Here is a 72089-nt window from a genome sequence, read left to right on the forward strand (position 1 = left end):
CGGTAAGAAGGATGCTCCTCCTATACCCAGAAGCCCTCCAACAAAGCACAGCTTAGGTGAAATAAGGTTGGGGGGATGTATGCCAGCACTTGGCAGCGGACCTTCCATGAAAATGAAAGGTCTTCCCTACTGAAAGCCCCCCCTCCACCAAAAAACAGCTTGGGAAATACATGAACAATAAACTTCATCCCCGGCTTCTGTGAGGCAGTGCTGTGCCATTCTAGGGATGCCGGGCACTCAACATCTTATGAGAATGAGCTCTGACAATGGTCTGGAGAACATTCTGGTGGGATTCCGTGCACCCAGCAGGCCATGGTGACGTACTTTGATATCCCAATAGTGCTGGAAGCCATGCCCAAGGTATGTTTTATTTATTTGTTTTCTCAATGTTTTATTTTTCACAGATTTGTTTATTTTAGGCAATATGTATTGGATATGGTGAGCTGTGAGAAAAGTGGACCTTCTATTTGCAGTCTATAAAGCCCTATTATGAAGTTCCGCTTTGCTGCCAGAATTAGGTGTTGGTGCTGCTCATGTTGGCATTGAACGTTCTGAAAGCCCTTGAGAATGTGAGCTGTGAGCAGAAAAGGCCAAGGGCAGAACTTCTCAGAGCCAGGACTAAGAAGGATGGTGGAAGTCATTAGACAAGAAGCCCATTGACCCATCCGCAGTAACATGTCCCATGTTGAGGTCTTTCTGAAGAAGAAGGGTCTTCTCAGTTTACATAACCATACACTGGATACATGTGTGTCTTCTCCTGTCTTTTACACTGAAGGGATAGAATCAATCTGTATATTGTGATAGATTGCTTTATTTATCTAGGGGAATAAAGCTTTTTAAATCGGGTTTCGTGGTGTGTGTGGTGTTTATAGACCTCAAATTTAGTCCAATTTATTGGTTATTTGCTCTCCTTTTTTTTTTTTTCTTCCTCTTTTCACCTTTTTTTCTCTGTCGCTCATTGACAGACGTAGTCTTCTTGATTCACAAGAACTGGGTTATGTTGTCTCCGCAGGAGTAGGACTAGGCAGAAAAGAAAAAACGTTCTGGCTCCACCCTAGGGGCAGTCCCAGAGGGTATATCCTCCCTCTCTCTGCTACAAGGTATCAGTTTTTTTCTGTCTAGTCAGGAGTAAGGACCTAAGTTCCTTGCTGGGATCTCTGGTCCTGGCAAGATTTTTTTTTAGAAAAAATATTTTTTAGGTAGTTTTTCTCCAGTGTTTTTTCCTGTGAGATCTTCAAGCAAATACGCCGGACTGGGCGACACTAGTGGTCACCCCAGCCGGCCTACGAGCGCGCGCAGACCATTGCATTGCGCTTGGTCGGCCGCGACACATTCAAGTAAGTATGCGGGCCGGGCGACGGGCTGGATGTTGAGATCCAGTGGTCACCCCGGTTTCTGCCTACGAGCGCGTGCAGACCAGAGCTCCCATTGGAGGGACTGACCTTGCGAGTTAAAAGGCTCGCTTGGACACCAGGAACCAGAGAGTCGAGGCGTCCGGAGTGGTCCACAACCCCCCACCCCGGTGGAGAGGGTATTGTGAAGAGAGGGTGCCTGTCGGTTCGGTATGGTGAGTAAACGTTCCCTTTTTTCCTCGTTATGAGGCAGTATGAATTATGGGCCCCTCCATACAGGGTCAGTATCTGTCTGACACTAAAAGTCCCCCTTATAAATACAGCATGTGTTTGGTGGGAAGTGGACTTGGTTTGAGAGCTAACACTCTACCCAGCAGACTGTAGTATTACAGCAGACATAGGAGGTATAATCCTACCTTAATTGTAGTGTACCTCCTGCAGATCGATAAACCGCCATTTAGCAGAGATGCAGGTGGATGTGCTGGGAAAAATGATTTCGGCAGTCCGCCGCCATTTTGCCGTAGACCGGGTGCATGAATGTCCTCAGGTCATGCCGGCCGCCATGTTTTTGGAGTCTATTGTCTCCCGTATGGGGGCGGCCATGTTTGATGAGCCCAGCTACCTCGTGGAGAGCTGGGAACGCCGGAAGGCGTACACAGGGGGCGGAGCCACGTCCTTCTACCCGGGAAAACTAACACAGCTCTTTCCAGTCTGTAAAAGACAGACGCTGACTGCAGTTGGTTGGAAACTTCTCTGCATCGGGTGGTGAGCCTTGAGGGTCCCTCTCTCTCTCTGTGGGGATCGAGAAGCAGGTACTCTGAGGGGCGCTATTGCGCTAGGGGGATACACATAAAAAAAAAAAAAAAAAAAAAAGAGGTATTTTTTATTTAAAAAAAAAAAAGTTTTTTGTTTTTTCTGGCAGAGGTGTCCTGAATTAACATGGACCCTGCCACTCATGTATCTCCACCGGATCCCCTCGAGGTGTCTGCAGGATCCTCCAGCACCCCACTGACGGTTGAATCATTGTCAGCTATTATGGAAACTTTTGTGTCCCGGGTGGAAGTGGCTTGTCAGGGACAGGGCGCAAGAAAGCGACCCCCGCCTAACCCCTTATTATCTGAAACTTCGGATTCAGAATCTGAGCCTATTTCTGCAGTTGCAGGTACTTCATCTGGGATTGGTGTCTCGGGTGCTGTCTCTTCAGACAGTGAGGAGGATGTTTCGGCATCAGCCATAGCCCGAGAGGAAGCGTTGGTAAACGCACTCATTGTATCTGTTCAAGAAACCTTAAGATTACAGGGTATTCCGTCGGAAATAGCTGAAACTGAAATCCCCTTTGGGACTAAAAAACGCATCAAAGTAGCGAAGGTTTTTCCATTGCCCAAATGTTTTGGCAATCCAATCAAAGAAGAATGGAGTCTGCCAAAACGCACTTCTGCTATTTCTAAACGCATTAACAGGCGTTATCCGTTTGAGGAAACCCTCATTAAGAAATGGACAGAACCACCTGTGGTGGATTCACCAATTGCTAGATTGAATAAAGCCACGGTTATTCCTTTAGAAGACGCTCCGTCTTTTAAAGATCCAGTGGATCGCAAGATAGAAGCTATGTCTCGCACCATGTTTTCCTTGATTGGATCAGCTTTCAGACCAATAATTGCTATTGGACTGGTTTCGCAGACTGTAACTGAATGGACCAAGTGGTTACGCCGGGACTTAGAAGAGGTCCCTCAGGCGGTATCAGATTTGTTGGAACAAATGATACAGGGGTTACAGTTTGTGTGTGATGCGGCGTTAGACGCCACTCCATTATTGGCGCGAGCATCAGTTTCAGCAGTGGTTCTCAGGCGTACACTGTGGCTAAAAGGTTGGTTAGCCGACCAAGGTTCCAAAAAAGCATTGGCTAATATCCCCTTTTTAGGAGAGCGTCTATTTGGAGCCAACTTAGATGAGATCATTAAGGATCTCACGGGAGGAAAGAGCACCTTTTTACCGCAAAATGTTAAAGGTAAAGGACCTCGTCAAAGACGAGGGCCTTCTTTCTCTGCTCACAAAAAGTTTTTTCGTCCCGCGGGTGAAAAAATTAAGTCCTCCAAAGCTCCTTCAGGAGGCTTCAGGGGACGTTGGTCGGGCAAGCAAAAGCCCGCCCCCTCCAGACCTGAAGATAAATCGTCCAAAGCCTGAAGGTGCGCCCCCACCCATAACTGGGGTGGGGGGACGTCTTCGCCGGTTCCCGGATCCATGGCTTTCCAGAATCCCGGACAAGTAGGTTTGCGAAGTCATAAGGTCAGGGTACAAGATCGAGTTTCGATCTCTCCCACCGGCGCAATTCTTCCCTTCCAATATCCGACTATCCCCGGATCGTCTAGAAGATCTGCGGAGAGCAGTCACGGATTTACTACAACAAGGAGTGGTAGTCCACGTTCCTTGGACAGAACGTTTTCAGGGGTTTTATTCAAACCTATTTACAATACCCAGGAAAGAGGGCAAAGTGCGTCCAATTCTGGACTTAAGGGCACTCAATTCCTTTCTCAACATAAGAAAATTCAAGATGGAATCCATTCGCACAGTAGCAGCCTTCCTGCATCCAGGGGATGTCCTAGCGTCCATAGACATCAAGGACGCCTATCTTCACATTCCCATTTTCGCAGGACATCAGCGGTTTCTACGCTTTTCCGTAGAAGAGAACCACTATCAGTTTGTGGCGTTACCTTTCGGTCTCGCCACGGCTCCTCGGGTCTTCACGAAAGTGTTGGCCCCAATGTTGGCACTACTGCGCCAAAGAGGCATATCGATTCTAGGTTACCTAGACGATCTCCTGCTTCATGCAGAGTCTCCTCAGACCCTGCTACAAAACATAGAAATTACTATAATTTCTTTACAGGAATTCGGGTGGCTGGTGAACCAGCAAAAGTCATTTCTGGTTCCCACCCAGAGGCTCGAATAACTGGGTCTAATTCTAGACACAGTCAGGACAAGAGTTTTCCTTCCGGTAGGGAAACTCCGGAAGATTCAATCAGCAGTCCTGTTGTTACTATCCAACAGCTGGTCTTCTCTTCGAACTTGCATGAGGGTTCTGGGGTTGATGGTGGCTTCCTTCGAAGCAGTCCCATTTGCCCAGTCCCATACCCGAATTCTTCAGCAAGAGATTCTTCTCAGATGGAATCGGAATCCGGAATCCCTGGACAATCGGATCCGATTGAGCAAACAGACCAGAGAGTCTCTGGTCTGGTGGCTTCGGTCTCCGATGCTCAGCCAGGGAAAGTCATTTCTGCCAATATATTGGACGATAGTGACCACGGATGCCAGTCTATCCGGATGGGGAGGAATTCTCGGTCAGTTATCTGTCCAGGGACTTTGGTCCCCGGAAGAATCCAGGTTGCCGATAAATGTATTGGAACTGAGAGCGATCAGACTTTGTCTGATTCACTGGACCGAGCAGCTCCAGGGCAGCCCAGTTCGGATCCAGTCGGACAACGCCACGGCCGTGGCTTATGTCAATCACCAGGGGGGCACCAAGAGTGTCCGAGCGGCCAAGGAAGTGGCTTGCATTCTTCGCTGGGCGGAACGATTTGTTCCAGCGATCTCTGCGGTGTTCATTCCGGGGGTGGAAAATTGGCAGGCAGATTATCTCAGCCGTCAGACTCTGGATCAGGGGGAATGGTCCCTCCATCCAGAAGTTTTCCACCAGTTGTGCCTACGTTGGGGCACCCCGGATGTGGATCTGTTGGCATCACGATTCAACAGGAAAGTACAGAGATTCGTGGCTCGCTCCCGCGATCCTCTAGCAGAGACCGCAGACGCACTGATCGCCCCGTGGGGGCAATACCAGCTAATGTATGCCTTCCCTCCTCTCGGGTTACTGCCAAGACTTCTTCGCAGGATAGAGGAGGAAGGAATTCCAGTAATCCTGGTAGCTCCGGACTGGCCTTGCCGAGCTTGGTACGCCGACTTGGTCAGACTGGTGGCGGACGTCCCGTGGAGACTTCCTTTTAGGGAGGACCTACTGTCTCAGGGACCGATCTTCCATCCTGCTTTACGATCGCTGGCTTTAACGGCCTGGCTATTGAGACCCAGGTGCTGAAGGACAAGGGATTGTCAGCTTCAGTTATTCCTACTCTAGTTAAAGCAAGGAAAGCGACTTCCAGAAAGATTTATCATCGCACATGGAAGTCCTACATTGCATGGTGTGAACCTCTGGGGTTCCGTCCACGGTCTTATTCGGTTAGTCGAATATTAGCTTTTCTGCAACAAGGGGTTGAGCAGAAAATGGCCTTGAGTACTATCAAGGGTCAGGTCTCAGCATTAGCTATCTTCTTTCAGAAGCCTTTGGCTACTCATTCCTTGGTGCGGAATTTCATCCAGGGGGTGCGACATCTGGCTCCGCCAGTGCGCGCGCCGTTACCACCCTGGGATCTTAATTTAGTATTGTCGGTTCTTCAGAAACCTCCCTTTGAAGATATTAGGGAGATTCCTCTACCTACGTTGTCCCAGAAGGTGGCCTTCTTGGTGGCTATTACTTCTGCATGCAGGGTGTCAGAACTGGCCGCTTTATCTTGTCATTCCCCATATCTGGTGGTTCATAGAGATAAGGTGGTTCTTCGTCTGAACCCATCCTTCCTACCAAAAGTGGTTTCAGAATTTCATCTGAATGAAGAAATTGTATTACCTTCCCTGTGTCCTAAGCCCAGTCATCCTGGGGAGTTTGCTTTACACTCCTTGGATGTGGTCCGGGCGATCAGGGTATACTTGAAAACGACAGACTCGTTTCGCAAGACGGATTCACTTTTTCTGATCCCGGATGGACCCAAAAAGGGGTTGCCTGCATCTGCCGCGACTATTTCCAAATGGATCAGACAGACGGTGGTACAGGCTTATTCTATTAAGGGTCGGGAGCCCCCGTTCCCTGTTAAGGCGCACTCCACTCGGGCACTTAGTGCGTCATGGGCCTTTCGCCATCAGGCGTCAGTGGTCCAGGTGTGCAAGGCGGCTACCTGGTCGTCGGTGCATACCTTTACAAAACATTATAAAGTTGATGTAATGGCATCGTCTGATGCCTCGTTTGGCCGCAAGGTTTTGCAGGCCACCATTTGAGGAGACCAGTGGTCTACCTCGAGGGTTTTTTTCCGTTGGAATTTTTATTTGAGTCTCTTTCTTTGTTTATAATGAGCCTTTAAAACTTCTAGTTTGGCACCGGTTGGGCCTTCTAGATTGGATTTTGATTTCTGTCAATCCCACCCCTCATTTGTGGCACTGCTTCTGGATGTCCCAGTTCTTGTGAATCAAGAAGACTACGTCTGTCAATGAGCGACAGAGAAAATCGGATTTTTGTAAGATCTTACCGTAAAATCCTTTTCTCTTAGCTCATTGACAGACGTAGTACCCGCCCCTCTATCATTGAGTTGGGTTGGGTTAAATTCTCTGTTGCTGCTTTGTGACAGAACTGATGCCTTGTAGCAGAGAAAGGGAGGATATACCCTCTGGGACTGCCCCTAGGGTGGAGCCAGAACGTTTTTTCTTTTCTGCCTAGTCCTGCTCCTGCGGAGACAACATAACCCAGTTCTTGTGAATCAAGAAGACTACGTCTGTCAATGAGCTAAGAGAAAAGGATTTTACGGTAAGATACCTCTACCACAACCTCTTTGGGGGCAATATGTGTTCCTGCGGTCTCAGACCACAAAATGCTTACCAACCCAGTCACTACTTGGCATATAAGGCACCCTTCCTTCTTTTTTTTTTTTTTTCTTTTCTTTTTTTTTTCTTCCTCTTTTCACTTTTTTTTATCTAGATGCCTCTACCACAACCTCTTTGGAGGCAATATGTGTTCCTGCAGTCTCAGACCACAAAATGCTTACCAACCCAGTCACTACTTGGCATATAAGGCACCCTTCCTTCCTTCTTTTCTTTTTTTTTTTCTTCTTCCTCTTTTGACTATTTTTTTATCTAGATGCCTCTACCACAACCTATTTGGGGGCAATCTGTATTCCTGTGGTCTCAGACCACAAAATGCTCCCCAACCCAGTCACTACTTGGCATATAAGGCACCCTTCCTTCCTTCATTTTTTTTTCTTTTTTTTTTTCTTTCTTTTAGGTTGGAGCCAATAATGGCTGCCACCTTCTTGGCCTTGGCTTTCCTTTTTTTCTGCAGATATATTGTTGGCACTTGATTTTTCCTTTTATCTCTTCTGCTTAACCATATCCTCATTGCTATACGTCATATGATGTCCTGGGCTTTAAGTGGCGATATCTGAATGATGGGTGCAGCTGAAGGCATCATTCAGATATCATAATTTTTTTTCTTGCCGGCGATTCCCTGAACCATAAGAACCATCATAGCGGCTTGATCGTTCTTACAGGCGGTGGGAGGAGGGACGCCCCACCCTCACCTTGTGCTTCTACTGCCTGCCCGTGGGATCAGCGAGTCGGAGAAGGAAACTGAATATAATTCATAAAACAGTTTTTTCCATAAAAAATGCGTTTTAAAAATTGCTGCGCAAATATCATGTGACCTAAAAAGTTGCAATGGGTGCCAGTTTGTTCCCTAGGGTCTCTGCTAATTTTCTAGCAGAAAAGAAATTATGATTTTTACATGTAGGAGCAGAGTGCCAGAATTGGCCCTTTATGGAAGAACACCATAGAGAATACCGAGGACCAATAAAAAAAAAACGTCGGAGGCCTGGGCGCGACATCATGACGTCACGCCCGGCCTGGCAGTTGTCAATACCGACATTTTTTTTTTTTTTTTATTTGATTTCAGGCTCACAAGAGATTACAAGAGATGTTTACATTCTTTGTAATAGGAATAAAAGTGATAAAAAAAAATTTAAGGGAGATAGTGTAAAGTTAAAAAAATAAAATGAACAATAAAAAAAAAAAAAATATATTGAAGTGCCCCTGTCCCTGCGTGCTTGAACGCAGATGCACATTGCGGTCACATATGTAAACCGTGTTCAATTCACACATGTGAGGTATTGCCACAAATGTTAGGGTGAGAGCAATAATCCCTCCTCTAACTTTAAACTGGTAACCTGTAAAAAGATTTTAAAGCGTTGCCTATGGAGATTCTGAAGTACCAAAGTTTTGCCACCATTCCACGAGCGTGCGCAATTTTAAAGCGTGACATGTTGGGTATCAATTTACTCGGAGTAACATCTTCTTTCATATTATACAAAAAAATTGGGCTAACTTTAGTGATTTTTTTTTATTTATTTATTTTTTAATTCATAAAACAGTTTTTTTCCCCCCCAAAAAAATAAATAAAACACGTTTAGAAAATTGCTGCGCAAATACCACGTGACATAAAAAGTTGCAATGACCGCCATTTTGTTTCCTAGGCTCTCTGCTAAAAAAATATATATAATGGTTGGGAGTTCTGACAAATTTTCAAGCAAAAAAAAAAATGATGATTTTTACATGCAAGAGCGGAGTGCCAGAGTTGGCCCAGTATGGAAGTGGTTAAAGACCTATTTCTGACATTTGTTGCTTACAAGATAAAATCTGTATTATTTTGCTGAAAAATGACTTAGAAACCCCCCCCCCCCCCAAGCATTATATGAAAAAAATATATATATAAATAAATATATATATATATATATATATAAATATAATCTATATAAATACATATAATAAAAATATATATATATTTTTAGCAGAGACTCTGGAGAAGAAATAAGTTGTTGCAATCCTTTGTTTGTGCAGCGAGCTTTCAAATGCAATTTTTTTGGGAAAAAATACACTTCACTAAATTAAAAAAAAAAAGTAAATTTAGCCCAATTTTTGACGAGCCTCTGACGTAGGCTCTTTACCATGTTACCGGCTGTGTTCAATCACAGCCGGTCACATAGTAAATAGGAAGTGCTGTTGATCGACTTTCCTCAGTTCACACCTGATTGGCGGCTCTCCTGACGGGGGGGGGGGGGGGGTCTGTGCTGGTAATCAGAGCATTGATTACCAGTGCAGACCCTTGGGGGGGATGCCACTAGAGGGATTGCCCATCCATGACCACCAGGGATTGCCCATCCATGGCCACCAGGGATGCCCACCCATGACCACCAGGGATGCCAATCAGTGCTCAGGGGGCCTATCAGTGCTGCCCATAATTGCCACCCATCAGTGCCCACCAATGCTGCATATCAGTACTATCTCTCAGTGTCCATCAGTGCCACCCCATCAGCGCCTCATCATCAGTGCCTGCCAGTGCAGCCTCATCCATGCCCATCAGTGCAGGAAAAAACTTATTTATTTACAAAATTTTATAACATAAACAAAAAACTTTTTTTATTTTTTTTTTCAAACATTTCGGTCTTTTTTTTTTTTATTTGTTTAGCAAAAAAAAAAAAGAAAAAACCTTGCGGTGATCAAATACCACCAAAAGAAAAAATGACACAAATCTGGTTTAGGTACAGCGTTGCATGACCGCGCAATTGTCATTCAAAATGCAACAGCGCTAAAAGCTAAAAATTGGCCTGGGCAGGAAGGGGGTGAAAGTGGTTAAAATTGCGCACACTCGTGGAATGGCGACAAATGACGGTACCTGAAAATCTCCATAGGTGATGCTTTAAATAAATGTTACAGGTTACCAGTTTAGAGTTACAGAGGAGGTCTAGGGCTAGAAGTATTCCTCTCGCTCTAACGATCGTAGCGATACCTCACATGTGATTTGAACACCGTCTACATATGTGGGCGCGACTTCCGTATGCGTTTTCTTCAGGCCCGCGGGGAAAGGGGTGCTTAAAAAATAATAATAATAATCTGATCACTTTATTGCTGTCACAAACAATGTAAACATCCCTTGTGACAGTAATAGGCAGTGACAGGTACTCTTTATGAAGGGATCGGGGGTTTAAAAGACCTCAAACCCCTCCACTGCACTTCATTGTATTCAAAATGCCAAATTCTGTGTTTTTGAACACTTCAGATTTTCTAAAATCAGCATTATTGGCTGGCTTGGTAAACTAGAAGCTAAGCAACAGTGGAGGAGGCCCTGGACTTGGGGGGTTAGCACAGAGGAGGCCCTGGACTGAATGGGGGGGGGAGCGCTGAGGAGGCCCTGGAATGAGGGGGGGCGCGCTGAGGAGGCCCTGGGCTGAGGGGGGGGAGCGCGGAGGAGGCCCTGGACTGAGGGAGGGGAGCGCGAAAGAGGCCCTGGATTGAGGGGGGAGCGCTGAGTAGGCCCTGGACTGAGTGGGGGCGCGGAGGAGGCCCTGGACTGGGGAGGTTAGCACGGAGGAGGCCCTGGACTGAAGGGGGGGAGTGCTGAGGAGGCCCTGGACTGAGGGGGGGGGGTGCGCTGAGGAGGCCCTGGACTGAGGGGGGCACGGAGGAGGCCCTGGACTGAAGGGGGGGTGCTGAGGAGGCCCTGGACTGAGGGGGGGGGGTGCGCTGAGGAGGCCCTGGACTGAGGGGGGGTTCTCTGAGGAGGCCCTGGACTGAGGGGGGGTGCTCTGAGGAGGCCCTGGACTGAGGGGGGGGGTGCGCTGAGGAGGCCCTGGACTGAGGGGGGGTGCTCTGAGGAGGCCCTGGACTGAGGGGGGGTGCTCTGAGGAGGCTCTGGACTGAGGCTCTGGACTGAGGGGGGGCGCGGAGGAGGCCCTGGACTGAGGGAGGGGGGGGGTGCTGAGGAGGCCCTGGACTGAGGGGGAGGGCGCGGAGAAGGCCCTGGACTGAGGGGGGGAGCGCGGAGGAGATATCAATTTTATTCCTATAACAAGGAATGAAAACATCCCTTGTAATAGAAATAAGCAGGACAGGTCCTCTTTATTTTGAGATCTGGAGTTAAAAGACTTAAAAGAAAAAAGAAATTCGAGAAGAAGAAAAAAAAAAGAAATATAAAAAAAAATAAAAAGAAAAAATAAAATAAAAAAAAAAGTAATTTTTTTAAATTAAAACCAGAAATTAGCCCTTTAAGGCCTTTGGGCTCCGGTCCTCCAAGTCATAGAGCGGAGTGGGGGCCAGCTTGCTCTCACTCCACTTCCTGACCATCAGGCGAAGGGATCGAATCGTTATCCCCGGTAGCGATGGCTCCGGTAAGCGGGGGGAGGGAGGGGGGGCGGGAATCTCTCTCACCGCCTATAAAAGTGATCCTACGGCGACTCCGCCGCTGAGACCTCTTTTATGTGAAAGGGGACCGCTGGCCTCATAAGAAAATACCGGGGTTATGGCAGCTACCTGTCTCTGAGGACCTAAAAAAAAGAGTTGTTGCTCTACATAAAGATGGTGAACCTTGGGACCCCAGATGTTTTGAAACGACATCTCCCATGATGCTCAACTACACTGCAGAGTGCATGAGTATCATGGGAAATGGAGTTCCAAAGCATCTGGGGTGACAAGGTTTGCCATCACTTGCATAGGCTAGCCATCACTGGCCTTGTTGCTCTACATAAAGATGGCCTAGGCCAGGGATCCTCAAACTACGGCCCTCCAGCTGTTGCGGAACTACACATCCCATGAGGCATTGGAAAACTCTGACATTCATGAGACATCCGACATGACTAGGCATGATGGGAATTGTAGTTCCTGAACAACTGGAGGGCCATAGTTTGAAGACCCTTGGCCTAGGCTATAAAAAGATTGCCAAGTCCCTGAAACTGAGCTGCAGCACAGTGGTCAAAACCATACCGTGGTTTAACAGGATAGGTTCCAATCAGAACAGGCCTCTCCACGGTCAACCAAAGAAGTTGAGTGCACGTGCTCAGCGTCATATCCAGAGGTTGTCTTTGGGAAATAGACGTATGAGTGCTGCCAGCATTGCTGCAGAAGTTGAAGGGGTGGGGGGTCAGTCTGTCAGTGCTCAGACCGTACACCGCACACTGCATCAAATTGGTCTGCATGGCTGTCGTCCCAGAAGGAAGCCTCTTCTAAAGATGATGCACAAGAAATCCCGCAAACAGTTTGCTGAAGACAAGCAGACTAAGGACATGGATTACTGGAACCATGTCCTGTGGTCTGATGAGACCAAGATAAACTTATTTGGTTCAGATGGTGTCAAGCGTGTGTCGGCGGCAACCAGGTGAGGAGTACAAAGACAAGTGTGTCTTGCCTACAGTCCAGCATGGTGGTGGGAGTGTCATGGTCTGGGGCTGCATGAGTGCTGCCGACACTGGGGAGCTACAGTTCATTGAGGGAACCATGAATGCCAACATGTACTGTGACATACTGAAGCAGAGCATGATCCCCTCCCTTCGGAGACTGGGCCGCAGGGCAGTATTCCAACATGATAACGACCCCAAACACACCTCCAAGATGACCACTGCCTTGCTAAAGAAGCTGAGGGTAAAGGTGATGGACTGGCCAAGCATTTCTCCAGACCTAAACCCTATTGAGCATCTGTGGGGCATCCTCAAACGGAAGGTGGAGGAGTGCAAGGTCTCTAACATCCACCAGCTCCGTGATGTCATCATGGAGGAGTGGAAGAGGAATCCAGTGGAAACCTGTGAAGCTCTGGTGAACTCCATGCCCAAGAGGGTTAAGGCATTGCTGGAAAATAATGGTGGTCACACAAAATATTGACACTTTGGGTTTAATTTGGACATTTTCACTTAGGGGTGTACTCACTTTTGTTGCCAGCGGTTTAGACATTAATGGCTGTGTGTTGAGTTATTTTGAGGGGACAGCAAATTTACACTGTTATACAAGCTGTACACTCACTACTTTACATTGTAGCAAAGTGTCATTTCTTCAGTGTTGTCACATGAAAAGATAGAATAAAATATTTACAAAAATGTGAGGGGGTGTACTTACTTTTGTGAGATACGGTACTCAACCTTTCATAAAAAAAAAAAAAACAGACTTGTGTTCACATATCCAAATGACGGCTTCCTAATTAGTGTTCACCACTATGTGCTCCAATCATCCACATACATTAGTGATAATCCCCTCCCCCGATGTGCCCTCACCTGGGGGGATAAGACCAACCAATGGTCTATATGCGTTTTGTCCCTCTCTGGGGATCGGTTTTATACTGTTTGGTGGCAATCCTGAGTTTAGAATCCTCCTTCTCTTACACTTCTCTCCACACACCCAAATCATAAAGAGAGAAATCTGGAGATAGTGCTTTATCTTTTTAAACAACCCGTTTACTCCCTGAGGAAGCCACGTGACCCTGTGGCGTAACGCGTAGGGGAGATGCCAGTCTGACGTCACGCTGAGGAGTGCATTGTGAGCATACTGTGGTAATACTGTCAGATTGTCTTATACCCGCACTGTGAGGACTGAATGCTTTTTACAGTTTGGTGCACTCTAAGCACCAGGAAAATGTGAGTGTTTTTATATTTAGTGTCTAATAAACCAGTACAAAAATAGTAAAAATAAAATAAAAATACCAATAAATAGTAACAATAAAATAGAAAATAAATAACATGAAAAACATACATGAAAGTATTATTTATTTATTTATTTTTTTCAATATTTTGAGCGCACCACAATTTTAATGCTTGACACATTTTGCATCTATTTACTCAGCTCATCCTCAGCTAATATATATATATATAGTCAGAAAATAGATCATGTTTTTGGGGGATTTGTGTGTGTTTTTATGTGCATTGTGTGCAAACAACAATAAATAAAAATAAAAGGTATTTTAAACTTTTGTATCTTTGACATCGTATTTAACATCTTCTTGGTAATTGGCTTTAAAATGCAGGAATATGATTAATAACAATAATAATAATTAAAAAGATCATTTAAAAAATAGTAAAATATAATAAAAGTATAAATACATAATAAGACTAAAATAGAAAATAAATAATATAAAAAAAATAAATAATAGTTTTTTTTTTTTGCAATATTTTGGGTGCAACCCGCACTTTGAGGACTGAATGCTTTTTACAGTTTGGTGTACTCTAAGCACCAGGAAAATGTGAGTGTTTTTATATTTGATGTCTAATAAACCAGTACAAAAATAGTAAAAATAAAATAAAAATACCAATAAATAGTAACAATAAAATATAAAATAAATAACATGAAAAACATAAATGAAAGTATTATTTATTTATTTTTTTCAATATTTTGAGCACACCACAATTTTAATGCTTGACACATTTTGCATCTATTTACTCAGCTCATCCTCAGCTAATATATATATTGTCAGAAAATAGATCATGTTTTGGGGGATTTGTGTGTGTTTTTATGTGCATTGTGTGCAAACAATAATAAATAAGAATAAAAAGTATTTTAAACTTTTGTATCTTTGACATCTTCTTGGTGATTGGCTTTAAAATGCAGGAATAGGATTAGTAATAATAATTAAAAAGATGATATAAAAAATAGTAAAATATAATAAAAAAATAAATACATAGTAACAAAATAAATAATATAAAAAATAAATAATAGTATTTTTTTTTTTTTTTGCAATATTTTGGGTGCAACCCGCACTTTGAGGACTGAATGCTTTTTACAGTTTGGTGCACTCTAAGCACCAGGAAAATGTGAGTGTTTTTATATTTGATGTCTAATAAACCAGTACAAAAATAGTAAAAATAAAATAAAAAAAAAAACAAATAGTAACAATAAAATAGAAAATAAATAATATGAAAAAAATAAATAATAGTATTATTTTTTTTTTTTGCAATATATTGGGCACACCACAATTTTAATGCTTGACACATTATGTATCTATTTACTCAGCTCAGTCTTATCTTATATATATATATATATATATATATATATATATATATATATATATATATATATGGAAAATGCGGGTATTATATTATATTATGTTTGTCAGTGCAGCAATTCGAGGAAATTGTTTTATTTTTATTATTTTACTGCAAAGTGGGGTTTGATAGACAAATGTGCTAGGATTCTGTGACATAAGATTTGCAGCTTCCAAGCTTTTGTTCTGTGGGTGCTCTGCTCTCAGAAAATAGATCATGTTTTGGGGATCTGTGTGTGTTTTTATGTGCACTGTGTGCAAAAAAAATAATAAATAAGAATAAAAAGTATTTTAAACTTTTGTATCTTTTACATCTTCTTGGTGATTGGCTTTAAAATGCAGAAATATGATTAGTAATAATAATAATTAAAAGAATAATGATATAAAAATAGTAAAATATAATAAAAAAAAATAAATACATAGTAACAATAAAATAGAAAATAAGTAATATAAAAAAATAATAGTATTTTTTTTTTTGCAATATTTTGGGTGCAACCCGCACTGTGAGGACTGAATTCTTTTTACAGTTTGGTGCACTCTAAGCACCAGAAAAATGTGAGTGTTTTTATATTTAGTGTATAATAAACATACAAAAATAGTAAAAATAAAATACCAATAAATAGTAACAATAAAACAGAAAATAAATCATATGAAAAACATAAATAATAGTACTATTATTTTTTTTTTGCAATATTTTGGGTGCACCACAATTTTAATGCTTGACCCATTTCATATCTATTTATATATATATATATATAGATATATATATTTATATATATGGAAAATGTGAGTATTATATTGTGTTTGTGAGCGCCGCAATTCAAGGAAATTATTATTATTATTTTTTATTTTACTGGAAATTGGGGTTTTATAGACAGTTGTACTAGGATTGCGTGACATAAGATTTCCAGCTACCAAGCTTTATTCAGTGGGTGCTCTGCTCTCAGAAAATAGATCATGTTTTGGGGGATTTGTGGGTGTTTTTATGTGCATTGTGTGCAAAAAACAATAAATAAGAATAAAAAGTATTTTAAACTTTTGTATCTTTTACATCGCTTAATTATTGGCATATGATGCAGGCATATGATTAGTAATAATTATTAAAAAAATAAGCAATGATATGAAAAAAAATGTATAAAATATAATAAAAAATAAATACATAGTAACAATAAAATAAAAAATAAATAATAGTATTTTTTATTTTTGCAATACTTTGGGCACAACACAATTTTAATGCTTGACACATTTTGTGTCTATTTACTCAGCTCAGTCTTGTCTTTTATATATATATATGGAAAATGTGAGTATTATATTGCGTTTGTAAACGCCGCAATTCAAGGAAATTGTTTTCTTTTTTTTTTTTACTGGAAATTGGGGTTTGATAGACAGTTGTGCTAGGATTGCGTGACATAAGATTTCCAGTTACCAAGCTTTATTTTTTGGGTGCTCTGCTCTCAGAAAATAGATCATGTTTTGGGGGATTTGTGTGTGTTTTTATGTGCATTGTGTGCAAAAAACAATAAATAAGAATAAAAAGTATTTTAAACTTTTGTATCTTTTACATCTTCTTGGTGATTGGCTTTAAAATGCAGGAACATGATTAGTAATAATAATAAAAGTAATTAAAAAAATGACATATAAAACAAATTGTAAAATATAATAAAAAAATAAATACATAGTAACAATAAAATAGATCATATAAAAAAATAAATTGTAAAATAAAATAAATAATAGTAAGAAGTAAAGACAATGTTAATACATATTCAGAAAAATAAAAATAAAAAATTACAAAAATAATAGTAAGAATAATACTAATAATAATCATAACAAAAAACAATAACTAATAATAATGATAGTAAAGTACAACCAATAATCATAATAAAATAATATTAATCGTAATAAGAATTAAAAAATAAGAATGATGATAGTAACAAAAGTAAAAAAAAAAAAAAAAAAATACATAGCAACAATAAATTGAAAATGAATAATATGAAAAGAAATTAATCGTAAAATAAAAAAAATAAAATAAAAAGTAAAATAAAAATAAAATAAAATAAAATAATGGTAAGAATTAAAAATAAAAGTTAATACCTAGCACAAATAAAATAAAAAATACATAACATGAAAAAATGTAATAATAAAAACAAATATTAGTAATGTTAATATTTACATTATAATTAATAATAAAATGTTCATAGTATTAATATATAGTAGCAGTAAAATAGAAAATAAATAGTATAAAAAATAAAGAAAAAAAATAATAGTACGAATTAAAGATATGTGATTAGAGTAGCTCTGGCAGTGAAGGGGTTAGTGAAGATGGGGTGACACTCGGCATGCTACGCCCCTTTCTATTTATGTAACCCTGGTAACCAGATCTCTTCTCTCCCCTCCCTTTATGTTCTGTAAAACACTCCAGACACTAGAGGTCGGTCTCTTTCCCTCAGGACTCCGGATGGCGGCTGCCATTTTGCGGTAGTGCGGAAATAAACTAATTCCATTGGAAAGCATTCCAGACACTAGAGGTCAAAGCCTGTCCGTCAGGACTCTGGAGGCCATTTTTGATTAGACCAGAAATAAACGCGGTATTCGGGACGGAAGCGGTCGCAGTATAGAAGACTACACCTCCCAGAATCCACCTGGACTCATAGCTCGCCCCTATCTTGACTGACGGCTCAGCCAGCCAATCAGCGGTTTAGGTCTGGTTTTCTGCACTTCCGGGAGCCCAGGCTAGAGATAGCTACACGGAGGGTGCAGAGTGTGGCCCCCGGGGGCCCCCCAGATGAAGGTGTGTGATATTTTATCTGTGTGTATGGAGAGACCCCGAGTTCTTCCAGGTGTAGGGAGATTTCCAGGGAACTGACATCCCATACATTGTATCATACTTCCCATCCCATACATTGTATACAATCCCATCCAATACATTGTATCATACTTCCCATCCCATACATTGTATCATACTTCCCATCCCATATACATTGTATATAATCCCATCCAATACATTGTATCATACTTCCCATCCCATATACATTGTATCATACTTCCCATCCCATATACATTGTATCATACTTCCCATCCCATATACATTGTATCATACTTCCCATCCAATACATTGTATCATACTTCCCATCCCATATACATTGTATATAATCCCATCCCATACATTGTATCATACTTCCCATCCAATACATTGTATACACAGTGTCTCACAAAAGTAAGTACACCCCTCTCACATTTTTGTAAATATTTTATTATATCTTTCCATGTGACAACACTGAAGAAATGACACTTTGCTACAATGTAAAGTAGTGAGTGTACAGCTTTGTATAACAGTGTAAATTTGCTGTCCCCTCAAAATAACTCAACACACAGCCATTAATGTCTAAACCGCTGGCAACAAAAGTGAGTACACCCCTAAGTGACAATGTCCAAATTGGGCCCAATTAGCCATTTTCCCTCCCCGGTGTCATGTGACTCATTAGTGTTGCAAGGTCTCAGGTGTGAATGGGGAGCAGGTGTGTTAAATTTGGTGTTATCGCTCTCACTCTCTCATACTGGTCACTGGAAGTTCAACATGGCGCTTCATGGCAAAGAACTCTCTGAGGATCTGAAAAAAAAGAATTGTTGCTCTACATAAAGATGGCCTAGGCTATAAGAAGATTGCAAAGACCCTGAAACTGAGCTGCAGCACGGTGGTCAAGACCATACAGAGGTTTAACAAGACAGGTTCCGCTCAGAACAGGCCTCGCCATGGTCGACCAGAGAAGTTGAGTGCACGTGCTCAGCGTCATATCCAGAGGTTGTCTCTGGGAAATAGACGTATGAGTGCTGCCAGCATTGCTGCAGAGGTTGAAGGGGTGGGGGGTCAGCCTGTCAGTGCTCAGACCATACACCGCACACTGCATCAAATTGGTCTGCATGGCTGTCGTCCCAGAAGGAAGCCTCTTCTAAAGATGATGCACAAGAAAGCCCACAAACAATTTGCTGAAGACAAGCAGACTAAGGACATGGATTACTGGAACCATCTCCTGTGCTCTGATGAGACCAAAATAAACTTATTTGGTGTCAGATGGTGTCAGGCGTGTGTGGTGGCAACCAGGTGAGGAGTACAAAGACAAGTGTGTCTTCCCTACAGTCAAGCATGGTGATGGGAGTGTCATGGTCTGGGGCTGCATGAGTGCTGCCGGCACTGGGGAGCTACAGATCATTGAGGGAACCATGAATGCCAACATGTACTGTGACATACTGAAGCAGAGCATGATCCCCTCCCTTCAGAGACTGGGCCACAGGGCAGTATTCCAACATAACGACCCCAAACACACCTCCAAGACGACCACTGCCTGGCTAAAGAAGCTGAGGGTAAAGGTGATGACTGGCCAAGCATGTCTCCAGACCTAAACCCTATTGAGCATCTGTGGGTCATCCTCAAATGGAAGGTGGAGGAGCGCAAGGTCTCTAACATCCCCCAGCTCCGTGATGTCATCATGGAGGAGGGGAAGAGGACTCCAGTGACAACCTGTGAAGCTCTGGTGAACTCCATGCCCAAGAGGGTTAAGGCAGTGCTGGAAAATAATGGTGGTCACACAAAATATTGACACTTTGGGCCCAATTTGGACATTTTCACTTAGGGGTGTACTGACTTTTGTTGCCAGTGGTTTAGACATTAATGGCTGTGTGTTGAGTTATTTTGAGGGGACAGCAAATTTACACTGTTATACAAGCTGTACACTCACTACTTTACATTGTAGCAAAGTCTCATTTCTTCAGTGTTGTCACATGAAAAGATAGAATAAAATATTTACAAAAATGTGAGGGGTGTACTTACTTTTGTGAAATACTGTACATTGTATATAATCACATCCCACATACATTGTATCATTATATGAGGGATCTGAGGCTCCCAGCACTCGGAGGTGACAACATTTTTAAAATTTTCCAGGATCACCTTTTTCGCTGTGCGTCCAGCGAGCCGTTGTTAGCGGAGAATGTACTTTAATTAAGGGCGGGGCTTTCGTTTTAAAATGGGCGTGGTTGTACAAGCAGCATAACATTAATCTAATGCCGTACTTTAATCACACATCTGATCAGCCATTACATAATGACCACCCACCTAAAATTGGGTAGGTCCCCATTTCCTGACCCGTTTAGTCATGGACTCCACTAGACCTCTGAAGGTACGCTGTTGTATCTGGCACCAAGCACATCCCACAGATGCTCGATTGGATTGAGATCTGGAAAATTGTTTGGCCAAGTGAACGCTTCAAAATCATTGTGTTCCTGCAACCATTCTTGCATTCATCAGACCAGGTATTCCTTCTTCCATTGCTCCATGCTCCAGTTCTGATGCTCACATGCCTTATGTAGGGTCTTTTGGCTTTGGACATGGGTCAGCATGGGCATCCTGACCGGTCTGCTGCTACACAGCTCCATATACAACACACTGCGATCTGTGTGTTCTGACACCTTTCCATCAGAACCAGCGTTCATACAGTGGGTACGGAAAGTATTCAGACCCCCTTAAATTTTTCACCCTTTGTTATATTGCAGCCATTTGCTAAAATCATTTAAGTTCATTCTTCTTCCTCATGAATGTACACATAGCACCCCATACTGACAGAAAAACACAGAATTGTTGACATTGTTGCAGATTTATTAAAAAAGAAAAACTGAAATATCACATGGTCCTAAGTATTCAGACCCTTTGCTGTGACACTCATATATTTAACTCAGGTGCTTTCCATTTCTTCTGATCATCCTTGAGATGGTTCTACACCTTCATTTGAGTCCAGCTGTGTTTGATTATACTGATTGGACTTGATTAGGAAAGCTACACACCTGTCTATATAAGATCTTCCAGATCACAATGCATGTCAGAGCAAATGAGAATCATGAGGTCAAAGGAACTGCCTGAAGAGCTCAGAGACAGAATTGTGGCAAGGCACAGATCTGGCCAAGGTTACAAAAAGATTTCTGCTGCACTTAAGGTTCCTAAGAGCACAGTGGCCTCCATAATCCTCAAATGGAAGACGTTTGGGACGACCAGAACCCTTTCTAGAGCTGGCCGTCCGGCCAAACTGAGCTATTGGGGGAGAAGAGCCTTGGTGAAAGAGGTAAAGAAGAACCCAAAGATCACTGTGGCTGAGCTCCAGAGATGCAGTCAGGAGATGGGAGAAAGTTGTAGAAAGTCAACCATCACTGCAGCCCTCCACCAGTCGGGGCTTTATGGCAGAGTGGCCCGACGGAAGCCTCTCCTCAGTGTAAGACACATGAAAGCCCGCATGGAGTTTGCTAAAAAACACCTGAAGGACTCCAAGATGGTGAGAAATAAGATTCTCTGGTCTGATGAGACCAAAATAGAACTTTCTCTTACGTCCTCCGACAGTCGCCGCCCACTTCATATTCATCACCAATGGGGTTATGTCCTTTATTCCGTAGGAGTAGCTAGGCAATAGAATATGTTAGTACAAAGACTTTTAACATATCCCACCCCCAGGGGGTGGTCCCCTCAGTACATAACCCTCCACTTCCTGTATCCAACTCAGTTTCATTTGTCTAGCTGTCAGGAGTAGCTGGATGTTTCTGTGCTGGGGCACTTGTCTCAGCTCTCTTTCCTTTCTTTGGATTTTATTTCAGTTTTTTCTCTCTTTCTTGTTAGCTGTTATTTTACCAGCGTTAGTTAGTTCTTCGGAAGAAGAGGATCATGCGGGCTGCGTCTCGGGCTGACCCCCCTGGTAGCAGGCTGTGGGTCAGTGGTTTCTCAGCCCGCCATCGAGCGTTCAGTCAGGTATCGCTCCTGAGTTATCTGAACGACCCATCCCTGTTCCGTGCAGGGATGCTAGGTGAGGTGGCTACCTCACTGGACGCTGTGCGGTTTCTCAACCCACCTTCTGATGCGTCCTGGATGCGACTCTCCCTGCCTCATGTGCAGCGGTTTGTTCGCCTGTGCGGGTCCCCCACGCCATTTAAGAGGTAAGTGCATTTATGTGGGGACCTGTCTGTCTGGGGGGTGTCAGTCTGGGACTGTGTACCTTGCCCTGTGTTCACACTATTACGTTTTCCCTATCTCTCACATTGCATGCTGTGGGCTGCAGGAGGGGGGGCTGGCTGCACTCTGTGTCAGTTTTCTGTCTGTGTGAACGGCTGTGTGCTGTGGGGCTTGAGTTCTCATGCTTGGGGCACATTACAGCGCCGCTGCGGCGGTTTACCATGTTCCTTTTTTGGGCAGATGGTGTGTTTTACTTCTCCCTCATGGGGTGTGGGAGCGGCGGTTTCGGCGCCAAACGGAGCCATTTTGGCTGCGATCGCTCCGGCCGCATGTTTTACATGCATGGCGGCCATTTTCTTGTAGCCTCCATAGGCTTTCATAGAGCGCCCTGTATGCCAGCATTTCCTTTCCTTCAGGAGCACCGCAGGCAGCAGCAGCAGCACCGATCTCTCCAGGTTCATTTCTTTTTATTCCCTGTATCCTGCCTTGGTATACTTGTCCCTGTGGGGGTCCCTTGTTGAGTGGGCTACGTTCGCAGCGCTCTCTTAAAGGGGCAGTCACCCTTTTATTTTTGCTGCTACAAGGGCATGGATTCTCAGGAATACTAGTTTCCTGCCAATTTAGTGGGAAGCCAGGGGACTGCGGTTTCCCCCCCCCCCCCCCCGGGGGGGGGATTTGGCTGCGATTGTGGCTAGCCTTGCGACTCAGGTGCAAATGCTGGTGGTTGCTCAATCCTCTAAAAGGCCCAGAGTTTTCAATTTCCTCTGTTTCAGAGGGTGATGGTACTGGGGCTGCTGTGGCAGAGATCTCCTTATCGGGGTCTCGTTCCTCCCTGGACCTTATAGGGTCAGAAATGGAGGCTGAGGTAGAGGGGGTTGATAATTCTCCCCCTGGCTCGTCTGAAGAGCTTGCACTCATGGATGAATTGGTTGCTTCTGTCAGGCAAACTCTGCGTTTGGAGGAGAAAACATGTCCTCCAGCTGCCTTGGCGGCTTATGGGACGCAGAAAAGGCGCAAATCATCGCAGATGTTTCCATGCACTGATGATTTTCAGCGCGCTGTGAAAGAACGATGGCGTAATATACGCAAACCTTTTGCTGTACCAAGTAGGTTTAAGCTGCGCTATCCTTTTACGCCCGCTACTGCTGGGCGTTGGTGTGTCCCACCTCCGGTGGACCATGCGTTAGCAGTTTTGAACAAGTCCACTGCGATTCCTGCTGAAGACACCCCGGTGTTCCGGGATGCCACGGACAAGAGGATGGAGTCCCTTGCCCGTCGTACCTATTCTATTATGGGTTCTATGTTGAAAGCTTTATTTGCTTCACTTATGGCGGCCCAGGCGGTCGCGAGCTGGACGCAGGTGCTTAGGCGTGTCCTGGTGGCTGATTCTGCCCCCCAGGCGACTTTGGCTATGGTGGATCAAATCCACCAGGGTGTCATGTATTTGTGTGATGCGGACCTGGATATGGTTCCGTTGGCTGCACGTGTACACAGTGTGGCGGTGTTATCTCGCCGCCTGGTTTGGTTGAAGTGTTGGTCTGTGGATCAATCTTCACGTAAGACCTTGGCCAATCTGCCTTTTGATGGTTCTCGCCTTTTTGGCGAATCCCTGGATGCCCTAATTAAAGGGGTCGCGGGGGGTAAGAGCACGCTCTTACCTCAATCCCACAAGACTGAGACGGCTCCTGGGAAAAAAGAATGCTTTATTTCGGCCCCCTCAGGGGTCCTTTCGTGCCTTTCGGTCACACTTTGGGGCAAGCCGTCCAAGGGTCAAGGCTCCCGCAAGAAGCCGTGGGCAGGTAAGCAAAAGTCCGGCCAATCCGGTTCTGCGGCCCACAACAGTGCGGCCTGAAGGGGCGCCCTCACCCAATTCACGGGAAATCGTTCGATCTGGCTACTAGATCGAGTTTCTCTCTCGGCCGGAGAGCAGATTTTTTCCCTCCAGTCTTCTCTTATCCCCGGAGCGTTTGCGGGACCTGCATCTAGCGGTGCAGGACCTGAGGGCTCAGGGAGTGGTGGTCCCGGTGCCTCATCGGGACAGATTTCGAGGGTTCTATTCCAATCTGCTCACCGTGCCCAGGAAGGAGGGCTAGGTGCGTCCGATTCTGGACTTGAAGGCGCTGAACCGCTTTGTGCGGGTGCGCAAGTTCCGCATGGAATCCCTGCGGTCGGTGGTGGCTGCCCTGGTTCCGGGGGAGTTCATGGCTTCCATCGACTTGAAGGATGCGTATCTTCACATCCCGATTTTCGAGGGTCACCAGAGGTACCTTCGATTCGCCATAGCGGAAGATCATTACCAATTTGTGGCGTTGCCTTTTGGTCTCGCCTCGGCTCCGAGGGTGTTCACCAAAGTGCTGGCACCGGTTCTGGCTTTGTTGAGGGCCCAGGGCATTTCGGTTCTGGGGTATCTGGACGATATTCTGGTTCGGTCTGCGACCAGCCAGAGTCTGGAGAAGGATCTGTCCGTCATGTTGCAGACTCTGCAGGAGTTTGGTTGGACGATCAATTTTCCAAAGTCGACATTGTGCCCATCGGTTCGGTTTTCTTACCCGGGTATGGTTCTGGACTCTGTCCAGGCGAAGGTCTTCCTGCCGGAAGAAAAACTCGCAGCTCTTCAGGTGGCAGTCAGGTCCCTCAGGGACGTTCCATCTTCGTCCATTCGGACGTGCATGCGGTGTCTGGGATTGATGGTCTCGGCTTTCGAGGCGATTCCCTTCGCCCAGTTTCACACACGGGATCTCCAAGCGGAGATATTGTCCAAGTGGGACGGGCGTCCGCAGTCTCTGGATCTCCAGATGTCATTGAGTTCTCAGACCAGAAGGGCTCTTCTGTGGTGGCTTCAATCCCCCTCAATATCGGGGGGCAAGTCTTTTCGTCCCCTTTCGTGGACGGTGATCACCACGGACGCCAGCCTGTCGGGCTGGGGTGGTGTTCTGGGCGTTCTGTCCGCCCAGGGTGTTTGGTCGACGGAGGAATCCTCCCTTCCGATCAACGTTCTGGAACTGCGAGCGATACTCCTCTGTCTTCGTCGTTGGAACCCGGTTCGGGTGCAGACGGACAATGCCACGGCGGTGGCTTACATCAATCACCAATGGGGCACCAGGAGTGCCCGGGCGGCTCGAGAAGTGGCCGCGATTCTGTCTTGGGCCGAGACGCATGTCCCGGCAATATCGGCAGTTCACATTCCGGGGGAGAAAATTTTGGCAGGCGGATTATCTGAGCCGCCAGACCCTGGACCAGGGGGAATGGTCCCTTCACCCGGCTGTCTTCCAGGTGTTGTGCGCGAGGTGGGGTCTTCCGGAGGTAGACCTGTTCGCGTCTCGTCTGAACAACAAAGTACCACGGTTCATGGCAAGGACGCGCGATCCTCGGGCAGACGCGTCGGACGCGTTGGTTGCCCCGTGGCATCAGCACCAACTGATGTATGCGTTTCCACCGATTCTATTGCTGTCCAGGTTCCTTCGCGGAACCGACCACGGTGATTCTTGTGGCACCGGACTGGCCTCGCCGGTCCTGGTACGCAGACCTCGTATATCTGGCAATCGACGCCCCGTGGCGTCTGCCTCTTCGAGAAGATCTTCTGTCGCAAGGACCGATCTTCCATCCTGCTTTACAGTCGCTGGTCTTGACGGCCTGGCTGTTAAATCCGAGGTCCTGAAGAACAGGGGTCTTTCCCCTGAGTTCATTCACACCTTAATAAATGCGAGGAAGTCTTCCTCGGGGAAGGGTTATTACCGTACTTGGAAGGCGTATTTTGCCTGGTGCGAATCCAGGGGTTTCTCTCCTGACACTTATTCGGTGTCTAGGGTGTTGCCCTTCCTTCAGACGGGTGTTGACCAGCGTCTGGCGCTGGCCACGATCAAGGGTCAGGTGTCTGCTTTGGCCGTTCTTTTTCAACGGCCTGTGGCATCTGATTCTTTGGTTGGCACTTTTGTGCGGGGGGTACGTCATCTGATCCCTCCTAGGAGGGACCCTCTTCCCCCTTGGGACTTGAATCTAGTTCTATCAGTATTGCAGCGTGCTCCTTTTGAAAGGTTCAGGGAGATCTCGCTGTCTTTGTTATCCAAGAAGGTCGCCTTTTTGGTGGCTATCACCTCGACTCGTCGAGTGTCGGGGCTGGCAGCCTTGTCCTGCAAGTCTCCGTGTCTGGTTGTGCATTTGGACAAGGTGGTCTTGCGACCTAACCCTTCTTTTCTTCCAAAAAGGGTTTCGGACTTTCATCTCAATGTGGACATTGTCAAACCTTCGCTTTGCGCGAAGCCGAAGCTTCCGACGGAGGTGTTGCTTCACTCCTTGGATGTTGTCCGGGCGATTAGAGTCTATCTCAAATCGACTGAGTCTTCTCGCAAGTCGGATGCCTTGTTTGTCCTTCCGGGAGGTCCTCGGAAGGGCATGGCGGCGTCGGCTTCTACAATCGCCAAATGGCTCTGACGGACCATTGATCAGGCCTATGCTTTGAGGGGGAAAGTTCCCCCTGTACCTGTGAAGGCGCACTCTACCAGATCTCTGAGTGCGTCTTGGGCCTGTCGTCATGGGGCCTCTGTGGCCCAGGTGTGTGAGGCGGCGACTTGTCGACTGTACACACTTTCACGATATTCTACAGAGTAGATGTTCAGGCATCGGCTGATGCTTCCTTTGGCCGCAAGGTTCTTAGTGCGGCAGTTTCCTAGAGCCCTTGTTACGGGTTCTGTGGCTTTTTGGGATTTTTGTTTTTTCCCTGGGTTTTCTTGCTCCTGTTGAGCGAGTGTTTTGTTCTTATGCCCAACTGGTTTCCTTCCTTTGGTAAGGTTCCTTTCTCTGATGGGGAGACGGCGTTGCCTTGGGCGCGGCTGAGTTCTTCCCACCCCTCATATTTTCACTGCTTTGGGACATCCCCATTGGTGATGAATATGAAGTGGGCGGCGACTGTCGGAGGACGTAAGAGAAAACGGAATTTTTGTAAAATCTTACCTGTAAAATTCCTTTCTCTGAGTCCTCCGACAGTCGCCGCCCCCGCCCCTCTTTTGGGGTTTTGATGTACTCTCTACTGCTATTCCACTGAAACTGAGTTGGATACAGGAAGTGGAGGGTTATGTACTGAGGGGACCACCCCCTGGGGGTGGGATATGTTAAAAGTCTTTGTACTAACATATTCTATTGCCTAGCTACTCCTACGGAATAAAGGACATAACCCCATTGGTGATGAATATGAAGTGGGCGGCGACTGTCGGAGGACTCAGAGAAAGGAATTTTACAGGTAAGATTTTACAAAAATTCCGTTTTTTGGCCTTAATTCTAAGCGGTATGTGTGGAGAAAACCAGGCACTGCTCATCACCTGTCCAATACAGTCCCAACAGTGAAGCATGGTGGTGGCAGCATCATGCTGTGGGGGTGTTTTTCAGCTGCAGGGACAGGACGACTGGTTGCAATCGAGGGAAAGATGAATGCGGCCAAGTACAGGGATATCCTGGACAAAAACCTTCTCCAGAGTGCTCTGGACCTCAGACAGGGCTGAAGGTTTACCTTCCAACAAGACAATGACCCTAAGCACACAGCTAAAATAGCGAAGGAGTGGCTTCACAACAACTCCGTGACTGTTCTTGAATGGCCCAGCCAGAGCCCTGACTTAAACCCAATTGAGCATCTCTGGAGAGACCTAAAAATGGCTGTCCACCAACGTTTACCATCCAACCTGACAGAACTGGAGAGGATCTGCAAGGAGGAATGGCAGAGGATCCCCAAATCCAGGTGTGAAAGACTTGTTGCATCTTTCCCAAAAAGACTCCTGGCTGTATTAGATCAAAAGGGGGGTTCTACTAAATACTGAGCAAAGGGTCTGAATACTTAGGACCATGTGATATTTCAGTTTTTCTTTTTTAATAAATCTGCAACAATGTCAACAATTCTGTGTTTTTCTGTCAGTATGGGGTGCTATGTGTACATTCATGAGGAAGAAGAATGAACTTAAATGATTTTAGCAAATGGCTGCAATATAACAAAGAGTGAAAAATTTAAGGGGGTCTGAATACTTTCCGTACCCACTGTATTTCCAGCAGTGTGGGCTCCAGTAGCTCTTCAGTTAGTTTGGACTTCATAGGGCAACCCACCCACCTACCTCCATCAGTGAGCCTTCCTTCCCCACCTACCTCCATCAGTGAGCCTTCCTTCCCCACCTACCTCCATCAGTGAGCCTTCCTTCCCCATCTACCACCATCAGTGAGCCTTCCTTCCCCATCTACCACCATCAGTGAGCCTTCCTTCCCCACCTACCTCCATCAGTGAGCCTTCCTTCCCCATCTACCTCCATCAGTGAGCCTTCCTTCCCCATCTACCTCCATCAGTGAGCCTTCCTTCCCCATCTACCTCCATCAGTGAGCCTTCCTTCCCCATCTACCTCCATCAGTGAGCCTTCCTTCCCCACCTACCTCCATCAGTGAGCCTTCCTTCCCCATCTACCACCATCAGTGAGCCTTCCTTCCCCACCTACCTCCATCAATGAGCCCCCATCTATCTTCATCAATGAGCCTTCCCTCCCCACCTCCAACAATGAGCCTTCCCTCCCCACCTCCATCAATGAGCCTTACCTCCCCACCTCCATCAATGAGCCTTCCCTCCCCACCTCCATCAATTAGCCCCCCCACCTCCATCATGGATCCTTCCCATCCTCCACCTTCATCAATGAGCCTTCCCTCCCCCACCTGCCCCAAAAAGCCTTCCCTCCCCGCCTCCATCAATGAGCCTTCTCTCCCCACCTCCATCAATGAGCCCTCCAACCCCCCACGTCCATCATGGATCCTTTCCACCACCTACCTCCATCAGTGAGCCTTCCTTCCCCACCTACCTCCATCAGTGAGCCTTCCTTCCCCATCTACCACCATCAGTGAGCCTTCCTTCCCCATCTACCTCCATCAGTGAGCCTTCCTTCCCCATCTACCTCCATCAGTGAGCCTTCCTTCCCCACCTACCTCCATCAGTGAGCCTTCCTTCCCCACCTACCTCCATCAGTGAGCCTTCCTTCCCCATCTACCTCCATCAGTGAGCCTTCCTTCCCCATCTACCTCCATCAGTGAGCCTTCCTTCCCCATCTACCTCCATCAGTGAGCCTTCCTTCCCCATCTACCTCCATCAGTGAGCCTTCCTTCCCCACCTACCTCCATCAGTGAGCCTTCCTTCCCCATCTACCACCATCAGTGAGCCTTCCTTCCCCACCTACCTCCATCAATGAGCCCCCATCTATCTTCATCAATGAGCCTTCCCTCCCCACCTCCAACAATGAGCCTTCCCTCCCCACCTCCATCAATGAGCCTTACCTCCCCACCTCCATCAATGAGCCTTCCCTCCCCACCTCCATCAATTAGCCCCCCCACCTCCATCATGGATCCTTCCCATCCTCCACCTTCATCAATGAGCCTTCCCTCCCCCACCTGCCCCAAAAAGCCTTCCCTCCCCGCCTCCATCAATGAGCCTTCTCTCCCCACCTCCATCAATGAGCCCTCCAACCCCCCACGTCCATCATGGATCCTTTCCATCACCCACCTTCATCAATGAGCCTTCCCTCCCCACCTCCATCGATGAGCCCTCCTATCCCCCACATCCATCATGGATCCTTTCCATCACCCACCTTCATCAATGAGCCTTCCCTCCCCACCTTTATCAAAGAGCCTTCCCTCCTCCTTCCATCAGTGAGCCCCCCCCACCTCCATCAATGAGCCTTCCCTCCCCGCCTCCATCAATGAGCCTTCACTCCTCACCTCCATCAATGAGCCTTCCCTTCCCACCTCCATCAATGAGCCTTCCCTTTCCCGCCTCCATCAATGAGCCTTCCCTCCCCGCCTCCATAAATGAGCCTTCACTCCCCACCTCCATCAATGAGCCTTCTCTCCCCGCCTCTATCAATGAGCCTTCCCTTCCCGCCTCCATCAATGAGCCTTCCCTCCCCGCCTCCATAAATGAGCCTTCACTCCCCACCTCCATCAATGAGCCTTCTCTCCCCGCCTCTATCAATGAGCCTTCCCTTCCCACCTCCATCAATGAGCCTTCCCTTCCCACCTCCATCAATGAGCCTTCCCTTCCCGCCTCCATCAATGAGCCTTCCCTCCCGCCTCCATCAATGAGCCTTCCCTCCCCACCTCCATCAATAAACCTCCATCCCCACCCTTCCACCTTTTGAGCTTTCTCTCCCCGCCTCCATCAATGAGCCTTCCCTCCCCGCCTCAATCAATGAGCCTTCCCTCTCTGCCTCCATCAATAAGCCTCCCCCCCACCTGCATCAATTAACCTTCCTCCCTACCTCCATCAGTAAGCCCCTCCCCCCCCGCCTCCATCAATGAGCCTTTCCTCCCCGCATTAATCAATGTGCCTTCCCTCTCTGCCTCCATCAAAGAGCCTCTCCCCCCACCTCCGTCAATTAACCTTCCTTCCTACCTCCATCAGTAACCCCCCCCCCACCTCCTCCATCAATGAGCCTTTCCTCCCCACCTCCATCAATGGGCCTTCCCTCCCAACCTCCATTAATGAGCCTTCCCTCCCCCACCTTCATCATTGAGCCTTCCTCCCCACCTCCATCAAGAAACCCCCCCCCCACCTCTATCAGTGAGCCTTCCCTCCCACCTTCATCACTAAACCTTGGCTGCCCATGACCGTGTTGCCGGCTCTCCATGGCGTCCATGGAATGATGTCTGTCAGCTGGTGGGTAGGAAGTGGCCAGAAGTGATCTTTGTCAGATGGAGGTGTGCAGTGGTTTGTGAGGGATGTGAGCTGGTCAGTGAGCAGTGTGTGGTGTCAGGGAGGTCAGTGAGCAGTGTGTGGTGTCAGGGAGGTCAGTGAGAAGTGTGTGGTGTCAGGGAGGTCAGTGAGCAGTATGTAGTGTCAGGGAGGTCAGTGATCAGTGTGTGGTGTCAGGGAGGTCAGTGAGCAGTGTGTGGTGTCAGGGAGGTCAGTGAGCAGTGTGTAGTGTCAGGGAGGTCAGTGAGCAGTGTGTAATGTCAGGGAGGTCAGTGAGCAGTGTGTGGTGTCAGGGAGGTCAGTGAGCAGTGTGTGGTGTCAGGGAGGTCAGTGAGCAGTGTGTAGTGGCAGGGAGGTCAGTGAGCAGTGTGTGGTGTCAGAGAGGTCAGTGAGCAGTGTGTGGTGTCGGGGAAGTGAGCAGTATGTAGTGTCAGGGAGGTCAGTGAGCAGTGTGTGGTGTCAGGGAGGTCAGTGAGCAGTGTGTGGTGTCAGGGAGGTCAGTGAGCAGTGTGTAGTGTCAGGGAGGTCAGTGAGCAGTATGTGGTGTCAGGGAGGTCAGTGAGAAGTGTGTAATGTCAGGGAGGTCAGTGAGCAGTGTGTGGTGTCAGGGAGGTCAGTGAGCAGTGTGTGGTGTCAGGGAGGTCAGTGTGTAGTGGCAGGGAGGTCAGTGAGCAGTGTGTGGTGTCAGAGAGGTCAGTGAGCAGTGTGTGGTGTCGGGGAAGTGAGCAGTATGTAGTGTCAGGGAGGTCAGTGAGCAGTATGTAGTGTCAGGGAGGTCAGTGAGCAGTGTGTAATGTCAGGGAGGTCAGTGAGCAGTGTGTAGTGTCAGGGAGGTCAGTGAGCAGTATGTAGTGTCAGGGAGGTCAGTGAGCAGTGTGTAGTGTCAGGGAGGTCAGTGAGCAGTGTGTGGTGTCAGGGAGGTCAGTGAGCAGTGTGTAGTGGCAGGGAGGTCAGTGAGCAGTGTGTGGTGTCAGAGAGGTCAGTGAGCAGTGTGTGGTGTCGGGGAAGTGAGCAGTATGTAGTGTCAGGGAGGTCAGTGAGCAGTGTGTGGTGTCAGGGAGGTCAGTGAGCAGTGTGTGGTGTCAGGGAGGTCAGTGAGCAGTGTGTAGTGTCAGGGAGGTCAGTGAGCAGTATGTGGTGTCAGGGAGGTCAGTGAGAAGTGTGTAGTGTCAGGGAGGTCAGTGAGCAGTATGTGGTGTCAGGGAGGTCAGTGAGAAGTGTGTAGTGTCAGGGAGGTCAGTGAGCAGTGTGTGGTGTCAGGGAGGTCAGTGAGCAGTGTGTGGTGTCAGGGAGGTCAGTGAGCAGTGTGTAGTGTCAGGGAGGTCAGTGAGCAGTGTGTAGTGTCAGGGAGGTCAGTGAGCAGTGTGTGGTGTCAGGGAGGTCAGTGAGCAGTGTGTGGTGTCAGGGAGGTCAGTGAGCAGTGTGTGGTGTCAGGGAGGTCAGTGAGCAGTGTGTGGTGTCAGGGAGGTCAGTGTGTAGTGGCAGGGAGGTCAGTGAGCAGTGTGTGGTGTCAGAGAGGTCAGTGAGCAGTGTGTGGTGTCGGGGAAGTGAGCAGTATGTAGTGTCAGGGAGGTCAGTGAGCAGTATGTAGTGTCAGGGAGGTCAGTGAGCAGTGTGTAATGTCAGGGAGGTCAGTGAGCAGTGTGTAGTGTCAGGGAGGTCAGTGAGCAGTATGTAGTGTCAGGGAGGTCAGTGAGCAGTGTGTAGTGTCAGGGAGGTCAGTGAGCAGTGTGTGGTGTCAGGGAGGTCAGTGAGCAGTGTGTAGTGGCAGGGAGGTCAGTGAGCAGTGTGTGGTGTCAGAGAGGTCAGTGAGCAGTGTGTGGTGTCGGGGAAGTGAGCAGTATGTAGTGTCAGGGAGGTCAGTGAGCAGTGTGTGGTGTCAGGGAGGTCAGTGAGCAGTGTGTAGTGTCAGGGAGGTCAGTGAGCAGTATGTGGTGTCAGGGAGGTCAGTGAGAAGTGTGTAGTGTCAGGGAGGTCAGTGAGCAGTATGTGGTGTCAGGGAGGTCAGTGAGAAGTGTGTAGTGTCAGGGAGGTCAGTGAGCAGTGTGTGGTGTCAGGGAGGTCAGTGAGCAGTGTGTGGTGTCAGGGAGGTCAGTGAGCAGTGTGTGGTGTCAGGGAGGTCAGTGAGCAGTGTGTGGTGTCAGGGAGGTCAGTGAGCAGTATGTAGTGTCAGGGAGGTCAGTGAGCAGTGTGTGGTGTCAGGGAGGTCAGTGAGCAGTGTGTGGTGTCAGGTAGGTCAGTGAGCAGTATGTAGTGTCAGGGAGGTCAGTGAGCAGTGTGTGGTGTCAGGGAGGTCAGTGAGCAGTATGTAGTTTCAGAGTGAGCAGTGTGTAGGGTCAGTGAGCAGTATGTAGTGTCAGAGAGATCAGTGAGCAATATGTAGTGGTAGGGCAACCAGTGAGCAGTATGTAGTGGCAGCGTGGTCAGTGAGCAGTATGTAGTGGAAGGAAGATCAGTGAGCAGCATGTAGTAGAAGGCAGGTCAGTGAGCAGCATGTACAATGAAGAGAGATAACACCGCTCAGGCTAGTCAAAGTCCACGATTCAAGGTGGGTGCTAAACCTTGGCTCGCCACCAGGAGAAGCATGAAAGAAGAAAATGGCCGCACACCACCACGGAATCCAATGAAGAAAAGTTCCTTTGTTCTTTTTTAGACGCATTTCACACGACTGCTACGTGCTTGTTCACTACTAGTGAGCAGCATGTAGTAGATGGAAGTTCAGTGAGCAGTATGTAGTAGCAGGGTGGTCAGTGAGCAGTATGTAGTAGCAGGGTGGTCAGTGAGCAGTATGTAGTAGCAGGGTGGTCAGTGAGCAGCATGTAGTAGAAGCTAGGTCAGTGAGCAGAATGTAGTAGCAGGGTGGTCAGTGAGCAGTATGTAAAGGCAGGGAGGTCAGTGATCAGTATGTAGTGGAAGGAAGATCATTGAGCAGTATGTAGTAGCAGGGTGGTCAGTGAGCAGTATGTAAAGGCAGGGAGGTCAGTGATCAGTATGTAGTGGAAGGAAGATCGGTAAATGGTATGTAGTGGCAGGACATTGAACAGTATGTATTGGCAAGGCAGTCAGTGAGCAGTATGTAGTGGCAGGGCAGTAAACTGTATGCAGTGCAGTCAGTGAGCAGTATTTAGTAGCAGGGTGGTCAGTGAGCAGTAGGTAGTGGCAGGACAGTCAACAATATGTAGTGGCAGAGTTGTCAGTGAGCAGTTTGTAGTGGAAGGAAGATCAGTGAGCAGTGTGTAGTGGAAGGAAGATCAGTGAGCAGTGTGTAGTGACAGGGCGGTCAGTGAGCAGTATGTAGTAGCAGGGTGGTCAGTATGTAGTAAAAGGAAGGTCAGTGAGCAGTATGTAGTGGCAGGACAGTGAACAATATGTAGTGGCAGAGTGGATAGTGAGCAGTATGTAGTGGCAGGATAGTAAACCGTACAGTCAGGTCCATAAATATTGGGACATCGACACAATTCTAATCTTTTTGGCTCTATACACCACCACAATGGATTTGATCTGAATATGAGCAGATAATATTGCCCGAAACACTTCAGAATTCATCCTGCTGCTTTTGTCAGCAGTCACAGTTCCATTGGCAGCCATACATGCCCACGCCATGACACTACCACCACCATGCTTCACTGATGAGGTGATATGCTTTGGATCATGAGCAGTTCCTTTCCTTCCCCATACTCTTCTCTTCCCATCACTCTGGTACACGTTGATCTTGGTCTCATCTGTCCATAGGATGTTGTTCCAGAACTGTGAAGGCTTTTTTAGATGTTGTTTGGCAAACTCTAATCTGGCCTTCCTATTGTTGAGGCTCACCAATGGTTTACATCTTGTGGTGAACCCTCTGTATTCACTCTGGTGAAGTCTTCTCTTGATTGTTGACTTTGACACACATACACCTACCTCCTGGAGAGTGTTCTTGATCTGACACACATACACCTACCTCCTGGAGAGTGATCTTGATCTGACACACATACACCTACCTCCTGGAGAGTGATCTTGATCTGACACACATACACCTACCTCCTGGAGAGTGTTCTTGATCTGACACACATACACCTACCTCCTGGAGAGTGTTCTTGATCTGACACACATACACCTACCTCCTGGAGAGTGATCTTGATCTGGCCAACTGTTGTGAAGGGTGTTTTCTTCACCATGGAAAGAATTCTTCGGTCATCCACCACAGTTGTTTTCTGTGATCTTCCGGGTCTTTTGGTGTTGCTGAGCTCACCGGTGCGTTCTTTCTTTTTTAGCACTTAAGCCCCGGAAGATTTTACCCCCTTCCTGACCGGGGGGTATTTTGCGATTTGGCACTGCGTGTATTTAACGGACAATTGCGCGGTCGTGCGACGCTGTACCCAAATGAATTTGACGTCCTTTTTTTCCCACAAACAGAGCTTTCTTTTGGTGGTATTTGATCACCTGTGCGATTTTTACTTTTTGCGCTATAAACAAAAAAAGAGCAACAATTTTGCAAAAAACAATATTTTTCACATTTTTTTTTATATGAAATTCCCCACCAAAAAAATGTAAAAATCAAATTTTTTTTTAATTTTTGGCCAATTTGTTTTCTGCTACATATGTTTGGTTAAAAAAAATCACAATAAGCTTATTTTGATTGGTTTGCGCAAAAGTTATTGCGCTTACTAACTAAGGGAAAGATTTTTGTCATTTTTGTTGTTTTTTTTTTTTAACCGCTTGCCGCCCGCCGCAAGTAAATTTACTGCGGCGGTCAGCCCCGGCCAGGCAGAGTGACGTTAATTAACGTCACTAGCCTGGGAGGGTCTGGGGAGCGAGCGCGCGCCCGCGGAGGCGCGGTCACGGACCCCCCCCCCGCGCGTGTGACCGGCGGACCCGATGTCCACCGGTCACTCGGCGATCGTCGGGGGAGAGGTAGAAAGTCAGGCGGCTTGTGTAAACAAGCTGCCTGTCATTCTCCTCGGTGTAAAAACACTGATCACACGGTTCTACTATTTAGAACCGTTGATCAGTGTCCTTACACCTCAAGCCACAGCCAATCACAGTAAGAATCACGCCCCTAGGGACACACACAGCCCCTCCCTCTCAAATAAAGTTAACCCCTTCACTACCAGTGTATTTTTACAGTAACAGTGCATATGTATAGCACTGATTACTGTAGAAATGTCACTGGTAACCCCAAAAGTGTCAAAAATGTCAGTCAAGGGTCCGATCTGTCCGCCACAATGTCGCAGTACCGCAAAAAAAAACGCAGATCGCCGCCATTACGCGTTAAAAAAAAACAACAAAAATGACAAAAATCTTTCCCTATGTTAGTAAATGCGATAACTTTTGCGCAAACCAATAAAAATACGCTTTTTGCGATTTTTTTTTTTTTTTACCAAAAATAAGTAGCATAAAACAAATTGGCCGAAAATGTTAAAAAATTTGGATTTTTCCTTTTTTTTTTGGGGGGGAATTTCATATAAAAAAATGTGAAAAATATTGTTATTTTTGCAAAATTTACACTCATTTTTTGTTTATAGCGCAAAAAGTAAAAAGCGCACAGGTGATCAAATACCACCAAAAGAAAGCTCTGTTTGTGGGAAAAAAAGGACGTCAAATTCGTTTAGGTACAGCGTCGCACGACCGCGCAATTGTCCGTTAAAGTCACGCAGTGCCGAATCGCAAAATACTCCCTGGTCGTTTAGCAGCCAAATCCTCCGGGGCTTAAGTGGTTAACGAGTAATGGCAGCGATCTGCGATTTTTTTTTTTTTTTTTTTTTTGCGGTACTGCGACATTGCAGCGGACAGATCGGACCCTTGACTGACATTTTTGACACTTTTGGGGGTACCAGTGACATTACTACAGTAATCAGTGCTATACATATGCACTGTTACTGTAAAAATTACACTGGCAGGGAAGGGGTTAACTTTATTGGGGAAGGAGGGGTTAAGTATGTCCCTAGGGGCGTGTTTCTAACTGTGATTGGACATGGCTACTGGTGTAAGAACAGAGATCAACGGTCCTACATAGTAGAACCGTGTGATCTCCATTTTTACACAGGGAAGAATGGCAGGCGGCTTTGTTTACATTAGCCGCCTGCCTTTCTCCCTTCACGGCGGATAGGGATGCACCGAAATGAAAATTTGGGGCCGAAACCGAAAATGCAGGATGCCATTGGCCGAAAACCGAAACCAAAAATGACTTTTTCCCCCAAATAATTTTAAAATAGATGGAACAGGGGCATACACCAAAAAAACAGGCAGCGACGTACACCTGTCTATGTACTGTGACGGGTTGGCAATAGGTTAATTTAATTACCAATGGTATTTGTATTATGCAGCATGAGGGGGTTAATGTATTGTCACTGCTGGTCACTGATGCATTAGTGACCGACCAGTGGCAGTTAATTAACCCCTTTGTGCTGCATTAGTGCAACCAGTATCAGTGTTAATTAACACTGGTTGCACTGATACTGGTTGCACTAATGCAGCACAAAGGGGTTAATTAACTGCCACTGGTCGGTCACTAATGCAGCAGTGACAATACATTAACCCCCTCATGCTGCATAATTAGTACAAATACCAATGGTAAGCTGCCTCAGCTATCACCCCCTCCCCCCCGCATCAGCCTCAGCGTCCCTCTCCTACTCACTCAGCTCCTCCGGTCACGGTGTCCATTATTCAAAAGTCCCGCCTCTGGCTGGCCGCCCGCCTCCCGGTGATGTCACTACTACTACGATCTGTCCATGAATGAACTGACACACCGGGCGGGCGAGCGGCCGCTAATAGCTGTCACTATGTGAGCTTCACTTCTCTTCAATTCCCCGACAGTCCGGGCGGGAGGGCGGGGCGAGCGACCGCTAATAGATAGAACTATGTGATCCTTCCCTGTCAGCTCAGCGGGACTGTGACTATGTGTGAATGAGATCTGATCTGACCTGACACTGGGCGGGGGGAGCGGCCGCTAATAACTATAACTATGTGAGCCCCTCACTTCCTTGTCAGGCATGTATCTCCGCTGACAAGGAAGTGAAGCTCTCACATAGTTACAGCTATTAGCGGCCGCTCCCCCCGCCCAGTGTCAGGTCAGATCAGATCAGTTCTCATTCACACACAGTCCCGCTGAGCTGACATTGAAGGATCACATAGTTCTATCTATTAGCGGCCGCTCGCTCCGCCCTCCCGCCTGGTATGTCCCTTCATTAATGCACAGATCGTAGTAGGGACGTCATTGAGAGGCGGGCGGCCGGCCAGAGGCGGGACTTTTAAAACCTGCCCTGCGCTGCGCTGCGCCCTCCTCCTTCCTCACGGCGGCCATATTAATTTCGGCACTGTTAACGCATTATCGGCCGAAATGAGATAGGCTCATTTTCGGCTGATAATTTCGGTGCATCCCTAACGGCGGACGATCGCGAGTGACTGGCGGACATCGGGTCCGCCGGTCACACACACTGACTTGTTAGGGAACGAGCCGGGGCGCGCTCGCCTGCTATTGGCTCACAAGCCAGTTACAGGCTAGTGACGTACCGGTACGTCACTTTGCCTGGCCGGGGCTGACCGCTGCAGTATATGTACTTGCGGCGGTCGGCAACCGGTTAAGGATGTTCCAAACAGTTGATTTGGCCACACCTATTGTTTTTGCTATCTCTCTGATGGGTTTGTTTTGTTTTTTCAGCCTAATGATGGCTTGCTTCACTGATAGTGACAGCTCTTTGGATCTCATATTGAGAGTTGACAGCAACAGATTCCAAATGCAAATAGCACACCTGAAATTAACTCTGGACCTTTTATCTGCTCCTTGTAAATTGGATAATGAGGGAATAACACACACCTGGCCATGGAACAGCTGAGCAGCCAATTGTCCCATTACTTTTGGTCCCTTAAAAAGTGGAAGGCACAAATACAAACGGTTGTAATTCCTACACCTTTCACTTGATTTGGATGTAAATACCCTCAAATTAAAGCTGAAAGTCTGCAGTTAAAGCACATCTTGTTTGTTTCATTTCAAATCCATTGTGGTGGTGTATAGAGCCAAAAAGATTAGAATTGTGTCGATGTCCCAATATTTATGGACCTGACTATGTAGTAACAGTGCTGTCAGTAAGCAGTCCATAGTGGTAAGGCAGCCGGTGGTTAGTAAGTATGTAGTAGCAAAGTATGTAATGAAAGGGTAGTCGGTGAGCACTATGTTGTGTACCATAGTATTAATAATTATTATTATTTGTTACTTTACAGATCTGAATACGGAAATAAGACAGCATGTGATGTCACCAGCCAGTAAGAATTCTTCAACCCCTCCCATCTGTCCCCTGCAGGAAATCACTTCAAATATCCACCACAGCCAATAGGATCAAAGGTTCACTACGATGACAGGCATATCCAGTAAATGCTCCTGACAAGCTCTGCCAATCACCACAAAGCCAGACTCTTCTCAGCCAATCACCACAGGGCCATACTCTTCTCAGCCAATCACCACAGAGCCAGACTCTTCTCAGCCAATCACCACAGAGCCAGAATCTTCTCAGCCAATCACCACAGAGCCAGACTCTTCTCAGCCAATCACCACAGGGCCAGACTCTTTTCAGCCAATCACCACAGGGCCAGACTCTTCTCAGCCAATCACCACAGAGCCAGACTCTTCTCAGCCAATCATCACAGAGCCAGACTCTTCTCAGCCAATCACCACAGAGCCAGACTCTTCTCAGCCAATCACCACAGAGCCAGACTCTTCTCAGCCAATCACCACAGACCCAGACTCTTCTCAGCCAATCACCACAGAGCCAAACTCTTCTGAACCAATCGTCACAGAACCAGAATCTTCTCAGCCAATCAGATCCATCTCCAGGTATAGGCTGATCTCAGAACTTCCCTTCTATTGGTTGGCGGCTCTCTGGTGTCCAGTGTGAGTGTAGATGCGTCGGTTGTTGTTGCTGCTGGTTTGTCCCGGTGTGTTGGGGCTCCTCTTACAGCTGTGGCTCTTCTCCAATTCACACCACCCACTGGTGATTGGTATACTGTCAGCCCGCCAGCACCGCCCACTTCGGGACACGATCCGGAACACCTGGGGCTCCCAGAGGCCCCACAAACCTTACCTGCGCTTCATTGTTGGCTCTGAGCCCTGCTCGGTGCCCCCTGAGGATCGTGAGGACCCCTATTCCTGCCAACTGCTAAATATTACTTCCCCCACACTTCATCGTGAGGTCCCGGCCTTTACCGGTCCGCTGCCTTCTAGCTCCACCCACAACCAACTCAGTGTCACCTTCCGAGTCCTCCACCCTATAATCATCACTCGCTTGGGAGCTTGGTGTCCAGGGTCTACCCGCAACTTTAGCGTTCGTCTTTTCCAGGCTGAACATGAGGAGCCGCTGTGCGGAGCCCGGTTCACCCCACTGAGCCCCGGGACACCTTCCCGGGTGGCCCCAAACAGCCTCGGGACAACCACCTGGGTCACCCCGACCAACCAAGAGTCAACCACTGAAATCTGTTACAAGCCAGTGGAGCAGTTTATCCTTCCAGAAGGTTTCCATGGTACCATACGGTGGGACAGCCATGATTCAGAAGGGTTACCCATATGGAGCGTTCACCAGGTCACCCTAAACAACGGCGGTGGGGTCCTGCGTCTTATCACAGCAGAGGAAGGGCTGCTACCCTATGACTTCTCACAGGGTGTGGAGGGCATCGCGGGAGGTTTCATCTACTCCATCCATGATGGTGAAGCCCTTCTACAGCACCTGCACACCCGCCCACAGCGCTTGGAAGAGTACCAGGCCAAACTTACGGCAGAGGAGTCCGACCTGCGGGAGGAGAGTGACACCCACAGGGACATTGTCTTTGTGGACTTGGTGGACACTTACCGGAACGTCCCACGCAAGTTGCTGCTTTTCTACCGCTGGCTAGAGGGTTCCGTTTACTTCGACTTCCTACTGAAGACGGACGATGATTGCTTCGTTGACTTAGATAACGTCTTCCGGGCCCTGGAGGCCAAAGAACTGAAGGGGCCCAATGCTTGGTGGGGCAACTTCCGCCTGAACTGGGGCGTGGACCGTACCGGCAAATGGCAGGAGCTGGAGTACCTGAGCCCTGCCTACCCTCCCTTTACCTGCGGTTCTGGGTATGTCATATCGCAAGATATCGTACGCTGGCTCGCTGACAATGCCAACCAGCTAAAGACCTACCAGGGAGAAGATGTGAGTATGGGCATCTGGATGTCCGCCATCGGCCCCCGGCGCTACCAAGACGAAAACTGGTTGTGTGAGAAGACATGCGAGAGCGGGATGCTGTCCTCACCACAGTATTCGCCGCAAGAGTTATCCGATCTGTGGCAGCAGAAGGAACGTTGCGGGAGGGCATGTGGATGTCCTAACAGATAACCAAAGATGAGATGTACTTTATATCAGGACAACTCCATATCTGGTAACCGGACCCCGGGGGGGTACCTTACAAGTGGACTAGGGTTACCATCACCCCTAAACCATGTTGAAACTTAAACTAGCCCACTCAAAGGGGAAAAGCAGGGTAAATAACAATATGGAGAGAATGTGGTGCCCCACGGTTAGTCCCCGGGGCAGGTATCTGACTTTCAAGGGGGCAAAGGTCAATTCCACCACCTAAGCTATGTTCAGACTTGAGCTCGCCCACTTAAAGGGGAAAAACAGGGTGAATAAAAACAGGAGGATTTGGGGCCAAAGTGTCAGTATTACCTTGAAGCTGAACTGTACCCGGGGGGGGGAGAGATAGGGGGTTACCAGAATTTGAAGGGGGGCAAAGGTCAGTTCCACCTCCACAGGTTTTAACCGGTTTCAGACGTGAGCAAGCCCTCTTAAAGGGGAAAAACAGGGTACATAAAGGGGGGATTTGGGGCCTCGGGAGGTCTTAAGCTCCGGGTAGATGAAAAAAAGATACAAATGAATGCAGCTCTGTAATCAATGATACTGTACATCAATAAATATATTTTATAAATACAAGCAGTGTACCTCAATGTGACCTTGAATCAGCCTCTTGCAATCCTTGTCCAGCAGGGCTGGAGCGTGGGAGGAAGAAGCAGCACAAAGAGCCCATTGGTTTATGCTTGCTGATAGAGTGAGAGAGTAGGGTGACGGAGAGATGAGTTCATTCAATACTGTGCTGCTTCTCCTTTCACTGTCCAGTCACAGGTTGGGTGCATGTCCGGGATGACTTTACCTCTGAGGAAGTGGGTTGAATGATGGTGGACATCTAGTGGAAAAAAAAAGGTACTACAGGGGAAAACTTTCCGGGTTACAGGGGAATATTGCAGCAAAAGCTGGTTCATAATTTTATCTTTTAATGGACTATTTTGTTTTAATTATTATGTTTGGATGGAGTTCTACTTGAAACCTGGAGACACACGGGTCATATCTGTTCAGTGAATAAAAAGACCTGGTAATCCTGCCTCACTGTATCTCTCTCTAAATCCTGACGTATCTAGACTGGTGCGTTTGCATATAGGGGAATATGTAACCTGGTCACATGACAAAGGGGGTGACCACATAAGCTCTGACCCAGAACTGTGACTGCCTGATCTGCGTTGGCTGTGATGAAGCAAGGAGCAGCGGGGAAGCGCGGTGGAGGTCAGTAGAAGTGGGTTGAATGATGGATGTCACCTAGTGACAAAAAAAGGGTACTGCAGGGGGGAAACTGAGTTGAAGTGGGTTGGGGGTGGGCTTACAAGGGTGCTTAATGCTGTGTCCCCGCTGGTGAGATTCACCCTGTTTTTCATGGTGAGCATTGTCACCGGGCCAAAAAATGATGGAAAACCCAGAATGTTTCAGGTGTCACCAGAACAGGAGTTGGGGGGAAATCCTCCAATGGGGACAGCTGTCTTGGTGGGGAATTCCCTCTTGTTGAGATTTCCTTTCACTGCCTGTTGTGTCTGTGATATAGGAAGTGAAGGAAAGTCTCCACAGTGGGACACAGCAAAAGCGGAACTGCAGTGTGCTGCCTCCCCTTACCCTCAAAAAAACCCCCATCCTGGTCTTGCCGACCTTGTGTGGCAGAAGTGGGGTGGGTGGGCATCAAGGACTATCGGTCTATGGGTACTGAGATTTCTATGATCTGGTGGTGGTGGTATAGGATCACATTATTAGGACATTTTGTGATAAGATCCACCTAAAACGCCTCCAGGAGGGGAAGGGGCAATAAAAATACCTATATATTCCTTTTCCTGCAGTCTTCTCTCTGGTTTGGTAAAATCATGGGAGCCTCCTTACCATCCTCCAGCAAGGGACAGGCATCCTTCCAGGACTAAGCAGTGATCGCAGAATGTATGAGTATGACCGCTGCTCAGTCCTGGAGTACTATGAGCTCAGCCTGCATGATGAAGCACCCCCTAGAGAACATATATCCGACATGCTGGGCTCACATAAAATCTCTTTATATGGAGAGATCTGGGGTCAATTAGACCCCAGATCTCTCTTCTGTCCTGAAAGCATCTGATCAAACCAAGATGGGTTTGATCAGATTCTGTACAAGCCGGTAACAACTTGTCCACAAACAAATTGAAACTAGAAGTGAAGAAATCCTCGTTGATTCCAGTCTCTGACATCACAGAAGAAGGGTGGCACCTTCCATTCTCAGTCAATGCAACTGAAGCGGTCGCAACATTACTGGGTTCCCCCGATCAGATGGCAGAGCCTAGTGAATGTGGGGGTGGGGGATGACCCTCTTCTGCCACCTGTAGAAGTGATCCAGTGGCTATATAGCCATGAAAGAGAATCGCCGGCCGAAAACTTTAGCTGCAACCGTGATCCCAGAAGATTTCTGGATCAGGTCAGGTGTCCTTCTCTACAATTACCCACTCCTGAGCAACACACCTGTTGAGCTTGCTTGCTTCCTCTGGTAAACAGCGCCATATAGTGGTCAAATTGAGGTATTTTCCCCATTCACACATTCTATCTGCAGAGAATAAAGCGTGAGAACAATTGATTTTGCCCCATGCAGTATCGATGAATGAGCAGCTATTCAAAATATTATAAACACATCCCTGAGTGTTGGTTGGGATCGTGTGAGCAAAGTCGATCCTGTGCCCACTGGTGCATCACCCCCCTCTTTTACCCTTACTCCCGGTATTGAACTGATAGGGATTCAGAATATAATCCTAGAATATGAAGGATGCAGAATTCTGGGGGAAAGGTGGAGGTGCTACAGGGCCAAGTGTAAAAGGAGCTGCATCGTTATAGTGGTTGTGTGATGGACTAGGAGCACACGGAGATGGTGCACAGGGAACCTGATGTGTGGGCATTTATTGGGAGACTTAAGCCCCGGAAGATTTTACCCCCTTCCTGACCAGGGCCTATTTTGCGATTCGGCACTGCGTGACTTTAACGGACAATTGCGCGGTCGTGCGAAGCTGTACCTAAACGAATTTGACGTCCTTTTTTTCCCCACAAACAGAGCTTTCTTTTGGTGGTATTTGATCACCTGTGCGATTTTTTGATCATGCGCTATAAACAAAAAAATGCGTAAATTTTGCAAAAATAACAATATTTTTCAAATTTTTTTATATGAAATTCCCCCAAAAAAATGTAAAAATCTAAATTTTTAACATTTTAGGCCAATTTTTTTTTACCATATGTTTGGTAAAAAAAAAATCGCAAAAAGCGTATTTTGATTGGTTTGCGCAAAAGTTATTTTGTTTACTAACAAAGGGAAACATTTTTGTCATTTTTGTTGTTTTTTTTTTTAACGCGTAATGGCGGCGATCTGCGTTTTTTTTTTTTTTTTTTTTTTTTTGCGGGACTGCGACATTGCGGCGGACAGATCGGACCCTTGACTGACATTTTTGACACTTTTGGGGTTACCAGTGACATTAATACAGTAATATGCACTGTTACTGTAAAAATGACACTGGCAGTGAAGGGGTTAACTTTTTTGAGAGGGAGGGGTTAAATGTGTCCCTAGGGGCGTGCTTCTAACTGTGATTGGCTGTGGCTTGATGTGTAAGAACAGAGATCAACGGTCCTACATAACAGAACCGTATGATCACTATTCTTACACAGGGAAGAATGACAGGCGGCTTTTGTTTACATTAGCCGCCTGCCTTTCTCCCGGTGTAACGGACGATCGCGAGTGCCCGGTGGACATCGGGTCCGCCGGGCACACGTGCGAGAGAGTCCATGACCGCGCGGGAGCTGGAGCACGCCTCCGGCTGCGCTCGCTCGCTCCCTAGAGCCTCACAGGCTAGCGACGTAGCCCTACGTCGCTTTGCCTGTGAAGGGGCTGACTGCCGCCGTAAATAGTTGTGCAGCGGTCGGCAAGTGGTTAAAGAGAAGGGTTGGCGCTAGGGCATGGCACAGAGGGACAGTCCATGGGGTAGCAGTTGGGACATCATGGATGAACAGTTCACTAAGTCACAATGGGCTTAGCCTGGATAAATAGCTTGTGGGAAAAGTATATGGCACAGCAGGGGGGGGTGATCCCAAGGGAGGTAGTAGGTACAGCCAAGGTGAACAGTCCTTGAAGTGGGAATACGGCTCAGCAAAAAGGAAACGGGCTACATGGCAACGATAAGGCACAACAAGGGGATGGTGATCCTCAGGACAGTAGAACTACATAGCAAAGGTTAACCATCCATAGAGTGGAAATATGGCATAGCAAAAAGGAAACGGTCCACAGGGAAACAATAGGCACGGCACTGGGCAGGGATCCTCCAGATGGTAGTATCAGGACTGCTATTAGAAATCACAATCACAAAAGTGACTTAGAACATAGATTTATCAGTCCCTTTCTTTGAAGCCTCAGCAGCACAGATTAATGATTCGGAAACGCTCTGAGGCTTCCTGCTCATTCAAAAATTGAAGCATAGTAAACACAGCTTATTATGCTTCAGTGATGAATGGACACAGGAGTGGTGTACTGGTCGCTCACTGTGTTCATTCAGAAAAGGAAGGGGCCAGTAAATTACATATTTCTCTTACGTCCTCCGACAGTCGCCGCCTCTTCATATTCGTCACATATGGGGTATTAGACTTTGCTCCGAAGGAGTAGCTAGGCAACAGAATATGTTAACAATAAAGCTTTAACATATCCCACCCTCAAGGGGTGGTCCCCTCAGTCAATACCCTCCTACTTCCTGCAACCATATCCCAGTTTTAATGTCTAGCTTGTCAGGAGTGGCTGGCTCTCTCTGTGCTGGGACTTTTTGTCCCAGACTCTTTCTTCTTTTTGATATTTTGTTTGAGTTTTCTCTCTACCTTTACTTAGCTGTTATTTTTGTCAGCATTAGTTAGTTCTTCGGACGAAGAGGATCATGCGGACTGGGTCTCGGGCTGATCCCCCTGGTCGCAGGTCGTGGGTCAGTGGCTTCCCAGTCTGCCATCGAGCGTTCAGCCAGGTAACGCTCCTGGCACGGTGAACGACCCATCCCTGTTCGGTGCAGGGATGATTGGTGAGGTGGCTACCTCACCGGACGCTGTGCGGTTTCTGAACCGCCATTGTGTGCGTCTTGAGTAGCGACTCTCCCTGCCTCATGTGCAGCGGCTTGTTCGCCTGTGCGGGTTCCCCACGCCATGTGAGGTAAGTGTATCTATGTGGGGACCTGTCTGTCTGGGGGGGGTCTCAGTCTGGGACTGTGTAACCTGCCTTTAATCACACTGCTTGTCTCCCTATCTCTCGGCTGCATGCTGTGGGCTGCAAGGGGGGGGGGGAGCTGTATGACACTGAGTATGTCAGGCTGGGCAGTGTGAGGAGCTGTGTGCTGTGGGGCATGTTTTTAATGGCATGTTGGGGCATATACAGCGATCGCTGCGGCGATCTAACATGTATCCATATTATGGGATGATATTGTGTGTGATTTTATGCACTGTGGAACGGCGATTTCGGCGCCAAACGGCGCCATTTTACCGGCGCCCGCTCCGGCCGCATGGTTTACATGCACGGCGGCCATTTTCTTGTAGCCTCCATAGGCTTACATAGAGCGCCCTGGCAGCATCACTTCCTCTCTCCTGGAAGCACCGATCGAGGCAGCAGCAGCAGCGGAGTCTCCTCAGGTTTTATCCTTCTATTCCTGTGTTCCATTGCCTGTATTCAGTCTGTATATTCCCTGTGGGGGTCTCATTGTGCCTGAGTGTGGTGCGGTGGGCTGCGCTTGCCGCGCTTGCTGTAAGGGGGCAGTTAACCCTTGGTTGTCTGGCATACAGGGGCAATGGATTCTCAGGAGGGCAAGTTTCCCACAGTCTTGGTGGAAAGCCAGGGGACCGCTGTTTCCCCCCCAGGGGGGGATTTGGCCACTATTGTGGCTGGCCTTGCTGCACAGGTGCAAATGCTGGTGGCTGCTCAATCTACTAAACGGCCCAGAGTTGCTCTGTCCTCTGATTCTGAGGGTGAAGGTGATGGGGCTGTTCTGGCGGGGACCCCCCTATCGGGGTCCCGCTCCTCTCTGGATCTAGTGGGGTCTGAGGTAGAGGCTGAAGTTGAGGGGGTTGATAATTCTCCCCCTGGCTCGCCTGAAGAGCTTGCAATCATGGATGAGTTGATTGCTTCCATTAAGCAGACGCTACGTTTGCAGGACGAGGTGTGTCCCCCAGCTGCCTTGGCGGCTTATGGGACGCAGAGAAAACGCAGGACGCCGCAGGTCTTTCCCTGCAATGCTGATTTTCAGCGCGCTGTTAAGGACCAATGGCGCGATTTGCGCAAGCCTTTTGCGGTACCAAGTAAATTTAAGCTGCGTTATCCTTTCTCGCCTGCCACTGATGAACGGTGGTGTGTGCCTCCGCCAGTAGATCATGCTATTGCGGTTTTGAACAAAGCCACTGCGATCCCTGCAGAGGGATCCCCTATTTTCCGTGATGCCACGGATAGGAGACTGGAGTCTCTTGCCCGTCATACTTATTCTGTTACGGGTTCTATGCTTAAGGCTCTGTTTGCTTCTCTCATGGCGGCCCAGGCGATCGCAAGTTGGACGCAGATGCTTAGGCGCGTCCTAGTGGCCGATTCGGCCTCAGCGGCGACCCTGGATATGGTGGATCAGATCCACCAGGGTGTCATGTATCTGTGTGATGCGGACCTGGACCTGATTCCGTTGGCCGCGCGTGTGCACAGCGTGGCGGTGTTGTCTCGCCGCCTGGTTTGGTTGAAATGTTGGTCGGTGGACCAATCTTCACGTAAAACCTTAGCCAATCTGCCTTATGATGGGTCTCGCCTTTTTGGGGAGTCCCTGGATGTGTTGATTAAGGGGATTACTGGGGGTAAGAGCACTCTCTTGCCCCATTTCCCCAAGGCTAAGGGGGCTTCTGGGAAGAAGCATGCTAATTTTCGGCCCCCTCAGGGGTCCTTTCGTGCCTTTCGGCCGCACTACAAGGGCAAACCGTTCAAGGGCCAGGGCTCTCAGAAGAAGCCCTGGTCTGGAAAACAGAAGTCCGGCCAATCCGGACCTGCGGCCCATAACAGTTCGGCCTGAAGGGGCGCCCTCACCCAGTTTTGGGGTGGGGGGACGCTTGCTCGGTTTTCTTCAGCCCTGGTTGGCCCGTGTGCGGGACAGATGGGTTCTGGAAATCGTTCGATCTGGTTACAAGATCGAGTTTCTCTCTCGGCCAGAGAGCAGGTTTTTTCCCTCAAATCTACAACTGTCTCCAGAGCGCCTGCGGGATCTGCACCTGGCGGTGCGGGACCTGAGGGCTCAGGGAGTGGTGGTTCCGGTGCCTCATCGGGACAGATTTCGGGGGTTTTATTCCAATCTGTTCACTGTGCCCAGAAAGGAGGGCAAGGTTCGTCCAATTCTGGACTTGAAAGCTCTGAACCGCTCTGTGCGGGTTCGCAAGTTCCGCATGGAATCCCTGCGCTCGGTGGTGGCTGCCCTGGTTCCGGGGGAATTCATGGCCTCCATCGATTTGAAGGATGCGTATCTTCACATCCCCATATTCGAGGGTCATCAGAGATACCTTCGATTTGCCATTGCGGAGGATCACTACCAGTTCGTGGCGTTGCCCTTTGGGCTCGCCTCGGCTCCGCGGGTCTTCGCCAAGGTGCTTGCACCGGTTCTGGCATTATTGAGAGCCCAGGGCATTTCTGTCCTGGGGTATCTGGACGACATTCTGATTCGGCCTGCGACCAGTCAGGGTCTGGAGAAGGACCTGTCTGTCACGATGCAAACTCTGCAGGAGTTCGGTTGGACGATAAATGTTCCAAAGTCGACTCTGAGTCCGTCGGTTCGTCTTCCCTATCTGGGAATGATACTGGACTCGGTGCAGGCGAAGGTCTTCCTGCCGGAAGACAAACTCAGGACTCTTCAGGAGGAAGTCAGGTCCCTCAGGGACGTTCCGAACTCGTCTCTGCGGACGTGTATGAGATGTCTGGGATTGATGGTCTCGGCTTTCGAGGCGATTCCTTTCGCGCAGTTTCACACGCGGGGTCTCCAGGCGGAGATCTTGTCCAAGTGGGACGGGCGACCTCAATCTCTGGATCTTCAGATCTCGTTGAGTCATCGCACCAGGGAAAACCTCCTGTGGTGGCTCCAGTCCCCGTTGGCGTCCGGGGGCAAGTCGTTTCGTCCGATCTCGTGGACGATAATCACCACGGATGCCAGCCTGTCGGGCTGGGGTGGTGTTCTGGGCGTTCTGTCCGCCCAGGGGACCTGGTCGGAGGGGGAGTCTTCCCTCCCGATCAACATTCTGGAATTGCGTGCGATAAGGCTCTGTCTTCATCGCTGGACGGACCGGCTGCAGGGCTGCCCGGTTCGGGTGCAGACGGACAATGCCACGGCGGTGGCCTACATCAACCACCAAGGGGGCACCAGGAGTGCCCGAGCGGCTCGAGAAGTGACCGACATTCTGTCTTGGGCCGAGACTCATGTCCCGGCGATAACGGCGGTTCACATTCCGGGAGTGGAGAACTGGCAGGCGGACTATCTGAGTCGCCAGACCCTGGATCAGGGGGAATGGTCTCTCCACCCGGCTGTCTTCCAGATGTTGTGCGCGAAGTGGGGTCTTCCAGATGTGGACCTGTTCGCGTCTCGCCTCAACTACAAGGTGAAGAGGTTCGTGGCAAGGACGCGCGACCCTCGGGCGGACGCGTCGGACGCGTTAGTGGCCCCGTGGCATCAGTACAGGCTGATGTACGCGTTTCCACCGATTCAGTTGCTGTCCCGGTTCCTTCGCAGGTTACACTCGGAACGCAGCACGGTGATTCTTGTGGCACCGGACTGGCCTCGCCGGTCCTGGTACGCAGACCTCGTGAATCTGGCGGTCGACGCCCCCTGGCGTCTGCCTCTTCGGGACGATCTACTGTCTCAAGGACCGATTTACCATCCTGCTTTACAGTCGCTGGCTTTGACGGCCTGGCTGTTGAGACCGAGGTCCTGAAGGAGAAGGGTCTCTCTCCAGAGGTTGTTCATACCTTGATCAACGCGAGGAAGTCTTCCTCGGGAAAGGTTTATTACCGTACTTGGAAGGCCTATTTTGCCTGGTGTGAGTCCAGGGGGTTTTCACCCCGCACGTACTCGGTTTCCCGTGTGCTGTCTTTCCTTCAGACGGGTGTCGATCAGCGTTTGGCGCTGGCTACGATAAAGGGTCAGGTGTCTGCGCTGGCCGTTCTGTTTCAACGTCCCGTAGCTTCCAACTCCTTGGTTGGCACTTTTATTCAGGGTGTGCGGCATCTGGTTCCTCCTAGGAGGGATCCCTTGCCCCCTTGGGACTTGAATCTAGTCCTGTCTGTGTTACAACGTGCTCCTTTTGAACAGATCAGGGAGATCTCGTTGTCTATGTTGTCCAAAAAGGTCGCCTTTTTGGTGGCGATCACTTCGGCTCGCAGAGTGTCGGAACTGGCGGCTTTGTCCTGCAAGTCTCCGTACCTGGTTGTTCATTTGGATAAGGTGGTCTTGCGACCTAATCCTTCTTTTCTGCCGAAACGAGTTTCGGAATTCCATCTTAACGAGGATATTGTTTTGCCTTCGTTGTGCACGAAGCCTAAACATCCTAAGGAGGTGAGATTGCATTCTCTGGATGTTGTTCGGGCGATTAGGGTTTACCTTAAATCGACTGAGTCTTTTCGAAAGACGGACTCCTTGTTTGTTCTTCCAGAGGGTCCTCGGAAGGGCATGGCGGCTTCCGCCTCTACCATTGCCAAGTGGATCAGGCAGACCATTGAACAGGCTTATGCCTCGCAGGGGAAGGTTCCCCCTGTGCCTGTGAAGGCGCACTCTACTAGATCTCTGAGTACGTCTTGGGCCTGTCGTCATGGGGCTTCTGTAGCCCAGGTGTGTAAGGCGGCGACTTGGTCGACCGTGCACACTTTCACAAAATTCTACAAAGTAGATGTTCAGGCATCGGCGGATGCTTCCTTTGGCCGCAAGGTTCTTAGTGCGGCTGTTCCCTAGGGTCCCTTGTTGGGGACTCCTGGCTGTTGGGATAAGTTTTGTATCCCCTGGTTTTTTGTCTTTTCCTGGGTTGTTGCTCCTGTTGAGCACTTATTTTTGCTGTTGCCCAGCTGGTTTCCTTCCTTTGGTAAGGTTCCTTTCTTTGATGTGGAGACTGCGTTGCCTTTCGGCGCGGATGCGTTTCCCACCCCTCATGTTTGCACTGCTTTGGGACGTCCCCATATGTGACGAATATGAAGAGGCGGCGACTGTCGGAGGACGTAAGAGAAAACGGAATTTTTGTAAAATCTTACCTGTAAAATTCCTTTCTCTGAGTCCTCCGACAGTCGCCGCCCCCGCCCCTCTTTTGGGGTTTGAATGTATACTCTACTGCTATTCCACTAAAACTGAGATATGGTTGCAGGAAGTAGGAGGGTATTGACTGAGGGGACCACCCCTTGAGGGTGGGATATGTTAAAGCTTTATTGTTAACATATTCTGTTGCCTAGCTACTCCTTCGGAGCAAAGTCTAATACCCCATATGTGACGAATATGAAGAGGCGGCGACTGTCGGAGGACTCAGAGAAAGGAATTTTACAGGTAAGATTTTACAAAAATTCCGTTTTATCAGCCCCTTCCCTCACTCTCTATCCTGATTAATACATTTATATTTTGAGACTACTCTAATTTCATTTGGATATTTGTAATAGCAATCCACCTCATATAATGTCCCACTATCCTTATGCCCCCTTGTTGAATACTCTATTCTGAAACATCTCCCTTTGTGCCAGCAGTAGCTGCCGGCGGGAGAGGAGGGAAGCCGGAAGTGATGCGGAGGCAAAAAGGTGACGCGGAAAGCAGATGGAAGGGGCGCATGTGCCATCACCAATCCCCCTGCGGTACAGCTAGAGGGAGAAAGAGAAGCTGGCAGTGCTGCAGGGGGAGGCAGGAAAGGAACGGTAAATGAAATAAGACAGGACAGCTGACCCTCCTGCTCAGCAGGTGCCTGGGCCACTCTTTTGAACTGACGGTGCCTAGGCCCAGTACAGGAGGGCTGGCTGTACCGCTTTATCAGCCGCCCTGGGTAGTATGGCACAGCAAGAGTTAGGCATTCATTAGAGAGTAAATATGGGACAGCAAAAGGGACACGGTCCACAGGGCAACAATAGGCATTGCAAGGAGCGGGGATTCTCCGGGCGGTAACATGGCACAGCAAGGGTAGAGACAGGAAGGTACAGGAACTTAGGAGGCTGGCCAGCCCTGTGCTGCTGGTCAGGTTGTCTCGGTGATGGCTTACCGGTCCAGCAGGGTCTGTAGAGGCAGTTCCCAGGGCAAGCAACCGCTGGATCTGAAGCTAGAGGGAGAGGACCACAGGACAGGAGCAGAGGGCACAGGCAAAGAGGTGGCTGGGCAATGGGAGGCAGAGGCAGGTCCTGGAGGTCTGACCTCAGTCTAGGATGCCTAGAGGCACATGGAGCATCCTGGGCAGTGGTCTCCAAACTGTGGCCCGCGGGCCAGATGCAGCCCTTTGCTTGTTTTTATCTGGCCCTTTGGGCGCTATTTTTATCCACTAATACCATAAATGGGTCATGATCTCCCCCACTGACACCAATAAAGGAGCACAATATATCTCAATGACCGCAACAATAGAGCCCAATGACACCAATGATGGGGCCCAATTCCTCCCAATGACACCAATGATGGGGCCCAATTCCTCCCAATGACAGCAACGATGGAGCCCAATGACACCAATGATGGGGCCCAATTCCTCCCAATGACACCAATGATGGGGCCCAATTCCTCCCAATGACAGCAATGATGGGGCACAATTCCTCCCAATGACACCAATGATGGAGCCCAATGACACCAATGATGGGGCACAATTCCTCCCAATGACACAAAAGATGGGGCATTGTTTATTTCCACTGATGTCGGGACCTTTTCTACTCTCAATGGCCACAATCTTGCCCCGCTTTAGGTCTGAAGGACGGATAAACTGGCCCTTTGTTTAGCTTAGAAAGTTTGAAGACCCCCTGACCCAGGGTGACTGACAGAAGGAAACTGAAACTGTATTCCCCAGCCTAGGTAGTTATACCTGAGCTGGGGACCGATCGTATGACCCAGGAAACCTGATGTTTACCATCAGCTTGCCCGGGCAACCGGCTCCACCCTATTTTACGTGGCCACATCAGGTTCAAGGCCAGTGGTTAGTTCTTTGATTCCAGCAGGGCACAGTGCGGGAAGAAAAGCCCTCTGTGCCCACTGGACTCTGACACCTGGACGGGAGGAAGTCTGCGGCCGTTGTAAAGGGATGAATACACCGGCCACAGCAGGGCGCCTCAAACACAGGCGGTGTGGAGTGGTGAGAGCAATGTGTGAGGGCCAAGCATGGGCGTCCGCAAGGGGGGTAGGGGGGAGATGTGCCCCTCTAGAAATTTCCTGGCCTGCTCTAAGAGGGGAATCTATGGGGACCCTGCTCTAAAGGGGGATCTATGGGGGACCCTGGCCTGGCCTGGCCTACTCTAAAGAGAATCTATGGGGACCCTGGCCTGCTCTAAAGGAGGTCACATTTGGCTAAATGTATGTATATATATATATATATATATATATATATATATATATTCTTTACCTGAAGTACCTGGTGGTGCAGGAAAACCTGGTAGCACGGGGAATATAGGTGAAAAGGTAAGACTAAAGAGGGATCTATGGGGTCCCTGGCCTGCTCTAAAGTGGGGACCCTGGCCTGGTCTAAAGGGGGATCTATGGGGTCCCTGGCCTGCTCTAAAGTGGGGACCATGGCCTGCTCTAAAGGGGGATCCATGGGGGACCCAGGCCTGACCCTAGCTGCAATTGCAACCAGGCCCCATGCTGCAGAGGGCCTGTGCGGCTCCCCTGTACACCTGGATAGGAAGGGGGGGGGTCAGCATGTGGAGAAATCACCGTCCTCCTTTTTCCTCCTGTAGCTGTAGATTGGTTCCTCTGTATGCTGCCCCCGCCACTCTTCCTATCCAGTTCACTTGTGTTCTGCTGTCTCTGGGCCCCTGTGTGCTCCCCTGGTCCCCCCCCTACTGTGCCCCCCTGCCCCCTCCCCGTTCTCCCTTCTCTCTTATGCTGGCTGCTGCAGGGGATGTGTCACAATAGAGAACCAGGAAGGGGTCGGTAAATAACGGAATTTTTGTAAAATCTTACCTGTAAAATTCCTTTCTCTGAGTCCTCCGACAGTCGCCGCCTCTTCATATTCGTCACATATGGGGTATTAGACTTTGCTCCGAAGGAGTAGCTAGGCAACAGAATATGTTAACATTAAAGCTTTTAACATATCCCACCCTCAAGGGGTGGTCCCCTCAGTCAATACCCTCCTACTTCCTGCAACCATATCTCAGTTTTAGTGGAATAGCAGTAGAGTATACAACCAAACCCCAAAAGAGGGGCGGGGGCGGCGACTGTCGGAGGACTCAGAGAAAGGAATTTTACAGGTAAGATTTTACAAAAATTCCGTTTTCTCTTACGTCCTCCGACAGTCGCCACCTCTTCATATTCGTCACATATGGGGACGTCCCAAAGCAGTGCAAACATGAGGGGTGGGAAACGCATCCGCGCCGAAAAGGCAACGCAGTCTCCGCATCAAAGAAAGGAACCTTACCAAAGGAAGGAAACCAGCTGTGCAACAGGAAAAACAAGTGCTCAACAGGAGCAACAACCCAGGAAAAGACAAATAACCAGGGGATAAAAAAACTTATCCCAACAGCCAGAGGTCCCCAATAAGGGACCCTAGGGAATTGCCGCACTAAGAACCTTGCGGCCAAAGGAAGCATCCGCCGATGCCTGAACATCTACTTTGTAGAATTTTGTGAACGTGTGTACGGTCGACCAAGTCGCCGCCTTACACACCTGGGCTACAGAAGCCCCATGACGACAGGCCCAAGACGTACTCAGAGATCTAGTAGAGTGCGCCTTCACAGGCACAGGGGGAACCTTCCCCTGCAAGGCATAGGCCTGTTCAACGGTCTGCCTGATCCATTTGGCGATGGTAGAGGCCGAAGCCGCCATGCCCTTCCGAGGACCCTCTGGAAGAACAAACAAGGAGTCCGTCTTTCGAAAAGACTCAGTCGATTTAAGGTAAACCCTTATCGCCCGAACAACATCCAGAGAATGTAATCTCACCTCCTTTGGATGTTTAGGCTTTGCGCACAGCGAAGGCAAGACAATATCCTCATTAAGATGGAATTCCGAAACTCGTTTCGGAAGAAAAGAAGGATTAGGTCGCAAGACCACCTTATCCAAATGAACAACCAGATACGGAGACTTGCAGGACAAAGGACAAAGCTGCCAGCTCCGACACTCTGCGAGCCGAAGTGATCGCCACCAAAAAAGGCGACCTTTTTGGACAACATAGACAACGAGATCTCCCTGATCTGTTCAAAAGGAGCACGTTGCAACACAGACAGAACGAGATTCAAGTCCCAAGGGGGCAAAGGATCCCTCCTAGGAGGAACCAGATGCCGCACACCCTGAACAAAAGTGCCAACCAAGGAGTTGGAAGCCACGGGACGTTGAAACAGAAACGGCCAGCGCAGACACCTGACCCTTTATCGTAGCCAGCGCCAAACGCTGATCGACACCCGTTTGAAGGAAGGACAGCACTCGGGAAACCGAGTACGTGCGGGGTGAAAACCCCCTGGACTCACACCAGGCAAAATAGGCCTTCCAAGTACGGTAATAAACCTTCCCCGAGGAAGACTTCCTCGCGTTGATCAAAGTATGAACGACCTCTGGAGAGAGACCCTTCTCCTTCAGGACCTCGGTCTCAACAGCCAGGCCGTCAAAGCCAGAGACTGTAAAGCAGGATGGTATATCGGTCCTTGAGACAGGAGATCGTCTCGAAGAGGCAGACGCCACGGGGTGTCGACCGCCAGATTCACGAGGTCTGCGTACCAGGACCGGCGAGGCCAGTCCGGTGCCACAAGAATCACCGTGCTGCGTTCCGAGTGTAACCTGCGAAGGAACCTGGACAGCAACTGAATCGGTGGAAACGCGTACATCAGCCTGTACTGATGCCACGGGGCCACTAACGCGTCCGACGCGTCTGCCCGAGAATCGCACGTCCTTGCCACGAACCTTCTCACCTTGTTGTTGAGACGAGACGCGAACAGGTCCACATCTGGAAGACCCCACTTCGCGCACAACATCTGGAAGACAGCCGGGTGGAGAGACCATTCCCCCTGATCCAGGGTCTGGCGACTCAGATAGTCCGCCTGCCAGTTCTCCACCCCCGGAATGTGAACCGCCGTTATCGCCGGGACATGAGTCTCGGCCCAAGACAGAATGTCGGCCACTTCTCGAGCCGCTCGGGCACTCCTGGTGCCCCCTTGGTGGTTGATGTAGGCCACCGCCGTGGCATTGTCCGTCTGCACCCGAACCGGGCAGCCCTGCAGCCGGTCCGTCCAGCGATGAAGACAGAGATTTATCGCACGCAATTCCAGAATGTTGATCGGAAGGGAAGACTCCCCCTCCGACCAAGTTCCCTGGGCGGACAGAACGCCCAGAACACCACCCCAGCCCGACAGGCTGGCATCCTCACCGTCCACGAGATAGGATGAAACGACTTGCCCCCGGACACCATCGGGGACTGGAGCCACCACAGAAGGTCTCTTCTGGTGCGATGACTCAACGAGATTTGAAGATCCAGAGATTGAGGTCGCCCGTCCCACATGGACAGGATCTCCGCTTGGAGACCCCGCGTGTGAAACTGGGCGAAGGGAATCGCCTCGAAGGCCGAGACCATCAATCCCAGACATCCCTATGCACGTCCGCAGAGACGAGTGCGGAACGTCCCTGAGGGACCTGACTTCCTCCTGAAGAGTTCTGAGTTTGTCTTCCGGCAGGAAGACCTTCGCCTGCACCGAGTCCAGAATCATTCCCAGGTAGGGAAGACGAACCGACGGACTCAGTGTCGACTTTGGAAAATTTATCGTCCAACCAAACTCCTGCAGAGTTTGCATCGTGACAGACAGGTCCTTCTCCAGACCCTGGCTGGTCGCAGACCGAACCAGAATGTCGTCCAGATACCCCAGGACAGAAATGCCCTGGGCCCTCAATAATGCCAGAACCGGTGCAAGCACCTTGGTGAAGACCCGCGGAGCCGAGGCGAGACCAAAAGGCAACGCCACGAACTGGTAGTGATCCTCCGCAATGGCAAATCGAAGGAACCTCTGGTGACCCTCGAAAATGGGGATGTAAAGATACGCATCCTTCAAATCGATGGAGGCCATGAATTCCGCCGGAACCAGGGCAGCCACCACCGACCGCAGGGATTCCATGCGGAACTTGCGAACCCGCACAGAGCGGTTCAGAGCCTTCAAGTCCAGAATTGGACGAACCTTGCCCTCCTTTCTGGGCACGGTGAACAGATTGGAATAAAACCCCCGAAACCTGTCCCGATGAGGCACCGGAACTACCACTCCCTGAGCCCTCAGGTCCCGCACCGCCAGGTGCAGGTCCCGTAAACGCTCTGGAGACAGTTGAAGATTTGAGGGAAAAAATCTGCTCTCCGGCCGAGAGAGAAACTCGATCTTGTAACCAGATCGAACGATCTCCTGAACCCATCTGTCCCGCACGCGGGTCAACCAGGGCTGAAGAAAACCGAGCAAGCGTCCCCCCACCCCAAAACTGGGTGAGGGCGCCCCTTCAGGCCGCACTGTTATGGGCTGCGGATCCGGATTGACCGGACTTCTGTTTTCCAGACCAGGGCTTCTTCTGAGAGCCTTGACCTTTGAACGGTTTGCCCTTGTAGTGCGACCGAAAGGCACGAAAGGACCCCTGAGGGGGCCGAAAATTAGCATGCTTCTTCCCAGAAGCCCCCTTAGCCTTGGGGAAATGGGGCAAGAGAGTGCTCTTACCTCCGGTGATCCCCTTAATCAACACATCCAAGGACTCCCCAAAAAGGCGAGACCCATCATAAGGCAGATTGGCTAAGGTCTTACGTGAAGACTGGTCCACCGACCAACATTTCAACCAAACCAGGCGGCGAGACAACACCGCCACGCTGTGCACACGTGCAGCCAACGGGACTAGGTCCAAGTCCGCATCACACAGATACATGACACCCTGAAGGATTTGATCCACCATATCCAGGGTCGCCGGCGAGGCCGAATCGGCCACTAGGATGCGCCTAAGCATCTGCGTCCAACTTGCGACCGCCTGGGCCGCCATGAGAGAGGCAAACAGAGCCTTAAGCATAGAACCCGTAACAGAATAAGTATGACGGGCAAGAGACTCCAATCTCCTATCCGTGGCATCACGGAACACAGGGGAATCCTCTGCAGGAAGCGCAGTGGATTTGTTTAAAACCGCAATTGTGTGATCCACTGGGGGAGGCACACACCACCTTTCATCAGTGGAAGGCGAGAAAGGATAACGCAGCTTGAACCTACTTGGTACAGCAAAAGGTTTGCGTAGATTGCGCCATTGTTCCTTAACAGCGCGCTGAAAATCATCATTGCAGGGAAAAACCTGCGGCGTCCTGCGTTTTCTCTGCGTCCCATAAGCCGCCAAGGCAGCGGGGGGACACACTTCATCCTGCAAACGCAGCGTTTGTTTTATGGAAGCAATCAATTCATCCATGATTGCAAGCTCCTCAGGCGAGCCAGGGGGAGAATTATCAACCCCTTCAACTTCAGCCTCCACCTCGGACCCCACTAGATCCAGGGAGGAGCGGGACCCCGATAAGGAGGCCCCCGCCATAACAACTCCATCACCTTCACCCTCAGAATCAGAGGAAAGAGCAACTCTGGGTCTTTTAGTAGATTGAGCAGCCACCAGCATCTGCACCTGAGCAGCAAGGCCAGCCACAATAGTGGCTAAATCCCCCCCTGGGGGGGAAACAGCGGTCCCCTGGCTTTCCACCAAGGCGGTAGGAAATTTGCCCTCCTGAGAATCCATTGCCCCTATAACAAATGCCGGATAATAAAGGGTTAACTGCCCCTTTAACAAGCGCGGCGAGCGCAGCCCACCGCACCACACACAAGCACAATGAGACCCCCACAGGGACAATAAAACTGACACAGGCAATGGATAGGAAGGATATAACCTGAGGAGACCCTCGCCGCTGCTGCTGCCTCGATCGGTGTTCCTGGAGAAGAGGAAGTGATGCTGCCAGGGCGCTCTATGAAAGCCTATGGGAGGCTACAAGAAAATGGCCGCCATGCATGTAGAACATGCGGCCGGAGCGAGTGTAGGTAAAATGGCGCCGTTTGGCGCCGAAACCGCCGCTCCACAGTACAGTAATGCACACATGTCTGTATATAAAAAAACATGTCAGATCACCGCAGCGATCGCTGTATAATGCCCAAACATGCCACAAAAACATGCCCCACAGCACACAGCTTCTCACACTGACAAGGCTGACACACACAGTGTCACACAGCTTCCCCCCCCCCCCCCTTGCAGCCCACAGCATGCAGCCGAGAGATAGGGAGACAAACAGTGTGAATAGAGGCAGGTTACACAGTCCCAGACTGACACCCCCCCAGACAGACAGGTCCCCACATAGATAATAAAACATAAAAGTGTAGCGCTAAGAGTATTGATGATCACAAAAATGATAAATAGTGTCCAAATGAATGGAAAAAACTACTAATCACAATGATGTGTATAACGAAGAGAAAAAGTGTCCAAATGAATAAGTCCCAATATAAATGATATAGAATGAGATCATAAATCCACGTGTACAATATTGCAAGAAGTGATTCGACCCGTGACACGCCCAGACGAAGTCTATTGAGACGAAACGTTGGCGACTCCAGACGCAACGTCCACACGCCCCCTGGAAATTAGCCGGCCTTCATCATCCTTTGCTACTTGGGATTGTTCGCGGGACGCCGCACCTCCATCCCCTGTCTAGCGATTTGATAAAGCTATTTTATTCTTGAGAAAATGTGAGTAATATTTTTTTAATAAAGTGGAATATTATTTCTAAAACGGGATTACGCTATGGGCTTCGCTTTCTTTTCTTTCCACACATTCATTTATGCTGGAGAAAAATATTGAGGAGTATGAACCCTATATTCATCTGCTACATGCTTCTTAAGAGGTGGTCTACTTGCATCGATTAAGCATCCCTTTAACATCAGATCTTCAGCGACCTTGATTAACAGCTGGGAGAGGCTGACTCATTAAGTTGAGCAGCCAAGGAAATCTGGTAAGCTGCTTAATATATCCCATCACCGAGGTGTCCCCTTCCTTCACATACCCTGGGTGTCACGGGTCGAATCACTTCTTGCAATATTGTACACGTGGATTTATGATCTCATTCTATATCATTTATATTGGGACTTATTCATTTGGACACTTTTTCTCTTCGTTATACACATCATTGTGATTAGTAGTTTTTTCCATTCATTTGGACACTATTTATCATTTTTGTGATCATCAATACTCTTAGCGCTACACTTTTATTACATAGTAGGTGAGGTTGAATAAAGACAATAGTCCATCCAGTTCAACCTGTGTAGGCATGTGTGGCTGTAATCATCTCCCATACCCCTGAATGTTCTGATCCTTGAGATGTAAGTCTAAGAGTCTTTTGAAAGCCACCATACTACCCGCAGAAACCACCTCTTGTGGTAGAGAATTCCACAATCTTGTTGCCCTAACAGTAAAGAACCCCCCGCGTTGCCTGAGGTTAAAACGCTTCTCCTCTAATCGCATTGTATGCCCTCGAGTCCTCATGCAATCCCTTCGAATGAACAGCTTTTTTTCTAAGCTGGGATCCCCATTAAGATATTTATAAATTGCTATCATGTCCCCCCTCAGACGTCTCTTCTCCAGGGAGAATAAATCGAGCGATTGTAGACGCTCTTCATAGTCAAGGTCCTCCAATCCCCTAATTAGTTTAGTTGCCCTTCTCTGGACTCTCTCCAGCTCCAACACATCCCTCCTGAGGACTGGCGACCAGAACTGGACGGAATACTCCAGATGCGGTCGGACCAGAGTTTTATAAAGTGGAAGGATTATAGTCTTATCTCTGGAATGCATCCCTTTCTTTATGCATGCTAATATTCTGTTGGCTTTGGAAGCTGCCGCTTGACATTGCATGCTGTTTCCTAATCTATCATCAACCAATACTCCCAGATCCTTCTCCATTTTTGATTCCCCCAAGGGCTCCCCTCCTAACGTGTATTGTGATTTTATGTTTTTAGTCCCCAAGTGCAAAACCTTACACTTCTCCACGTTAAACCTCATTTGCCATGTCGTTGCCCACTCTGTTATTTTGTCCAGGTCATTCTGCAGGATATCTGCTTCATGTTGTGAAGTTATTGCCCTGCCCAATTTTGTGTCATCTGCAAAAACTGATATCGAACTACTGATCCCGACCTCAATGTTGTTTATGAATAAATTGAACAAGGTTGGTCCCAGGACTGAGCCTTGGGGGACCCCGCTTACCACCTCAGACCAGTCTGAGTATGCGCTGTTTATTACTACCCTTTGGACCCGCCTTTTTAGCCAGTTCCGTATCCAAGAGCAAACCCTGCTATCGATACCTGCAGACCTTATTTTATAAATTAAGCGCTTGTGGGGAACTGTATCAAACGCCTTAGCGAAATCCAAGTACACCACATCCACTGGTCTCCCCCTATCTAGCTCACAGCTCACCTCCTCGTAGAATGTAAGGAGATTGGTTTGACAAGAACGCCCATTTGTAAACCCGTGCTGATTACTGCTGATGATGTTGTTGTCCTTAGCAAACTCTACAATATAGTCCCTTATCATCCCCTCCAGAAGTTTACATACTACTGATGTCAAACTGACAGGCCTATAATTTCCCGGGATATGCCTCTGGCCCTTTTTGAATTTTGGAATCACGTTAGCTTTCTTCCAATCCCCTGGTACATCTCCTGTCCTAATACTGTCAGCAAAGATCAGGAACAGTGGTCTCGATATAACTTTACTGAGTTCCTTGAGTACTCTCGGATGTATGCCATCCGGTCCTGGTGATTTGTTTGTGTTAAGTTTATCCAGCCTTTCCCTGATTTCCCCCTCTGTTAGCCATGGTGGCAAGTCCTGTTTATTACTACTAACCATACAGTCATGGTCAGTGTACCCCTCCTTTTCCTGTGTAAAGACTGACGAGAAAAAAGCATTTAGCACGGTTGCTTTTTCAGTGTCCTCTGTAACCATCCTCCCATCATTGTTAATTATGTGTGCAATATGCTCTGCCCTAGTTTTTTTGCTGTTGATATATTTAAAGAATTTCTTTGGGTTTTTTTTACTATCCTCCGCTATTTGTCTCTCAAAGTTGATTTTAGCCATCTTGATTTCTTGTTTATTTTTCTTATTTGCCTCCTTGTATTGCTCGAAAGCCGATACTGTGCCCTCTGATTTATACTTCTTGAAGGCCAATTTTTTCCCCCTAATAAGTTTTATGACACTACAGTTTAGCCAGCCAGGTTTGGCTTTGTCTCTTCTAAATTTATTTCCCATAGGAATGCACTGCAAGATGCCTTTGCCTAATATGTTCCTAAAGCATTCCCATTTTTCCTCTGTGGTCAGGGATCCCAGGGTTTGGTCCCAGTTTACCTTTTCCATCATTGAGTACAATTTTGGAAAGTTTGCCCTTCTGAAGTTTAGGGTTCTTATGTTCCCCACTTGTCTTGTTATGTTGTTATTTACACTAAATGTGATCATCCTGTGATCGCTAGAGCCCAGGTTGTCCTGGACTCCTACCTCCGAGATTATGTCTGGGTCATTAGTGAGCAATAGATCCAGGACTGCGTTTTCTCTGGTGGGGGAATCCACCAACTGTGACATGTAATTATCCAGTAAGGTTTCCGTGAATAGGCGGGCCTTCTGTGAGTGTGCAGTCCCCTCTTCCCAGTCAATGTCGGGGTAATTGAAGTCCCCCAATACGATGACTGATCCCAATTTTGCCACTTTACCCATTAGTGCTAAAAATTCCAGCTCTACCTCCTCCCCTTGGTTAGGTGGCCTATAGCAAACCCCCACAATTACTTTCCCCTTTTCTCCTTCCCTATGGAGTTCAACCCACACAGATTCTAAATCCATGCTCATCCCATCCGTAATGTCACTCCTTTCTGTCACCTTTATATTGTTCTTGACATAGAGACATACCCCTCCCCCTCTTTTTCCTACCCTGTCCTTCCGGTACACCGAATACCCTTGGATATTGGCCAGCCAGTCATGTGAGGGGTCGAACCAAGTCTCTGTTATTCCCACAAGGTCTATGTCCTCCTCATGTACTAACATTTCCAACTCATCCATTTTATTAGCTAGGCTCCTGGCATTAGCATATACACCTCTTAGTTTTAAGGAAGTTAAGCGCAATTGGCAGTTATGTTCATTCCTGTTTGGTCTGAGGTTCTCCCGCACAGACCTGCCAATTGACCTTGTGGACCTACTGTCGCTGCTGACACTACAGCTGCCTTCAGTCCTCTGCTTCCTCCTGACTGACTCTACTTCTGAGCCCTCCCCCCCGTCTCCTAGTTTAAAAGCCCCTCCAACTTGGTGGCCATCTTTCTCCCCAAAAGAGCTGTACCGTCCCCATTAAGGTGCAGCCCATCCTTACTAAAGAGCCGGTAGCCGACTGAGAAGTCAGCCCAGTTCTCCATGAACCCAAACCCCTCCTTCCTACACCAATTCCTCAGCCACTTGTTAAGTTCCCTAATCTCCTTCTGCCTCTCCTGTGTGGCTCGAGGTACAGGCAGTATTTCAGAGAAAACCACCTTGGAGGTCCTTTTCCTCAATCTATTACCTAAGTCCCTGAAATCATTCTTAAGGATCCTCCACCTACCTTTAACTTTGTCATTAGTGCTCACGTGCACCATGACCGCTGGGTCATCCCCAGCCCCGCACAACAATCTGTCTGCCAGATCTGCGATGTGCCGAACTCGGGCGCCCGGTAAACAGCAAACTGTTCGGTTCACGAGATCTTTTTTACAGATTTCCCTCTCTGTCCTCTTGATAATTGAGTCCCCCACTACCACAACCTTTCTAACCTTTCCTGAGTTACGGCCCCCCTTCTTCCTGGAGCCGTCCCTCCCCTGGCAGCTGGGGGAGGGTGCATGCTCCAGCTCTGCCACCCCTGAGCTGATATCCCCCTCAACCTGCAACTCGACAGATTTGTTAGGGTGTACCAACTCAGGATTGGCCTCCCTGGCTCTCCTCCCTCTACCCTTCCTAACGGTCACCCAGCTGCGTACCTCTGCTTCTTGCGTCTCCTCTGTTCCTCCCTCCTCTATGCTGGCCCCTACCAGCGCCTGATAGGTAATGTCCAAGCTCCTTTCCAGGTTGTTGATGCCACGCAGTGTTGCCACTGTGTTCTGTAGGTCCAGGATCTGGTCTACCAGAGCAACAAGTTGCTCACATCTTGCACAGCAGTATTTATTGTTAATTTGAGTCACTGTTAGTTGATTTTGTGTTGGCTGCTGATATATATTTATCAACTTTTTATTAATTATTTATCATATTAGCGCGGAAATTTTTTTATTTTTTATATATTCAGGTCCCCACATAGATACACTTACCTCACAATGGCGTGGGGGACCCGCACAGGCGAACAAGCCGCTGCACATGAGGCAGGGAGAGTTGCATACAAGACGCACAGAATGGGGGTTAAGAAACCGCACAGCGTCCAGTGAGGTAGCCACCTCACCAATCATCCCTGCACCGAACAGGGATGGGTCGTTCACTGTGCCAGGAGCGTTACCTGGCTGAACGCTCGATGGCAGGCTGGGAAGCCACTGACCCACGACCTGCGACCAGGGGGATCAGCCCGAGACCCAGCCCGCATGATCCTCTTCATCCGAAGAACTAACTAATGCTGACAAAAAGAACAGCTAAGTAAAGGTAGAGAGAAAACTCAAACAAAAAATCAAAAAAGAAGAAAGAGTCTGGGGCACAAAGCCCCAGCACAGAGAGAGCCAGCCACTCCTGACAAGCTAGACATTGAAACTGAGATATGGTTGCAGGAAGTAGGAGGGTATTGACTGAGGGGACCACCCCTTGAGGGTGGGATATGTTAAAAGCTTTAATGTTAACATATTCTGTTGCCTAGCTACTCCTTCAGAGCAAAGTCTAATACCCCATATGTGACGAATATGAAGAGGCGGCGACTGTCGGAGGACGTAAGAGAAATGTAATTTACCAGCTCCTCCCTTTTCTGAATGGACAGAGTCATAGTCAGTGACATTGTAAAAAAATAAAATAAAATGATAAAAAATAATACAATTAAAATACCAAAAAATAAAAACTACTGACACCAGTGGGTGAACTTCCAGGATCACAAAGGTCACACTTGCAACTGGGCCCTGGCATTCCTCCACCGTGGGGAGGCCCCAAGATGGCAGGGAGGGGGCCCACTGCAGAACTTGTGAAAGGGTCCCACTGCGGGACCGTAATACAGGGCCCCCCGCAATGAGAGTAAAGGGCCCCAGGATCAGTGGGAAGAGCCCCAGGCTTGAAGGGGATTGCCTCGGTCAGTGGGTCCCTTCATGGTTTCTTGCATCGGGGCCCTGATGGTTCTAGTTACACCTCTGCCCTGGCCTGTTCTAAAGGGGGGTCGATGGAGACCCTGCTCTAAAGTAGATCTATGGGGACCCTGGCCTGCTCTAAAGGGGGATCTATGGGGACCCTGCTCTAAAGGAGATCTATAGGGAAACCTTGTCCTGCTCTAAAGGGGGATCTATGGGGACCCTGCTCTAAAGGAAATCTATGGGGGACCCTGGCCTGCTCTAAAGGGGATCTATGGGGACCCTGCTCTAAAGTAGATCTATGGGGACTCTGGCCTGCTCTAAAGGGGGATCTATGGGGACCCTGCTCTAAAGGAGATCTATGGGGGACCCTGGCTTGACCTGCTCTAAAGGGGGATCTATAGGGGCGAAAAAGGGCCTGGCATGGGTGACCTTAAAATGATGCAATTTGGTGTATTCTCACAGCCATTATAAATCCCCATAATGTGTCTTCTGGCCATAATGTGGTAGTTTCCTGAAATACCTTAATCACACCTCATCTGTCCTCTGCAGTGTTGCCATTGCATTACACATTCCTGAGCTCTAAAGAAAACTAGAAAACGCCTCTACATGGAGTTTACCATGAGGAAATCACAGGGTGGGGGTCAAAGTATGTGACAGCAAGGGAGCCTTGCTGTCATCACAGTGTAAAGCAGTCTGGCAGGACATGTGACCCACTGCAATTTAGCTCCACCCACCACCCCGCCCCTGCAGAGTATAAGAGATGAATAGTAGTCCTACGACCACTGAAAATAAAGGAAATAAAAAGGTGTTGACTTTTTTATTGTCTGGTTTTACCCTTCATTGAGAGCCCTGCTAGAAGAGTGCGGGAGGAGATGGAGGCGTACGTGTGCTTTAACCACTTCTGGACCGGAAGATTTTCCCAATCCCTATTTTGCGATACGCACTGCGTTATTTAACAAACAATTGCGCGGTCGTGCGACGCTGTACCCAAATAAAATGGATGTCCTTTTTTTTCCCCACAAATAGAACTTTCTTTTGGTGGTATTTGATCACCTGTACGATTTTAATTTTTTGAGCTATAAAAAAAAAAAACAGCGACAATTCTGAAAAAAAAAAAACAATATTTTTCACATTCTGCTATATAACATTCCCAATAAAAATACATTTTTTTATCAGTTTAGGCCAATTTGTATTCTGCTACATATTTTTTGTAAATAAAAAAAATCCCAATAAGTGTATATTGATTGGTTTGCGCAAAAGTTATCACGTCTACAAACTAGAAAGATTTATGTCTTTTTTTTTTTTTTATGTCATTTTTATTTATTTATTTATTTTTACTACTAATGGCGGCAATCTGCGATTTTTTTGCGGGACTGCGAGATTGCGGCGGATAGATCGGGCCCCTGACTGACATTTTTGACACTTTTGGGAGGGACCAGTGACATTACTACCCACTTTACCACCGGAGGATTTTGCTGTCTTACGTCTGGGCCACTTTTTGCGATTCGGCACTGTGCAACTTTAACTGACAATTGCGCGGTCGCGCGACGCCGTACCCAAACGAAATTTACGTCCTTTTTTTCCCAGGCTGAGGCTACCGGGAAAGGATTGAGGAATCTGTGAAAATCTGTAAAAAAAAAAAACATAATTAACCACTTAAGCCCCGGAAAATTGTACCCCCTTCCTGACCAGGGCCTATTTTGCGATTCGGCACTGCGTGACTTTAACAGACAATTGCGCGGCTGTGCGACGCTGTACCCAAATGAATTGGACGTCCTTTTTTCCCCACAAACAGAGCTTTCTTTTGGTGGTATTTGATCACCTGTGCGATTTTTACTTTTTGCGCTATAAACAAAAAAAGAGAGTAAATTTTGAAAAAAATAACAATATTTTTCACATTTTTTTATATGAAATCCCCCCCCCCCCCAAAAAAAAATTTAAAAATCAAAATTTTTTAAAATTTTTGGCCAATTTGTTTTCTGCTACCTATGTTTGGTAAAAAAAAATCGCAATAAGCGTATTTTGATTGGTTTTGCGCAAAAGTTATTGCGTTTACTAACTAAGAGAAAGATTTCTGTCATTTTTGGTGTTTTTTTTTTTAATGAGTAATGGAGGCGATCTGCGATTTTTTTTTTTTGCGGGACTGCGACATTGCGGCGGACAGATCGGACCCTTGACTGACTGTTACTGTAAAAATGACTGGCAGGGAAGGGGTTAACTTTATTGGAGAGGGAGGGGTTAATGTATGCCTGGTGCTTACTGACTTGTGTGGGGGGAGGTGACTGAGTGACACAGGGACAGATCGCTCTCTCTGCCCCCTAGGCTTCTCTTATGTGTAAGTCACCCTGTGTCTATTAGGGAAACAGGGTGACCAAGAAAATAATGGACACCGAGAATATGGTATGAATAGACTCTTTGGAACTTGATACCCGAATAACTCAGGCACAGACCGATTGGAGGTCTGGTAACTGGTTAGTCTACCTTTGGGGGGGAAGATATGTGACAGTAGTCACTGTCATTGGCAATGAAAGACAGACACTATATGTGGGGCCCTTGGAGTAGTGTTACTTTGGATTCAAGTCCCTGTCTCCCCAAGACAGTCAGACCCATAGCAGATGCTAATATCATTAGCTCAACCACCTGTCTTCCACACATTGTTGAATATGCTGATTAACTCACCTATTGTTTCTGTCCAGGTGGCTAGATAATTAGTTCAAGTTAATTATATTGCTGTACACAATTTCATCTGCTTCGGATAATGTAATCAGGCACCTGACCTGGTGGGGTAATCTGATCAGCAGGGAGTAAGCATGGGAGTAAGTCACACATGTGCAAGTCACAAGCAAGTCTCAAGTCTTAACCTTCAAGTCTCAAGCAAGTCCCAAGTTACTGTGGCAAAAAGCAAGCAAGTCAAGTCGAGTCCCTGCTAGAAGTCAAGCAAGTCAAGTCAAGTCATTTATTTTGGTCAAGTTATAAATCAAGTCAAAATACTGATCTACCCCAATTTTCACCTTTAAAGCGGAGTTCCGGCTTCAGAAACGTTTTTTCAATAAAAATACCCCCGGGACAGTCAGGGCTAGTACATTCCACAATGGATAGCCTCTGTACTGTCCCGGGTCGCACTTACCTTTTAGAAGAAATACTTACCTTGAAAATTTCTTGTCCAGCGCTGCCATCTCAGGTGTGGGCAGCTGAAGCCAGAGCGTCCTCTTCTGCGTGCTCTTCCCTGTCCACTTCGTCTCAGAATGCGCCTGCACCGGCCCCGCTCATCAGTTCCGCATGCCCAGAAGCTGTTTAGCAGGGAATGGTGCAGGCACATTGACTCCTGGGAGCGATGACGTTCAGCTCCCAGGAGTCAACGCAAGCAGGAAGTGACGGCGCGGGCCGCGGCCGCAGAGGGGGGAAGTGGAAGGAAGGTAAGTATATTTTCTTCAATAACAAGGTAAGTAAAGAAAAAAAAATTGGGACTATCCATTTCTTTTGCAGGTGAATGTTAGCAAGCAGATGGCCCAAAGTCGTTTCTGAGGCCGGAACTCCGCTTTAAATCAGTTAAAAATCAGTGGTCAGGAAAGGTTTTGTTTTTTTTTTCAACATTAACAAAACTGCTTAGTGCTTTTTTCTTGGCATATTAAAGAAACACTCAAACAGCTCAAAATCCTTCTTCCGGTCATGTTTCAACACCACAGTTAACATGTTAAGTATTTCCATTGTTAAACAGCCAGTGTCCTAAAAATCAGAACACACTGAGGTGTTTTAAGTGACTGTGGTGTCAGAAACATAACAGGCACATTAATTTTGCTTTAACCACTTAAGCCCCGGAAGATTTTACCCCCTTCCTGACCAGGGGGTATTTTGTGATTCGGCACTGCGTGACTTTAACGGACAATTGCGCGGTCGTGCGACGCTGTACCTAAACAAATTTGACGTCCTTTTTTTCCCACAAACAGAGCTTTCTTTTGGTGGTATTTGATCACCTGTGCAATTTTTTGATCACGCGCTATAAACAAAAAAAGAGCGTAAATTTTGCAAAAATAACAATATTTTTCACATTTTTTTATATGAAATTCCCCCCCAAAAAAAAGTAAAAATCAAAATTTTTTAAAATTTTCGGCCAATTTGTTTTATGCTACATATGTTTGGTAAAAAAAATCGCAAAAAGCGTATTTTGATTGGTTTGCGCAAAAGTTATCGCGTTTACTAACAAAGGGAAAGATTTTTGTCATTTTTGTTGTTTTTTTTTTAACGCGTAATGGCGGCGATCTGCGATTTTTTTGCGGTACTGCGACATTGGGGCAGACAGATCGGACCCTTGACTGACATTTGTGACACTTTTGGGGTTACCAGTGACATTTCTACAGTAATCAGTGCTATACATATGCACTGTTACTGTAAAAATACACTGGTTGTGAAGGGGTTAACTTTATTTGGGAGGGAGGGGCTGTGTGTGTCCCTAGGGGCGTGCTTTCTACTGTGATTGGCTGTGGCCTGAGCTGTAAGGATACTGATCAACGGATCTACATACCAGATCCGTTTGATCAGTGTCTTTACAGCGAGGAGAATGACAGGTGGCTTGTTTACACAAGCTGCCTGACATTCTCCCTCTCCCCCGCCGATCGCCGAGTGACCGGCGGACATCGGGTCCGCTGGTCACACGCGCGGGGGGGTCCGTGACCACGCGGGAGCGGGAGCACGCCTCCGGGGGCGCGCGCTCGCTCCCTAGACCCTCACAAGCTAGTGACGTAGCCCTACGTCACTTTGCCTGTGAGGGGCTGACTGCCGACGTAGATCGGCGTTAGGCAGTCGGCAAGTGGTTAACACATCTTGAGAAAATGCAAATATTTAATAACTTAAAAAAGTAAAGTCATTTGGAGTCATATGTCTCAAGTCAAAGTCAAGTCTCAAGTCATGAATACCAAGTCAAAGTCAAGTCGAGACTTTTATTCATTTTAGTCAAGCAAGTCTCAAGTCCTCAAACTGGTGACTTAAGTCAAGTCATGTGATTCAAGTCCCCCGCCTCTGCTGATCAGGAGGGGGATGTCCTCCTGTGTGGTATATATTCAGTGTGAGTTTGTTCAATAAAGGTTCCAGAACGTATACAAGCTATGTTGTTGCCTAGCTTTTTATGTAAGGCGGCTGTAATATCTAATATCTATGTTCAAGAGTGAAGGAAGTGATATACTGACGGAAGCCGACAAACACAGTGTGGGTCGCGGTTCCGTTACAATGACCCACCTCCATTCTGCCACATCTATGCGTATGACCAGCAGGTAGGTGCTAAACATGACACCAGGAGGAGTGCAGTGCAAAAAGAGAAGCTGTAATGTACCGGTACAGAGAGAGCCTGCTGTACTCAGGGCCAGTTTTGCTGCGATGTGCCCATCTTCAGGTAAGGGTGGATTCCTGTTTTTTTGTGAAGCTCAAGTGGACATATGGCCCTATGGTAGGGGCTTCACCCCCCCGGAATAAGCATGTCTCAGACTCTCGGATCAGCACAGAGCTCTCTGGGAGTTTACTGCCCCCTACAGGAAGATGGGATGGATGTACAGCATACTCCTGACTGACGGGTTCTCTTTAAAGCTGAGCTCCAGGTATGGTATGTAGTATATACAGATGCATCTCATAATATCATCAAAAAGTTAATTTATTTCAGTAATTCAATTCAAAAAGTGAAACTCCTATATTTTATATAGATGTGTTACACACAGAGTGATATATTTCAAGCATTTCTTTGCTTTAATTTTGATGATTATGGCTTACAGCTAGTGACACCCCAAAATTCAGTATCTCAGAAAATTAGAATATTACAGAAGACCAATAAAAAAAAAGGATTTTTAATACAGAAATGTTGTCTTAGTGATAAGTCGGTCCATGTACAGTATAGGATGCACTCCATACTTGGTCGGGGCTCCTATTGCATGAGTTACTGCATCAATGCGGCGTGGCATGGAGGCGATCAGCCTGTGGCACTGCTGAGGTATTATGGAAGCCCAGGTTGCTTTGATAGCGGCATTCCGCTCGTCTGCATTGTTGGGTCTGGTGTCTCTCACCTTCCTCTTGACAATACCCCACAGATTCTCTATGGGGTTTAGGTCAGGCAAGGTCAAAGCAACCTGGACTTCCATAACACCTCAGCAGTGCCACAGGCTGATCACCTCCATGTCAAGCTGCAGTAATTTATGCAAAAGGAGCCCCAACCAAGTATTGAGTACACGTCGGGATCTCTATGGTATTCATCCGTGTGGTTAATGCTAGTGCCATCTTAAGAGCATTAACGAGCCCCAGGCATTGCAGTGCACCGGGGCCCTGATTACACAATCACTGACGAGAAGAAAAATACAAATTATGGATAAGGTGATATTTATTGGTACAGCAGTGCCAGGCTAATTACAGCTTCCAAGTTGGGCGGCTGGGTCCGGTGATCACGGATGGGAGTCAGACCCGACTGTCCTGTGTGCACCTGTTCCCGTGGAGACAGACAGGCATTCCTGCAGTTGTGGGCTCCCCCCCCCCCCCCCACGGCCCAAGTGGCCTAACAGCAGCGCAGGGCCGACAGGCGCTTGCCACTTACTAAGTTTGGCAGCGGGATGCACACAGGAATCGGGACTAATGCTTGGCTGGGGCTGGGCAGGTGGGGCC

The 72089-nt window shown here is 48.1% G+C and overlaps 1 protein-coding gene across 1 annotated transcript; it reads left to right on the forward strand.

Annotated features, from left to right (window-relative positions):
- Positions 1-17757: 17757 nt before the first annotated feature.
- B3GALNT2 (beta-1,3-N-acetylgalactosaminyltransferase 2) lies at positions 17758-41393 on the forward strand. The gene is made up of 2 exons (XM_082270703.1): positions 17758-17794; positions 38895-41393. The coding sequence occupies exon 2, from the start codon at positions 39572-39574 to the stop codon at positions 41027-41029; it is 1458 nt and encodes a 485-aa protein (XP_082126829.1). The 5' UTR covers positions 17758-17794; positions 38895-39571; the 3' UTR covers positions 41030-41393.
- The last annotated feature ends 30696 nt before the right edge of the window (positions 41394-72089 follow it).

The sequence above is a fragment of the Pelophylax lessonae genome, assembly GCF_965119305.1.
Source record: "Pelophylax lessonae genome assembly, chromosome: 1".
In the NCBI taxonomy this organism is placed as follows: domain Eukaryota; kingdom Metazoa; phylum Chordata; class Amphibia; order Anura; family Ranidae; genus Pelophylax; species Pelophylax lessonae.

Bases quoted from the DNA above. Each gene is read 5' to 3' on its own strand.
- B3GALNT2 (XM_082270703.1), top strand. From the start codon at position 39,572: ATGCGTCGGTTGTTGTTGCTGCTGGTTTGTCCCGGTGTGTTGGGGCTC.